At 40.0% G+C, this 57,534-nt stretch overlaps 1 protein-coding gene across 3 annotated transcripts; it reads right to left on the bottom strand.

Annotated features, from left to right (window-relative positions):
* Positions 1-14,071: 14,071 nt before the first annotated feature.
* Positions 14,072-55,285, bottom strand: tox (thymocyte selection-associated high mobility group box). Of its 3 annotated transcripts, none has more exons than XM_084546209.1 (10): positions 54,640-55,285; positions 40,797-40,862; positions 37,905-38,015; positions 32,683-32,967; positions 24,702-24,947; positions 21,633-21,860; positions 21,030-21,110; positions 20,348-20,908; positions 16,467-16,627; positions 14,072-15,856 (listed from the first exon to the last, which is right to left on the bottom strand). In XM_084546209.1, exons 1-10 carry the CDS (start codon positions 54,742-54,744, stop codon positions 15,820-15,822), a joined length of 1,881 nt encoding a protein of 626 aa, XP_084402335.1. In that variant the 5' UTR covers positions 54,745-55,285; the 3' UTR covers positions 14,072-15,819. The 3 variants fall into 3 exon arrangements, with proteins under 3 accessions (XP_084402335.1, XP_084402336.1, XP_084402337.1); XM_084546210.1 differs by having other exon boundaries at positions 21,633-21,857; XM_084546211.1 differs by lacking the exons at positions 37,905-38,015; positions 54,640-55,285 and having other exon boundaries at positions 40,797-41,234.
* Positions 55,286-57,534: the final 2,249 nt, after the last annotated feature.

Here is a 57,534-nt window from a genome sequence, read left to right as displayed (position 1 = left end):
AGACAAATGTATCTGTAGAGGACTGGTAACCTCCACACACAGCTCCCTCATCCATGTTGATTGAGCAGCAACAGGAGAATAAAGCAGAAATGAACAAACCTTAACCACATTCACTGGAAACTGAAAGCTAAACGCACATCTAGACCTATGATAGTCCAATATGATGTTTCTCAGAACCCTAAGTCCAAGATCACCTGGAAGTTCTGTTAAAGTACCTTTAACTGGATGAACCTTTGACCAGAACCCAGCCCAAATGAGACCCTCTGGGTAGAGAGACAGAAGAGGTGAGAAGCAAAAGAATGCAGGCAAAGATGAGAAACTAAAAACAAGCAAAGCACCATCTAAAGCATGAGGAGTAGATGATACAAGAAATGAACACCACAACATCCCAGGTAACATCCAAATCATGTTTCAAATGGATGTAACTGCCCCTGAGTTCATGATGAGTCATCACAAATAAGGAAATAGAGGATGGCATTGATGCGAAGCACTCAAAAAAATCTCTGAACACAATTAGTGCACAACATGGAGAAACATTTTGCGCTTATCATTAAATACTGCTCTCTATGGTGTCTCATTGTATGTTGTGTCTAAAACATTTTTCAGTCTGACTGGTAGCGGCCAATCCAAGTTTCTCACTTGAGTTGTTGGATGTTCAGGAACTAATTATCTGCTGACTTTTCTTAAAATGTATTCAGACATCAAGAATATTTTTTGCCTCATGTCATTAATGAGAACTTGACAGACGTTTGTGTTCATCCAGACAACAGAGAAAACGTCAGCTCTCACTAGTTAGCAATGGACGCAATAATTAACTCAACAGAGACGAATCTCTGATTCATTCAGTTTTATGGCCTTTCCAGGGTCTGCTCTGTCGTCTGTCTTTGGCTCTGAAACCAGATTATTTCCCCCCAATGACTCACTGTCATTCCTCATGTTAATCAGCTTCACTCCGTACGTTGCTGTTCTTGACCACAAGAGGGCACCATGTCTTCAGAGTAGAAAGAGGCGCCAGTTGAAACACAAGATGAGATACTTACTGAGCAATAGCAACTTGAAGAGTCACGGAGCATAAATATGACATCAGATTAGATAAAAGCACAATACATATGCCTGCGTGCTCATATGCTCAGCTGATGCACGCAAAACACTCACTGCCTCTATAAACATCATTATCAAGCTCTAATAGTAAAGGAAAGGTGGATGCTTTGAATAGCAGGTCCAGTGGTGCAAGACTAATTTCCAACTAAGAGCAAATGCTGGCTGTCACTAACAACTGCTCATCCATCATATGGATGCTGGTGATGTTCCAGTGAATACCTGATACAACATCCTCTGTAATCAGTGCTGCCGGACTATAGTGTGTTGCAAGTATTTCTAGATGAGTGGTCTGGGGCTTTGGGAGCTTTGATAGGAGCTTTTGTGATTTGAGAATGTCATTAGAGACCTGGAACACATTTGTCAGTGTGTGATCACTTGCTGTCATGGCTGTTTGTTATGCTTTCCTCGCAAGTCTGTGATAGAACATTTTTTAATTCCTATTAGACACTATTAGAAAACTAAAAAAAAAAAAAAAAAAAAAGCTTTAAAAAACAGTGAAGCTGAAAGAGTGAAGTTCAAGTCTCATTTGTGACTCAGGCTGAGTCACAAATGACATCTGTGCCTCTCAGATGACAGGCTGCTCTACTGAGCATGCTCCAGAGTCAGCCAGGTAACCTAACCTAGAGACGCTCATACACAGTAGCAACCAGTAAATTGATAGAGTCCTGAGTTGAAACCCCCCAGATAGCAGTCAGAACTACAGCTCATTGGTATGGATTAATATGTGAGTGGAGTATACCATGTCTTCAGCAGGGGGGCACCTTTGGGTTCCTCTGAACAGGTAAGCATTTTGTCATTTTTTTTAAGATGATCCATCTGGCAACGATGTGAGCGCTCCAAACATTATTTGACTATATCAGAACGGCTGCTAATGAGCTGTCGGTACCTATCAATAGTGTACACAGTTACAATGATAACAGAGCGTGAGGATATGTGGGTGGTCTTGGGAATCTGTCAGCTAGGTTGCTTGAACTTTAGTCACCGGGTGAGGGGATAGTTGAAGTGGACCAAAGGATAAAAAGGACATTTCTAATACTCCTTTTAAAAATCCCACAGAAATGGGAAAAGTGCTTCAGTGAAAGCCATGTGAAAGTTTTTTTTATTGTTAACAGTTCATTAGCAGCTCTTTGGTAAATGACACGACTGACAAGGACACCAAAGATGCATGACCAGGTGAGAAAAGTGGACTACTGCCCTCAGTTCTCTGTATTGCTACTGCTTTTTCATAATATGATCAATTCCAAATAAGTTTGGTATCATGCCCCATTAAAACACATTTTACTTCTGAATAGTAAGTGAATTAAGATCGTGCTGTATTATCCTTTCAGTGTATTTAATATTCCTGTTGATGTTATTTGTTCAAATCCTGAGACAACGTAGAGTTCTATGAAAATATGTCTGACCAGCATTAAACAGACTGGTGGGGGAATCTGGACCTGACGGAAAGCAGTTAGCCACAACATTAAAACCACTGACAGGAGAAGTAAATAACATTAACCATCTTGTGACAATTCAATGTTCTGCTGGGAAACTTTTAGACCTGCCATTCATGTGGATGTTACTTAGACATGTAGAACCCACGTAGACCAGACCAGACCAGGCACCCCCACCCCATAGCAATGACACTCCTTGATGGCAGCAGCCATCCCCAGCAGGATGCAGCCTGACACAGGCACACACACAAAAACGCTTTAGGAACAACTACAAAAAAAAACATGAAGAACAGCACAAGGTGTTGACCTGGCCTCCTGAAGTTGGAAAGGATGAGTACTTTGGGAATATCATCATTTTCCTCAGTAATGATGTACGATCACAAAGATGTATAAACAACCACAAAGAAACTTCTGTGAGATCCAGAATGACTACAGAGACACAAAACGACTACAAAGCAAAACACAAAGATGCCTGAAATGACTAAGAGGTCCACAACTTTCAATACCCAAAATGACCACAAAGGAAAAACTACAAACACTGCTGTCAGTCTGGGTGTCCTAGGTGATGCTGTCTCCTGGCTGGATGCTTAGTACCTCACAAAACAATGATAAACACATGTATTACTTATTGCAGGAGCAAATGGTGCTGTCATGTGATTGTTTCAGTCAGCGGGTATGTCTGTGCAGAGTTCACAGGAATAAACAGCAAAATGATTGTGAGGTGAATGAAAGTCTGGCAGGATGCAACAACATTAACTCCATAATGATGTACTGTAGTTCTCATGCTGGTTATTCTTTTGAGCCACTCTGGTTCATCACGTGTGTATGTGTTCATCAAAGAGGACAGCTCACTGGAGAGAAGTCCATTAGTGAAAGAGCTTCAGCAGAAACATGATAGGCCTCATTCTGCTGCAGCGTCTGGCTGTGATCCATCAGTCAGCATCCTCTGGGGACAGCCTCTACCTCCCCTGATGACACCACGCACGCAAACACACATGGGCGCGTTGCTGCGTTACCGCCACATTTGTCGCTGTATGTTTGCCTAGAAACTCAGAACACACATGGCAGCCATCAGAAAGGTGCCCAAAGTTTGATAACAAGAACATGCTTCCGTTTCCACAAGCTAAATTCAAATGCCAGCTTTATTTATATGTGTGCGTACAATTCCTCTCCAAGAGAATTGGTTGGAACAGTCCATAAATTGTCTCCGTTTTATTTTTAGGAGAAGAGGAACACATATATGTCTGAGTGTTTTTCTAAAAAGACCACTGTCAGGATTCATTACGTCTTCTGTGCAATTTGTCACAAAATGAGAGGGAATGTAAGGGAAAAATGAAACGGCAGTGGTGATGATTATGGTTCTGATCACTGGTAACAGGCAGGGCTTTTAATCTGCAAACACACCCTGCAATTACGTCTATGTGTGTGTTTTCCAGGACATTCATTTTCAAAACCCACATGTATGTGTTTTCACAGGCCAAACAGATGATAATGATGAAGCTATATCAGGCTGCAGCCCCGATATAGAGATGCTACCTCATCACCATGTTGGCTCCTCCGTAACACAACATGACCAGTGAGTATTACGGCTATCATCACAGACAAATAAATGGATCGGCTAAATTAACTGCAGCCTGCTTGGAGTTACTAAAACGAGAGAGAGACTTCAGTCCGCCACACATATGTGGATTTGTCTCCAGGTGTTTTGCTGATGTTGCTGCTGCCAGTCATCAGAGCCCAGCGTGTGTCCCCTGTCCCGTCATGTCCTGCCTCCTGCGTGGTTTGTTCTGAGGACGCGGTAATCTGTCAAAGGCTGGCTCACATTATAGGTAAAACACAAACCATTCCACCAGCTATCAGTGGTTAAAGGGACACATACGAGTGCAGTAACATGACACATTTGAGTGCACGCACATGGGTATTGCAGTATGCAGACATGAAACATTAGCAGTGATTACTTGCTTTGTATTTTTCTCCAGTGTCGGCACGCTGACGCAGTTAAAGTTAAATGGAAAAAAAAGGAAAAACCTTCAGTCATGAAATAATTATAAGCAGTTGAATTCCCATGTGCTAAAACTGCTGTGTGTGTTCCTTTGACCAGATGCTCCAGATTCGACCCAGGCTCTGCTGCTAACAGAGGGCTCCATCTCTACAGTCCAGCCTGCCTCACTGTCTGACCTCAGCAACATCACAGTCATAGGTCAGCACAAATAAAAAATGCATCCATATTTATGCACATTAGGGTGTGGTTTGTGCTTTTACACTGGGCTGCACCTCTCATTCCGCTCCATTCCTTTCCAAGAAGGTCTGTCTATTAAATCTGCAAAAGGGAATATCTAAGAGGGTTACTACACCTAGGTTACTTATATAAGCACTGTGCACTTTTAATCTCTTCATTCACAAAGGTCAGAGTATCAAAGCTCAAGAGCAGTTACTCTGTAAACTGTGAGCCATATGTTATAACCTAAGGAGAAATCTGGTAAAGGACACTCAAGATCAGGTGGTGGAAAGGAGTCAGAAGCTATAGAAGCTGTTTTTTAGGAATAGGAGGCTGAGGAAGGTTGCTGCATTCTAGGTATTGAATGTTGAGGAGACGGAGATAGCACAAAATAAAGACCATACAAACCAAATGACACTGTCCTGTTTGTCTGTCTCGTGTGGGTGGACCTTAACCATGCGTCAAATACAGCCCCAACAGGAAGTTCTTGTCACATTACTATTAGCTGGGGCATCAAAGTCAACCATTTATATTCTACATATTGTAGGAGCTTTCAGATCTTTAACTTCAAATGTGCTTCTCTGTCCAGGTCTAAGTCATAACCATATTTCAGAACTGGGTGAAGAGGCCTTCACAAACCTGCTTTTCCTCCACACCTTACTGCTGGACCACAACCTCCTGACCAGTGAGGCTCTACAGGGTGGAGCCCTAACCAGTCTATCCCAGCTAGAGGTCCTCTCCCTGGGCCATAACCTCATCACCATGGTGGGTACATCTGCAGGGGAGAAGATCTATCTGGGGACACACTTTAAAAGAAATGTTTTAGTCACTGGTATTCATCTGTGGTTTTGACTGACAGATTCTGAAGTGACGTTATTAACGCAGCTGTTGTATATTATGGACTTTAAAAGTGCAGTGTGGGAGTGAATACTAAATGAGATAATTGATTGTCTGTATTCTGTGTAGATCCAGGCCGGCTGGTTTCAAGGAACAAACGCTCTGAGGAGCCTCAAGCTAGAAGGAAACCTGCTCACTAGTTTGGACTCTGGTTCCTTCTCTCTGACTGACCTCAGAGAGCTGGAGAGTCTGGATCTGTCAGATAATCTGATCCATTCCCTGGACAGAAACAGGTCAGTATTTCATTTCTAATGGAAAGAAACAGAAACGGGTTTAAACCCCCCTATGGTAAGTAAAAAGCATTCTCCTCTCTTGTGGTCTTAGTTTCCGTGGGCTGCCGAACCTGAGGACCCTGGATCTTTCCAGAAACCGTCTGAATTCTGCGCCTGCTGAAGCTTTTTCCTACCTCGGCTGGCTGACAAACCTCAACCTGGACCTGAACTCGTGGAACTGCTCCTGTCAGCTGCTGGAGCTGGCTGCCTTCCTGTCCACCTTCATTCAGCAACCTGACAAGGTGCAGGGTCTCCTCATTATTTTCTGCAAACTAGCAGGGCCACTTATTTCAGAAAAAGACTTATTAACAAATAATGAAGCAATACAGCAGAACAGAATGGAATCTAGTGACTGGAAATGAGAAATCATGAGTCAAACCTGCACTGTATTCCTCAGTGAGAGAAATTACAAAACTAAAGTTTGGTGACCCTAGCTAACCTGGGACCCCTGCTAAACCATTATGTTATGAATCAGTCCAAAGCTGCTTGATTTAAATGTAACATCATTACCCCCTGCTGCTGTCAGACCCTCTACAACGGCCGTAGGATGGTGTGTGTGAGCGCCGACAACCCAGCTGTTACCACGGTGCTGGAGCTGACTGACGCCAACTGCGTCCCGTCCAATCAGAACATCACGGTGCAGGTAGAGACGAGAGACAGCGTGACGCCTCAAGTGTACGCTCGAGATCTGGCCATCACTGCAGTCATCTGCTTTATTGGTGAGAATGACACACTCACTGAAAGAAATGGTTTGATTTAACTATTCCATGCCATGTGCCACACCTTATGGTCAGGTTTATTATTATTTTTTATTTTTTCCTCACTCTCAGTAAGTTGTATCCGTAAGAACAAAATGAGCAACATCGGGAGAATTTAAAACACAAAAATCTCACAAATCAAATATAAAATTCTCACATTTTACTTGTTTATTTGGCTCACATCAACACAACAAGTGGAATGTAAGTATTCTATCCTGAATTTTGTGCTTTTGTGGAAGGCACTCTTCTTTGGTTTAGCCCTCCATGGAGGATTTTGTTCATGAAAATGTAATCTCTTTTTCTGAACAATAACTCACCCTTTTCTATTACCACACCAAGTTGGATTTAAAAATGACAGCAGTAATTGCCATTTTTACTTTCCTTTGATCAAAACTATAAATGGGAGATTAAATAACAGCATGGAAGGGCTTATTGAGGGAAGAGAATTCCATTCAGAGCATATCTCATAAATAACCAGCACAGTAAACCAGCAAATGTCTAATTTTATACACATAAAGGAGTACACTTTTGGAAGAGAAAGGTTGAATGTTCTTGTTATCACCAAATTGCTCATATTGAGTTGTTAGGTTTGAGCAACAGGAATGAGATTGCATTCATTCATTCATTCATTCATCTTCTGTAACTGCTTGTCCTATGAAGGGTCGCGGGGGGGAGAGAGACAGACAACCATTCACACTCACATACACACCTACGGCCAATTTAGAATCACCAATGAACCTAATGAGCATGTCTTTGGATGGTGGGAGGAAGAGATTACATGATATATAAATATAAATATAAATAAAGCCACAACATTGTGCACTTCAAAGCAATGTATTTACAAAAAAATAAAAGAGCTATCTCCTAATTATGGCTTGATATGTGAGACATTAGTGGTTAGCACCATAGACTGACGCCTCACAGCAAGAAGGTTCCTTTCCATAGGTTTCCTCCCACTGTCCAAAGACATGCTGGTTGGGTTCATTGGTGATTCTAAATTGGCCGTAGGTGTGCATCTGAGTATGAATGGTTGTCTGTCTCTCTGTGTTAGCCCTGTGATAGACTCCGTTCCACCTGTGACACTAAAGAGGATAAGCAGTAATAGAGAATAAATATCTGATGACATATTAAGTTGAAATATAAGCATAATATGTATGCATTCAGCCTCTACCTGACAATCATCATATTTTTAAGGTTACATCAGTAGCGAAGTGATAGAGAGGTTACAAAGATTAGACAGCACCATTATCCCTGACTTTGATAACCAACTTAAGCTTTTCTCATAATTACAAGATCTTTTCACTTCTGTCCTAAGTCCCTGACAAAACTATTACTGCACTGCGGCAGATCAGATGATAAGACTGGTACACAGACATGGCTTAGACACTGTGTTACTGACTGTTTAATAGACCTTTTCACAAAATAAATGTTTACTTGTCTTCACAATGAAAGCTATCTGGTGTCATGAAGGTCTAGTAAGGTTTACAAAGTTGTGCACTTTTATAAATGATGGTAATATATTACTATACATTACACCTAAATGATCCATTACTTTTTAACAGTTTATTAATAATAGAAAATAAAATGAGAGCCACTGGGTTTAAATTAGAGCTACAGGATAAACTGTGCTAGAACTGGCATGTAAGCTGAGCAGTGATCAACACTCATTTGTTGCTAGCTGTGATGTGTAATATTGGTGTATTTAGTGGCAACACTGGTTGAACATTAAATGTCTACATGGGAATGAACACATGCGTTAGATAAGGAGCTACCTTTTGACCATAGACTGTATATAAACATGAACAACCCGTCCCCACTTCCTTGCAGTGGCCAAACTAATTTTCCTGGGGATATGGGCGGGGCCGTCTTGTGAATTTGCAGTCAGAGTCTGCGCAGTATGGCCCGAGAGTGGAGCCACGTGGAGCCGCAAAATCAGTGACCACCCACACTTCCGCTAGAATCACCAGTGTTTTCATTTAATACTGCATTCTGCTCTACCTCCACCGGTTACACTAAATGTTGGGTTATATACAGTGCTTATTTTTTATTTATTTTTTTTTCAGACTCTCACAGTCCTGCAGACCGCTTCACAGAGCGGTTGGCATGGCAACTTGTAGTCCTCATTTTGTCACCATCCTGTTTCTATAGCATTACCTAAAGCAAAACGTATCAGAAAAAAAATACTCTTGAGTATGCATCAGTATTATACCTACATACCTACACTTTATACCTATATAACTACCTAAAATGACAGAAATCACCCTTGAAATAACATAGTTTGACATAGTCCCATCCACTAACATGGAGGGGGTGGAGCTTATGGCCTATACTGCAGCCAGTCACCAGGGGGAGCTCTACTTGCTTTGGCTTCACTTTTGAGACAACTAGATTGAGCTCAGCTAAGGTATAATATATACAAATATATAAAAAGATATTACGTAGCATCTCTATGTAGAATGTTAGATATGGATACTCATTAACATTTGTCCTGCTGCGCTTTAGGTGGTGTTGGCTTGACCCTGCTGGTGGTCCTGATCTGTTATCAGGTGTCTCAAAGGAAGAAACTGAAAGAAAGTCAAAGACTTAAAGCGGAAGAAGAAGGCAGCAGCACAGTGGCTAACCATCATGTCAATCACTTAGACTTTAGTGAGAGGAGGAGGGATATTTTCCTGGAAGCCAATAGCAGTCAACCATGGAACAAAGACGCTGTGATGGACCTGAGGACAGATGGCCACGGTGGCCAGTTTAGATCCAGAGCTGATGAGAATGGCCCCTACTTTAGGTGTTCTAACTGCAACGCAGATGGACCGAGGCAGAACCCAATGAGAAAGGAGATCAGGATGAATGGAGGGATGGAGGCAGTGGAGGACAGAGAGAGACGGAGAGTGAGGATGATGATGGAGGAGGAGAGGAGGAGGACTGGACAAGGACATTTGAACAGAGATGCTCCAAACAAGTTCGGTTATCACGTCAACACGAACCCATCTTCTCATCCACACAGAGAAAACAGTCAGAGAGCAGAAACCGTAACACACTACAAGACTGTCAGAGACATGGACAACCACAAGACTGACAGGGAGGCAAACAGCAGAGGTTATGAGACTTTACACTGCGAGAGCTGCCACAGGACATACAGACTACCAGAGCAGACTACCAGACAAGGGAGGAGTCACACCATTTCAAGAGACACTGGTCTGTTTGAAGGCACCCCTTCTCAAAACAGGCTGAATGACAGAGGGAGGGGTGTTCATCACCTGTTTGACACAAGAGAGATGAGAAGGGAAACAAGAAATGTTACTTTTGATCTGGAGAGTCTGAGAGCCCTGGAGCAAGGAAACAAAAAGGCGGAGGAAGCAGTGACCTCCAGAGACAAAGAGAAAGGAAGAGAAAGAAAACACAAAGTTCAGTCCAGCCGGTTACTGAAGGTTAAACTGAACCTGAACCCGCTACGAAAAAGCAAAGTCCACCCCAAGAGGAAAAGCGAGCAGGGCCACTCGGAGAAAAGCAGCTCCAAGAAAAGTAAAGAAAAAAGAAAGCACGGGAAAGAAAGAGAAGAGAAGGAAGGAAAACGAAAGGCTGGGAAGAGCAGCAGCGAGAAAACGAGGAAACCCTCCAAGACTGCAGCATCGACTGAGGACGGTGAAAACGAGAAGGAAGAAGAAGACGGAGGAGAGGGAGGACAGAAAGGCAAAAACTCCTCTAAGCAGAAAAAAGCGACTTCCAAGGGTGAGCAACAGGGCCAGGAACGTACAGAAGGTGAGAACTCACACACAGAGGAACAGCACCCTGCTGACAGTACCAGTGCTGGTGACCAGTCAGTCTCTGCTGTCACTGGACATGGACAAAACCTGCAGGGCTTTCAGTATCAAGCAGCTGGACTGCCTCTGGGCAACGCTCAACTTTCTTCCCAGCACCCCTTCTCTCTCGCTGCCACCAACAGGAATCAAACTAGCAACCTCTCCCTACTTGGTCCAGCTGGCTCACAGCTAACTGGCAGCAGTCTCTCTCTCCAGGGAGGGAATTTTCTGCTCAACGCCATGGCCTCAGGAGCGAATGGACGCTTCCCCAGTGGTCCATCTAATTCAGTCGCTCCTAGCATGGCATTCAGTGTGCCCAACGTGGCTCCAGGTGGTGCTCCGGAAAGCCTCAGCAGGCCCTCGGGGGCTACGTCCTCTATCCCTTCTCTTCTAATCAACACTGTGCATGCCAACCCTTTGCAAGCAGGTGCAATCCACACAACTCCTCTTCAGACCTCCCAAGCAAGAGGACTTCCCATGAACTTGGCGACAAATCCAGCTATGAATCCTGCACCGGTCCAGTCCCTCTCAAAGAGCCAAATGTCTCCTGACAGCTCACCTATTGTAGCTAAAACAAAGCCTGAGCCAGCAGGCATTCAGGTTGGGGAAGGACAACATCAACTGCACACTGAACTTCAAGCCCCCTCAATCCAAGAGAGCCTCCCTGTCCAGGCTCAGGATGGTGTGTCTGGGGTCCCCCCTCAGAATCTTGAACCAGTGACCACAGTGGAGAATATATCAAACAATAACAGTCAGACGGGGGCTGAGCGCGTACCCGGTGGCTCCTCAGTCGTTATGTCAGCAGGGGGCGTGTCTCTAACTGAAAGATCTGCAGCAGGTGTGTCCGTATCAGGTGTCTCTGCACCCACTGTGTCAACTCTGAGTGGATCCTCCACAGGAGCTGCAGCGCTGATGCAGCAGGAGTATCTCTCGGAGGAAGGAGGCTCCTCCCCTAGGAGGAAACTGAGGCTGGTGCTCCCTGAGAAGACATCCAGCCGCCCCCCCACCGCACTGGAGAGGAAAATACGCTAGCTCACATTATGTTGTCTAGCTAACGAGTAGAGAGTGAGGGGATGTAGCAGAGACCGATAACTTCATAGAATTTTAATCTGACATAATGAAATGATGCAAAATGTCATTTTAGGATGTCTTATGTTGTTTCATTTTTATAAAGAAGTCCAAGAGTAAAAGTCTGTTTTTTTATTTTCTAAAAAAGAAAATCTCTCCTGAAATTCCTTTCATACCTTTGCAGCAGCTTTCAGTGGTACAACAAGACCTTCATCCACATGCAGAGGTTGTTCTGTTGTCAGCTGTTGCATACTGTGATTAGATATAAGCAAACTCCATTGTCCAAGGAAGATCCTGGGATTTCAGAAATACAGCTAAATGATGTTGGTAGTTTCAGAACTGCTTGATGCTTGATGGAGATGTGGTGAGTTGGTGTTTTGTGGATGGATGTAAGACTGTCCAGAGTGAGACTGTGGACTAAGAAGAAACTAAGAAACATGAGTACTTAACGTGAAATACTGCAACAATATTAAGTGGAACAGCAGTGATGTGTGCAGATTGTAGCAGATTCCTGGACTTTTCGTGTGTCACTTCCTGGATTGGGTTTCGGTTTGGGCAACACGACAACTGTTTGCAGTGTGTTGGGTTTCACCATGGGTCACACTGCCGACCTCTAAACGCTGCCTACAGAGGCTTAGGTTAACACTTACCAAACCTTTACCTTCAGAGCTTTCTTCCCTCTGCTAGGAGTCACTGTGACCTGATCCACGGCTGAGTCAGCCTTCACTGTTTGATCGTCACCATCATATCAATTGTGTCGGCCTGCTAGTTTTACAAACAAAACATTTTGCACCAGGATTTGTTGAGATGACTTTTGTGTTGGATGTTGATCATCTGGTCGCATACCATGATCTGGGATGAAGTGCATTAGATGGTAAGTAAATATAATGAGGAAGAAACACTGACAAGTGAAGAATCTTTATGACCAGATAACTGGCTTGGTCCAGAATGTGCAGGAACAAATTTGACAGATAGTTACACCCACTCACAGATTTGCATCAGATGCCACGGGGCATCTTCGGACGTCCATGCCTCTGCAAGCTGGAGGTGTTTTGCTGGAACACAAAAGCCCAACAGCATTTTGGGTAGGTCATAATTTGTGTATATTTTATGCATGATACCGAATGAAAAACAAAAAGTATGAGCTGGAAGAGGCTACAATGGTTTGTACAAATGACAGTAGTCTGCAGTCATTTGTTTCTTCATTGTTAATAAAAATCTGCTCTGCTTTGAAGGACCCCTACATTAATATCAAGGGAAGGTGTGATGAGAAGTTGCAGCTCTATCCGTTGGCCACTTGGAGGCAGTGTGTAGCTGCAGACACAGACAGAGGCAGCCTGCTCCTCAGAATAACAGTTTTCTGATTTATAACCGAGCTAGAACTGAAATGACTCTTTAGAGACAAAATATCATTACAGCAAGGGGGAAAACAAATCTGATTGATGGAGCTGTGTAAACAACTTCAACTCATTATTTTTCAAAAAAATCTATTTTGTTTTTGTAAAATAATGAAAGAAAGCTGACAATTAAACCAGTTTATGAGTTTTGGCATCATCTTCCAAACATGTCAGTTAGATACATCTGAAACATGCCGCCAGTCAGTGTTCACTTTCTGTGAAAACTGAGGATTTCTAGCTAGTACTAATACTAGCCTGTAATAACAGCTGCTCTTAAATACAGACACCTTATATAGTTAGCGCTGTGTCTGCAGTCATCTGTGCAAAATGCAAACGCTGAATGCAAGAGAAGAAAAATGCCTGGCAGGCTCTGTGTGAGTTATGGCTCTGACTCGCCCCCACACCAGTGGTAGGCTTGTTTCTACTGAATAATGGAAATGTATAGAAATAGTTTGTTAGAAGTAGACTCCATCGGCTTAGTGTAGATTGTTGTGCTGTTGTTTGAATTACAAACACCAGTGCTACAAACGTTCCTTACTGGACATTTGGTTTGAAGGTGCTAAACCTCTAACGGCAGTGGTTGCGTCAGTATTTCTTAAAAGTACTACCAAGCCACAGCTTATGTTCTGTTCTTAAGAGTTTTTCCTGTCAACAATAAACCAGCTTCAATCACATTTTAGTGAAACTAAGTAACACAGGATGTCACTTTCGGTTCCGGCACAGCACAAACAGCAACACTGGCACTGATATGGTGGCAGCCACCAGATGACGGCCATTATTCAGTCTTCTTTTTAACCCGTTTTATCCTTCTCTAGAAAAAGTCCCTCTCACAGTTGCCATTGTTATCAATTTGTCTCTGAACATAAATATTGTTGACGGAAACGTTGAAGTTTAAAGCTCTGATACATCCAACAGCATAAAGCTCCAGCTATACAAAGCTGATACACTCTGTTCCAGTAGGGGCCGTTTTAAAGGACCACTGTGTAGCCATCTAGTGGTGACGTTACATATTGCAACTGACTGAATACACCAGCATTTCCATGCATGTTGAAAAATTGTGCTGCAGCGGCCACCACTTCAACATAAGAATGTGAAAAGCTGCCTTGGGCTGCCGTGAAGACATGGTGCTAGTTTTATTGCTTTTTTTATGTTTATTTACGTTATTTTAACACAAGAAATGCAGCTGTTTTGTGAAGCAACACTTTGAGACTGTATTTATGTATTTTTACCATGTTCCAACTCTTGTTAGCATGCTATAATCTGCTATTTAATATTCAATACCAAGTATCACTGAGGTTGACACTTTGACAGGCACTTCCATCTCTAATACAGCCACATGGTTTGCGTGAGTAATGAGGACAAGAATCACTAAATAACATTTCCTATTTCATATCGAGTTAAAAATACATATTTTCCAAGACTTCAAAAGCATTTGTTTTGCAATTGCATGAATGCAAAGGGCAAGATAAAGATAAAGATGTACTGTGTCACAGGAATGGTAAAAGTTTACATTATTATGTGCAGGTAATTAAAGCAACCGTCCCAGACTGTTCAGAAGCAAACAACATAAAAGAGACTGGTTTTGGAGTAATGACTGCACATCAGTGCAGCGCTGACTTTATTCTCAAACACATTATTAGAATCTAAAAATAAGAAAATCTTCATGGTTGTTGTCGCCCAGAGTCCTTTTATCTGCCAAAAAAAACACATTAATACAAAGAGATACAGAGCGAGAGAGAGAGATACGTCTCTCGTCATCATTATCATTAACACTAAAACAAAACTTGATTAAAAAACATTAAAACACAGCCAATCCAGCAACAGTTATAATTTCTTAAATAGCCTCTGTGCACAGAGAAATGGAGATGACAAAAGAGACCATGCAACCAAATCAGTCACTCTGCTTTCTCATTAACACTTCACACACTCACACAGTTTGGATCCAAATCAATGTTTTCAACAGACATATGCCAGGAGGAGTTGTCATCACACAAAGGAGTATTTTTGTTTCTTTTTTTTTTTTTTCAACAAACGATTGACATTTGATTATTTCAAGGGCTAAAATACATTAGATTTCTTCAGTACAACAATGAAGTTCTTTAGTCGTACATGATTATTCACAGTCAGTGCCTGGTGAAACAGACCACAAACACCTTCAGGTGCTGTTCCAGATCTTTCTCCTTTTTGTCTTTAGTTGAATAAGCAGCGTGAATTCAGTCATTGCTGTGTTTAACAGACTTGTGATACGTTTTATGTCTCTACACACAATGTGTAGGACTTCAGTCCATACTGCATCAAAAAAAAAAAAAAAAGGCTTACGTTCATGTAGTTAAGAAGCCAGTGACACACAATTTGTGTAGTATTTGGTTATTAACATTTTGTTTTTCCGCTGTGTTCTTCTGGTTTTTGTGTCGAAGCACACCGCAAGTAAAGGTCAAAGGAAATAAAACCTTTTGACAGCTTAAACAATTATGTTACATTAATTTACACTTGCTCTTCAGAGACTTTTGGACCTGATGGTAAACAACATCCTTACAAAATGAGAAACTAGATAAGACATTTTTAAGCAGACAGGAAATTAGACAAAAGCTGGAGTACAGTATATACACCTATCAGCATGGTTTGCAGCACAGGACCTCCTCTCCTTTCCTCGCTGGTATACACGTTACCTATTTAGATCTTAGCATCATGAAGTAAATGCTCAGTAGAAAAGATACAACCAATAACAGATGTTCTTGTCAGTTCTTAACACGTTTGTACCTTCATAAGAAAATAACACACAGAAATATTCCATTATTCTACTGGACAGAGAGGCTGGAGGTTCATGGTGTGGCAGTAGAAGGGCTTGGTAGAAGTTTGGTGTCAGTTGGTCCTGAGATTAGCTCAGATACAGAGGTTTGTCTCTCTGAAGATTTCTAGAAGCAGAGAGGAAAACAAAAAATACAGGAGAAAAACCATCAGTCAGGGTCCTGTCCAGAGGGATTTACTTTACAGCAGTGTCACTGTTTAAATATGGAAACACTACATTACCATTCTGTACACAATATGCTGGCTAAGAATCCTTTAACTCAGTTAAGTGTATTTTAGGAACATATTCTCACTAGTTTTAATGCCTCACTGAGGTGGAAAAGTGAAATAGAAGAAGACTTGGTGAATAAATTAAGCACACTATGTTCACTTAAGCTTCCGCTCCACAGGAAAGACAGGAAATAGAAGAAAACATCTGATCTAGGGGAAACACCAACCTCGAAATCTGGTGTGCCAAATACTGAAAAAACACAGTATCACACAATCTGACGGCCACATCTAGCTTTAACACGCCCCCTTCACACTTTTAGAAAACGTCCTTTGAACACATCAAGCAGCCGCTTGGGTGTGGTTACTTGCAACCACCCACAAAAATGTAGTCACATTATTACATGGTACCCCGTACATCATGATAGAAATCAGTGGAGGCCAACAAATACGTCTTACAGTTAGGTTTCTCATTACAGACATATAGGGTGGTACACTGTTAATACTTACCCATTGCCATGGTAATCAGTGTTCCAGTCCAAAGAGGGGTGGTGGTTCGGTGTGTGACGTCCCAGCTGGTGGTAGTCCACTGATGGTGACATCACTGCGCCGCTATTCAGCATACCCCCTCCTATTGACTGGTAATCAGACTGGAGGGAGGGAGGGTAGCCCTGCAATAAATAAAATAGTTATTATTATAATTTGTCAAGAGGTCAATGTAAGAACAGAGAAGGAAAGAATGACTAGTCAGCTATGAACGCTGTGCAATAACAATATAGGTGGTGCTGGACACCTCTGGTATTAAGGTTCATTTAAAGTATTGTTGGACGTAGACGCCGTGACCTGCGCACGTAGCCATTTATGCTTGTGCGCTTGTCAGTCTGGCTCGCTCTGTAACAATTTTTCTTTTTTGCCAGTTGGGTTCATTTTTGTTTCTACTTCCTGCTTCAGAAATTTAGCCGAAGATGAGTTCCCAAACTTTTTTGGCCGTGCACCCCCTTCTATGTCCCAACCGGGTTGACGCACCCCGAATCCCCACAAAAAAAAAGCAAAAAGCTCTTTTATATGCATATTAAAGGTGGCATGTTTAATCACGATCACAGCAATGTGCTCTTGCATTTGAATTAAACTGAAACACGGCAACATTTTCAATATAATGCAACAAAGTTACGCATAAGCTTCCACTTTTAAGAGCAAAGAGGAAAGAGTTGGGGAAATATTTTCAGCCGCGTCAAACAAAAACTTGCATTTCTCTCCTCTCTTGCCTCCGATTCCTCACTCTCTCTTGGTTCCTCTCCTCCTTCATCACTAATTTTGACTTGAGATATCCAACCTGACAGTTTCTCTGATTTCAGCCATTTGATCATATTTGCAAAACTGGATGACATAAGAGGCCACAAGCTAGCGCCGCATGGTGTGGAGTCACATATCTGAGTAGGTGGAGGACGTCAACTGCATATGGTCTGTGCTGTCGCTGCAGCTACAGCGTCAAATTGACGTGGAGGTATAAACCGCACATTACTTGAGAACACCACAGCCCAGAACATTTTGGACTGTGCAGTTTTAGATCTCTTTTTTGAAGTAGCTATGACACCAATGCGTAGTTTATAGTACTGCTGCACGTAGACGCTGTCGCTTAGCACCTTATGCAAGACCCTACATCGCAAACCTGACGCGCACCTCCCCACAAATATAACTACGTGTTGTGGTGACGCGGACCGTAACAGCTGTAATTGGTCTGTAATTCTGGACAAGCACAGAAAGTTCTCCTTTGTTCAGACTCATACACAATGTCTACTCAGATGTTTCCTCTGTGTTCTGTAATGCAGTGATTTTAGTGAAACTAACAGTTAATCTACATTTATTTACTTCGTGCAGAGTGAAAATCAATACAACAGTCGCCATCTAGTGTTTTAGTGGTGTAATTATAGAACAATACGGACAAAGCAGCACACAGGCATAAATGCTGTCTACAGTGTAACCTCCTATGCTGTGGCTATGCACTCAGTGTTCCGCAATTGTGTAAATTGAGCTTAAAGAAGACGTTAAGTTGCTTTAAAACCCAGACTTTCCTTCTTAAATGATAACCTAAGCATATATAAACATGTTTATAAATCAGAACATCATCACTACAAACACAAATTAATAAAGCCAATATGTGTATATGTCTGATGGCACTAAAATCTAAACGGGTATAAAATGGGTTTACTCTGTCATACCCACTGTATCATACCTTTTATTTATGATCAAAGTGCTTAACAGGTCATATTGCTTGGCAAAGTGGTTAAAAAGTAAAATCCTTCAGATGCATTAAAGTGACTTTGAGCTGGTTTGAATGGTGGCCCGCTTACTTCCTCCTTCAATCTGAATGAGTCCATAGACAGCTGACTGTTTAAACAAACGAGCCAATAGAATTTCTTTGACAAAATGGTTTCTGATGAGCATGGATGTGAATGAAGTCCTGAATGTAACTGAAGTGAAAAGGAGACAGGTTCATCAGCAGTAATTACAGAGTTTGGAGTGCCGCGCTGATTTTATCATCTGTCAGCAGGGAGGACGAGTGTGGAGGAAAAGTGAAGATGAAAAGGTAAGAGGAGGAGGAGATAGAAAAGGAGGCAAGCACGTCTGTAAGCGTAGGATACTTGAGGGAGGAGAGAGGACGGAAAAGAGTAAACGCGAGCAATGATGAGGTCTACAAGTGTGTGTGTGTGTGTGTGTGTGTGTGTGAGAGAGAGAGAGAGAAGGAGAAAGAGAGAGAGACAGAGAGAGAGAGAGAGAGAGAGAGAGGGGGGAGGGCTGAAAGGGAAGTTAATCTGAGTGTTGTGAGTGAAAGAGGAGAAAGAGGAGGACAGCAGGTGGTTGGGTTCTCCCCCGCTCTCCTCCCCCTCTCCTCCTCTACCTCACCTATTCATCTATTGTTGAGCAAATTCTTCTCCTTCACTCCTTCACAAAGACCCCATCTGCCTCTTTTGTCTCTCTCTCCTCTCTCTCTCTCTCTCTCTCTCTCTCTCTCTCTCCCCCTCTCTCCCTTCCCCCATCAGTTCTCACTCTGTACTAGAGAAAAATAAGTTGGGAGCTCTGTCACTGTGTCCTCTACTTTTTCCTTCACTTTTTTCATTGGCTCTTTTTCTAAAAAATATGCAAAAAGGGAGAAAGGGGATTATGGGAGTGTGGGATTTGAGAGAGCACTATAAAAAGGGGAAGAGAATGGGAAGTGGGACTCAGTGGCAATCTATCCCCCCACTTGAACTATTCTGGAGATAGATGGAGAGTTATCATCACACTGTCTCACATTGGACCTCATATCACCTGCTCTACCTCATGTTGTCAATGAATTACTCCCAGAGGCAGAGGGGCAGACTGAGGCGTGAGTTAAACAAAAGTAGAGAAAACTGACTATCTGACTAAATTCCACTAATGGGTTATCAGAAGACTCCATGATTACAAATAATGGGTTGGTTGTCTCCTTGTAACATTCTGGTCTGTGTTTTACACATCCAGGCAGTAAAGAACAGAGGGTAAAAGAAATCCAAAAGCAGAGGTCAAAGACCCTCTATATTTAATTAGTGCAGGATTCATGGATTTATTTCAAACCAGATCTTTTATTTAACTCACTACAAGAAATTTCTCCTCTTTCATCGCACACATTTCCACTGGGTGTGTGTTGATACACTGTACTCCTCAATCGCCATCCAATCTCTCTCTCTTTTTTTTTTTAAATCACTGAGATGCTGTAGCCTTGTGGAAATGTGTGTGTGTAAGAAATGTTTTTGATAACGTGCAGAGGAAACAACAGATGTGTCCCAAATTCAACCCAAGTAAGTAAGTAAGTAAGGCTGTCCAGTGTGAAGATTCAGCCATTCTTTCCTTTTAATCCACAGACAGTTTCAGAACTGACTGATAACACGGTAATATAGTCAAATGCAACAGAGTCATGTTTACATTTCTGAGCATTTCAAAATAAAATACAGCTGCCCCTGATGATAAATTTAAATTTTGGCCCATCATACCACCAATAATAGACGTTTTCTGTATTTTAAACATTAAACACCATATGTAATTGCATTTACAACTGCAACTGCACTATTCACTATGGAAAAGTGGCGAAAAAATACCACTGTCACATTGTCTGTCATGTTTGATGTTGAAAGATCAATGAATTTTTCAGAGGTTGTGCTTCCATTGCTCTGGGGCTAATCACAAGTGGATGCTGTTGCATGCGATGTGTTACAGATATATGTGTTATGTCATAATTATTTCATAATTCAAGTTATTACTATCCATGAATAAACTGATAGAGGTGAGCATATAACTCCACTCAACCAAATAAAATGAGATTACATAATCTCATAATTACATATTACATTACATAATTACATAATGTGACTGACCTGTGTGATGGCAGGGGAGTGTGTCATCCCTAGTGAGTGTCCACTGAGCTGCGGGTGCTGATGGTGTGGACTCCCAAGTCCTCCCAGATGAGCCTGGCTGTGGAGGGGAGGGCTGACCTGGAGAGGAGGGGTGGACGCCGCTGCCACGTTGCCAAGGGACATCGCTCCCTGGTGTGGGACACTGGTGCGTGGTACAGTACCTCTGGAGGATAGAGCCTGGAGCTGGGGATGGATCTGGGGGTGAGGAGGGGGCAGGTGCGGGGCAAGGCCGGGGCTTGAGGCATGGGAAGGGTGTGATGAGTGAGGGTAAGTCATGTACATGCCTGGGTGTTGAGGGTGAGGGTGGGCGTGAGGGTGAGGGTGAGGGTGAGGGTGAGGGTGAGAGTGAGGGTGAGGGTGAGGGTGAGAGTGAGGGTGAGGGTGGGTGAGTGAGCTGGAGGAAGGGTGCTGGCCTGGGTGTCCAGGATACACTGAATGTTTGGGTGTGAACATTGAGGTAGAAGAAGAGGAAGATGTGGAGGAAGAGAGGGGAGGCTTCATTTCTGATGGGTCAGAGTAACTCTGGAGAACAAGAAAAATGTAAACAGAAAATCAGTTTGCCGGTTTCACATTAACCTTACTGTTGTAAGGCATTCACAAAACAACAAAACTTCAATTATGCGTGTGTGTGTGTGTAAAGCACCTGTGAGACTAGACTGGCTCTGTAGGCAGCCAGTTGTTTCAGATACTCCTTCTTAGCAGTCTCTGTCTTCTTCTTGTACACCTGAAACACAAACATTTTACTTTGCACGAATCAACCACAGGTCACAGAACATAGAATCTGAAAAACAAAACCATAATGAAAACTGTAGCTGTAAATGACAGAATTAGACTGTATTTGACCATCACAATATTGTAGTTTGGTACCCCTGCACCAGCATGATGGAACATTTATCTATTAACATATGCCCAGTATAATAAATACCTCTAAATCCAGATACTGGAAATTCTGTTGATGTGCCACTATCACAGTAATGATTCATAGTCTCAGTATTGTTGGATGCTTTTACATAAAACAATTGAGTCAGGTCACAAAGATGATGTAGCTACTAACTTCCCTACCACATCATTACTTTATAATTCTACTGAATGGGACAAATGTATCAAGTCTCATACAGATACAAAGTGTACCAAGTGACCTTGTCAAATGTAGATGTAACAGAGGAGAAGGAATGGACAAATAACACATAGTTAACATTTAGTTAAAGATATGTTCTTGTGATGAAGATTTTATATCTGAACCTACCTGTTTCTGTTCTTCTCCCAGACCATCCCACATGGAGGCCACAATCTTTGACACTTCCCCAAAGGTGGCATTGGGGTTTTGGGCCTTGATGTTGGCTTGGGTGTCCCTGAAGAACAAGGCATAGGCAGACACTGGCTTCACTGGCTCATTGGGATCCTTTCGTTTCTTCTTCTTTGGTGTTTTGGGTTTCTTGGAGATGTCCACTGTTGCTGGGCGCTTCTCTCCCTGCTAATCAGAACAAAGGAAGCTGATTAGGACAAGTTTATATTTTTAGAAGAAAAGTGTGGATGCATAAAAAAAGAGTTTGAGTGTGCAAACCTGTAAGTGTAAATATAGGTGATGTAGGTCGAGTATATTGATTTTGATTAAAAAATGATTATTTGAGGAATAAGTTTTCTTTTAATTTTTGTTATGTAGTCATCTTAACAAGTTACACATACTTGTATATTTATAAATGTATTAAAAATAAAAACAAATTTTAGTTTGTCACTGTGCAGTACTGATAACACACACAGAAATAATAATAAAAAAAAAACCAGAATCCATTTTAACTGCATGAGAAACAATGCCAAATGTAGAAAACCTGAAATTGTGTGAAAACCCAGTGACCATGTGATTAACAGCTGCTGTGTGATGTTATAAGTCAGCCACAGATGAGAAACGGGGAAACTCCCCGCTAGTCAGGAGAACTAATGAAGCCTTTCACTTCAGTGGTATAAACAATAAACAGTCTCAATCATGTCTCCATGATAGCACAACGAAAGCAGCAAATGAGCATCCATCAGTGTCTAAACTGCATCTGTACTACTCAGGAACATTTTAAGAGTACTCACAAGCCAATGCACAATCAGTGTATGTCGTCTTTTTTAAATAAGAGGTGCAAGGTAAAAAAGTAAGTGAGGTAAAAATGATGTGCAGTGCTGCCATTTGGTTCAACTACAGATTAAATACAGGACTCAACTTGTACAATGTCTGTACAAAGTATTCAACCCTTCTTGGATGTTTCCCCCATTTGTTGCTTTTATACATGAAATCACAGTCAGTATAATTTTTGCAATTTTATTGTCAAAAAACTCTTCTCCCATGGCAAAGTGAAAATTATTTTTTTACAAACTAATGTAAATTAATGAAAAATTTAAAGTGCAAAAAACTGTTCGCATTAATAGGGTCACAAATAGTGAAATGGGGATAACTTGAGTGCAGCTGATGCGTGTCAAGTGATTGTAGTATAAAAACACTTGTGTGTGGGAGGTCCAGTCTCGTTCATCAGTATTCCTACTACAATTAAAACATGAAGACAAAAGAACACTCCAAGCAACTCAGAGAAAAGATCATTGAGAAGTATAAGTCAGGAGTGGGCTACAAAAAGATTTCCAACTCACTGGACATCCCATGGAGTTCAGATAAATCCATTATCAAGAAATGGAAGGCGTATGGCACTTGTTTAAATCTGCCTAGAGTTGGCGGTCCTCACAAACTGAGTGACCGGGCAAAAAGAAAACTGGTGAGGGAGGCCACCAAGACACCTACGACCACTCTGAAGGTGTTAAAAGCTTCAGTGGCTCAACTGTTGCCCAGGTTCTTCACCAGTCGAAGTTGTATGGGATAGTGGCAAAGAGAAAACCACTGTTGAAAAAAGCTCACATGAAATCTTGCCTAGAATTCACCCAAAGGCATGTGGGAGACTCCAAGGTCTAGTGGAAGAAGGTTCTTTGGTCTGATAAGACAAAAATTTTGCTTTTTGGTCATCAGACTAGATGCTATGTTTGGTGAACACCAAACACCACACATCACCACAAATACACCATCTCCACTGTGAAGCATGGTGGTGGCAGCATTATGCTCTGGGGATGCTTCTCAGCAGCAGGCCCTGGACGGCTTGTGAAGGCAAAGGGGAACGTGAAAGCAGAAAAATGGAGGATAATCTGACTCAGTCTGCAAGAGAACTACGACTTGGGAGAAGACCTATTTTCCAGCAAAACAACAACCCCAAGCATACAGCAAAAGCAACACAGAAATGAGAGACAACAAGGTGAATGTTCTGGAGTGGCCAAGTCAATGCCCAGATCTCAATCCAGAGAATTTGTGGCTGGACTTGACAAAAGCTGTTCACACCTGATCCCCAAGCAACCTGACAGAGCTTGAACTGTTTTGCAAGGAAGAATGGAGAAAAATTGCAGTGTCCATGTGTGCCAGTCTGATTGAGACAAATCCACACAGACTCAGTGTTGAATACTGACCTGAAGGGGTGAATATTTATGCAATCATTTACTTTAACTTAGATATTTTTAATTAATTTACATTATTTTGTAAAAATTGTTTACAGTTGAATATATATTTTTTTGTATACATTTCTGACAGAAGAGACAAATTATATTGACCATGTATAAAAGCAACAAAAAGGTGAAACATCCAATGGGAATACTTTTTATAGGCACTGTATACTTTATGACTACATACTGCTGTAAAAAATAGAAGTACACAAATATGAGGAATAATGTTTCAAATAATAAATGAATAACAACCGCATTTTACTTGGGTTTAAATGGAGTAACTCTTTTACAGAAGCAACTAATTTGTTATTGTCTTCATTTCTTGTAAAATTAGTAGTAAACTACACTTCTTGTAGGAAACTTTGAAGAAATCACGGGGAAAGAATCTTGTGAAATGCATTGATTAAATCTGAGACATATTTGTCAGACAGATACATTATGTATTGGTCATAGGGATCATGTATCGATTGTATAATGTATTATCCACAACTCTTAGTTTATCACACTAAGACAAAAGCTGTTAGAGCCACACCGATAGAATCACTCCTACAACTTTATGTTATTATTCATCAGCAGTAGTTTCATTTCTGCAGAATATGAACAGTGAGTTTGGTACAGAGAGCTTCATTCAATGTGAGACAGCCAACAGTGAAGGAACTGATTTTTATCTAGTTGATATGCACTGAGAATGGATCCATTATGTCCACACACACACACACAACAGAACACCAAAGACTATTAGAACCTTGTGAGACATTAATCACTGACTCATAGTGTATGTGTGTGTGTTTTTTACCCTGAGTCCATCATCATTGTCGTCCTCATGTACTGAACTGGAGGGAGATGGTGTGGCGGATTTACTTCCAGGAGGTGAAGGGGAATTATGGGTAACAGAGTTCCCATTCAGCCCCAGTTGGGACTGGTTTATGGTGGACAACTGGGTTGGTGGGTTCATGCCTGATTGGCTCCTGGGTCCAAGCGCTGCTTCGATTGGCTGTTGGCTGCTGGTGAAGCGAGAATCCGAGTTCACCATCTGCTGCATCTGTGTAGACAGCAAGTGATAATGACTGAATGAATGAACTGGATGTCTTGAGGAGTGGTATAACCTCGTATACATGTACTGAATATTTTATTATGTATTAAATTAGGTTTTCTTTACAGTAGAGCAGCTGACACTGTTGCCAACAATCACAAAGGGGTTCATAATCTTTATGACTTGATTCTTGTAGATTATGACAGAACAAACTGCACGTACATGTTGTTCCACTATGTTATCTCAATGAAGGATGTTAAGCAAAAAAAAAAAATGACTACAAAAAGATGGAAATAAAACATTTTCCTTTGGGGCTATGGTCAACTCTAAAGCTATAACATACACTTTTTTAGCAGGAATACACTTCAGTTGAGTCACTTCACGTTTTAAGTGCAATATACAGTAGTACCTGTCACACGTGTTCCTAAGATGAGTCATTTAGAGACAACACAAAGTCAAGGGTGAAGTAAATGCACAAAACCACCAAAGCAGTACTAGTAATAGTATTCTCTGGATTCCTATCATTATTGTCATGACATTGCTATAGCCAAGAACTGTAAAGCTCACACGTAAGAGACATTTTTGGTAAGTTGGTAAAGAAACTGCATTTAAATTCCCTGTACCACAACATGTACCTCAGTCATTCTCAACATGGCATAAAACTTCGGTTATATCGCAGAAGGAGAGTTGTAACAAACATAGTATTCATAAAATATGCACCTGAGTAAACCTGGGTCCTCAGAAGATTCGGTACGTACTTTGGTGTGGAGGTATGTAAGGTATGTTTAACTGATCCTACTGTACTCTAGGGTCAGTTAAACCCTGTTATTTTAATTCCCCTTTATTGTGAAGATCTATTACTTACATAGAAAATATTCAATATGAATCGTAATCTGATTTATATTAATAAAGTGACATATGCTTAAAATCTGAGATAACAATAATGTAATAATAATATAATTGTGAGTGTGTACATGGAAGAGAAAAGCTCTCATGCAAACATGTGTGTTAAATTTTGAGGAAAATCATGTAATACACTATATACTTTCACCTGCATATCATACATGTCACTTGTATTGAATTATAGCCAAAATATCCCAAAACAATAATACATTCCTGTCAACTTTAAGATACACTAATACGTAATTAAATGTTAACAATGGATCAAATACATATGAGTAATGTTAGAAGTTCTGATTCTGCAGTCACAAACAGGGTTTTAATATCTTTCAACACATTTGTTTGTTCTAATAAACCAAATGTATGTTAAGTGTTCAGACTGAAACAGCAGACAAAGTTAACACGCAGCTAACAGCATAGAGCCTGTCAGAGATTGCTGGAGGCCAGAGCTAAGAGAAACATTGACACTGAAACAGGACCCCTGATAAACGCTTGTTCAGCACCTACTGGATGTGTAACTAAGGTGTCTACAAACACATCCAACCCATTGGCTTTATAAGGTGACTAACTGGGCTGAACAGTGTGGAGCATTTAGCACCTAAAGAGCCTGACATTTCCCTCAGGAGTACTACAGTGCAGCCCAAAAAGTCAGTGAACATCGGACCTAAACTCAAACAAGATAACTCAAGCAGAAGATTAACAAGTTTATACATTTACAAAGTGTCTGTATCTCAGTGTTGTTTACCGCCTCTTTTGTTGCCAACAAATGGTCAAAAAATGATGGATGCTGCTTTAAGTGTCACTGAGACGCCACATAGTTGGCTTACAAATCAGGGTGTTATCTTAGATTACATATTGGGCTGAGGCAGTATCTGAGATACCTAATATGCTGTCTGACTTTGCTCGGCAGGGTTTATACAGTGTGCAGCAGTCCAGGATTCTCTAATAATGAAATCTGATAGTAACCGTGGCAACAGGCAATACAGGTCAGAGGGAAGACAGGATCAGAAGCCATTTAAACATCAGTTCCCACTCATGTGTAAGTACATCAGTGGAGATTTTAAACTTCATTTGTTACACTCCAGAGAAGAAGATACATAACTTTATCTGGTGGTGATGTCGAGTCCACAGATGCACACTGAACAGATACAAGCACTAGTTTATTCCCTTGTGCCTCCAAGGCCTCAGTAATTTATCAGAAAGATGTTTACTTAAAGGACATAAAGTGCCCAGACAGCCTGGTCCACACTTTTACTGTCACACTTGTGTCATTGTGCAGTGATGTCTTTCAAAACAAATGTCTGTGAAGACAATAAAGAGAATCTTGAATGAAATTCACAGTAAAACCAGTTTTGGACAATCGCACGAATGTTTTAATGTGTCATATTTGTATGTGAATTATACCTACACCCAGAATTTAGTTTAGTCTTAACTGGCACTGTCAAAATGTGAGCAGTCTCATAGTGAGTCATGTCATCAGCAATATTCTGTCCATTTCTCAGGAAAACAAAAGTTAATGCTACCAACACCCCCAGTGTGGGAAATTTGACATCTTTCGTCACAAATATGAAGATGGAACTCGGATGAATGCGTGCATTTAGAGTTTCCTTTTAGTAAGCATTGAATAATAGCGGATGTGGTCTGGGGTGCTATGCCCGTCTTGGGGACACATTACCTGAACTCAGTTACCGGCAGAAGCCTCTGAATGCCGCTGTGGTATTTAGCTGGAACACTAAATGACATTTCTCTAACATGGGAAGAGGTTTTAAACTGTTGTACGTGCTGGTGGAAATGCTGAAAAATAGTTGCTGTGGTCTGGCACTGAATGTGTTGTCACTTCTATTAAGTATCATACTAGTTATCTGTATCACTCTTTGCCAAATTTATATGACAGAGCTGAGTGGATGAATATTCAACAATCTGAGCTGTTGATAATGAAATAATAAATAAAGAACTTGGATTTAAATGAACAAATCAAACTCACTTTTATTTGCTGAAACAAAATTTGTCAAGATCAAATGCAATGATTAAACTATATTTGATTACACTATACAATATATTTTTATCATGAATGAAAATATCACAGAATTTAAAGCGCTTGGCTCAGGAGGACAGATCAAAAATTTAAAAGATAAAGATTAACTCAACTGCAGAGTAACAAATGGAATGGAAAGAAAGTATTTAATTTCATCACTAGCAGCGATCGCTGACTGGAATCGGAGGTCACAAGGTCACACTATAATCTCCAGGGGATAACTAAGATTATCTAAGTAATTAAAACCTGTTTCAGAACTAACATTACCAATGGAAAGCGATCAGATTTTCCTCTGGGGAGTAAGGGGGGTCATTTCTGAAGGTGGCCTAAGAGAAAAATAAAGGGGGAACCCCTGATGAGTAATGACTGACTCATGTCACAAAAAGGGAAAAAGCTCTGGCTATACATAAGTATACAACTTCACATATGTGTGGTTAATGGTGTTATTTCAATATGAAAAGTGCGGTGGTAAAATTCAGAATGTGCTTTTAGTCCAAAACTATCGGTATTGGTATGTTATGAATACAATTTCACACAACAAGCAAATAATCCTTTACCTAAATGCTTCTGTAACATGTTTCCATTATTTAAATTAATTAAGTCAGAGTGATTCCTTAGTGAAAATATTTCACATTTAATGGAGGATGTGTAAAGTAAAACACTTTTTGTTCAACATTCAATTGAAAAGGGATGTTAAATATGAAGACAAAACGTTAACACGAAACGCTTCAATGTGCAATATCTCCACATTCAGTAAATTTATATAATCTGTTTTAATCTACTCAAGCATTTCAAAGATTTTGTTTTACTGAGAAAACATTTTCAGGAGATTCTGACTGTTTCACGTTGTCTTCATCATGGGATGGAGATTGCCAGGTCGTCATGGAGCTGATTATGACTATGATGCCACTATGATTAGTTGAGGTTACCGTCCCTCAGAGTCAGAGACGAGGAAAGGAAAGAAATCAAATTACATCCCATGCAGAAGAGTGCCTCACACGATGCCTCAATGAAAAACACTACTGGTGCACAAAAGTCTAAGAACAGGAAAAGTTCTCACGTTTAAGAACATGGCCGCCCCAACATACTGCACACATTTTTTCCAATTTAAAAGCAGTATTTTTTGTGCCTGACTAATCAAACAGATTAGACTCATTTTAAAATGAGAAAACATGCTGAGTGTCTGGAACTATAATGTCAGCATGAGCAATAAACACTTTCATGTTTTCATGACACCACACTGCCGATACATACCTTTGTGCACATTTTCTGTAAATGTAACAGAAAAGCTCAGATGGCAATGTTTGATTTGGCTCTGTTGGATCTGTTCATGATTTACCAAGGTGCTTTCTTACATTTCTCACTGATTTCAAATAAAGACCACAATGACCTAATAACAATATAAATATTGCAGGGATTGTTACTAATCCTGAGTACAAGAGCGCAAATTCTCTAGGCTAATCATTTAAGAAAACCAAACTTCAGAAGGTAGTCAAACAGAAAAACAGAGCAGTCTACATCTCAATATTAAGTGTAACTGAATAGTGCTGGTTCCTCCAGGAATAATACACAGACATGGACATGAGTCTTTGTAGACCCCACAACTCTGATTAGACTGAGGCGAGAATGGTTGCTAAGCAAGGATAATTGATGGCCTGGCAGTAAATGTATGCTGGTATTAAAAAATAAAAGTTAAGTAGGGAGAAGGAGAGAGAGAATAAAAAAATAAGATCTTCCCTTCAGGCCATTGTTAAAAGGTAGATTAATCACAAGAAAAGAAAAAGGAAAAAATAAAGCTGAATTTAATTAAAAGTTATTACACGGTCTATGTTGTGGTGCTAAATAGTTATTCTAACTCAACTATAATCAGGACTGATGGACTCTTGTGCTGTTTCAAACTGACACTGACGATATTATAGCAGGGGCATTAAATACAGAGATGGAGTCAAAAGACAGAATGACTGAAAAGATCAAGAGTGGGAGGTGAGAGAGTTTCATTGTTAATAAAAATGGTAGCAATCTTTATTACAGATACTGAGACTGAGACACCTATGTCAGTCCTGAACAGACAGTTTCTATGACAGTTGAAGTAACTGAAAGTCTCGGGGTCTAGCTTTCATTTCTTAACTGTATGAAACAGTCAGCCACATCTGAATGTCACAGCTAAAAGCAAGATTTTCACTTTACTGTGAAATGAAGACTTAAAATATGAAGCAAATGTCAGATCGACCAGCTGTCATGATTGGCCTTCAAATAACACTGCCCTGGGCAATATGCTATTTCACACATTTAAACTAAATCAAATATGTAAGAATACATTTAAAAGATACCTGCGGGCTGTCACTGCAAATTCAAAGATTCACTGACATTCTCAATTTTCTCCCAATAAGTCAAAGTACATTGAAGCAAGACACATAATTGATAGTCTACTCTAAAGAAGAATCTTTTGTGTATCAAACTAAATTCAGTTTGTCATTTGTTCTCTGTTGGGGAACAGAATTTGGTCAGCTAGACTTGACCAGATTGCATTTCTTTACTCTCTATCTTTGTACATGTTATGTATTATATGATCACCATTTTGACAAAATATGGTTCAATAACGACATTTAGACTAGGGCTGGGCGATAAAACGATAACGATATATATCGCGATAGACACATGATCGATATCAATAGAAAATACGTTCGATAGAATGTTCGATAATTTCACTTGAACTCCATTAGAGAAAAATAGGAAGAAAACCCAGATCCAGAACTGCAAGTCATTCTGGGGGATGTAGGCAGAGGAAGGGCTTTAGCATCTCTACCGATCACGGCCCAGCTAAGCCAGGTTGGTGGCATCAACAACAACAACAACAACAAAAAAAGAACAGCGTGGAGCGAAAGGAGAATATGAGTGTGACAGCGCGAGAGGAAATTGTAGATAAAAAAGGAAAGGTCACGTCACCAGTTTGGCAATATTTTGGTTATTTTAAGTCTGACAAGAGTCAGAACAATGTTGTCTGCAAACTTGGTGGAAAGTGAGCATATTAACTGGCTGTTGTCTCTCTTGATTAGTAGTAAGAGTTGGTTAAGTTTCGTTTATCTGGCGGCCGAGTGAGTGGCTGCTGACTCGGTTAAGCAGGGATCCACGGGCAGCGGTTATGAGTTGGTTAAGTTTCGTTTCTCTGCATATTGTGCGTAAGTGAGTGAGTGTCTGAGTGTCTTAGTTTGATAGTGGTCAAGTCAGGTAGTATGTATTGTTTCTCTGCCGAGTGAGATGTAAGATGTTTGAATGGTGCCGTTTATTTATTATATATCAATCAAACGTGGTAGGACTCAGATTCATGATTCTTGAGTCGTCTTTGATGGCCGGTTATATGAGCCGAATGTTTTTTTCCACCGCTAATATTAATCAAAAATGAATGAAAATGAAATGCTATTGAATATGTCATCGTTATCATTTTTAAAAAATTTAAGTGATGGGTAAAAATGTGTTATGACGGGATTTTTATGACCCTGTCAGTCAAAATGACAGACAACGAAAAAGTCTAGTGCAACCTCTGATCAAGAGGTACACGGCAGCAGTGCCATACGACAAAACAAGCGATATAAAGAAATAACGGATGTAGTTCTGAACAGTTGAGAAGTCTGGGTAGAACAGGTTAAAAAAACGAATCAATAATTTAGACTAGCTAACTTTTATGAGGTTATTTCACAAAATGCTAAACTAGCATTTGATCTGTAGTAATGTGTTTATCTCAACTCTTAAACACTCTTTTTTCAAGGTTGTCATGTGAAAAAATCTTGAACCCCTCTGAATGGCAAGCAAAGGGGATTTGAAAGGTCTTAGATCTTAGTGGAACATGTTCATCATGGATTGACTACACCTGTGGTTACTGTGCTTAAGAGTCATTGACTTTATGCATGCACTTTAAATTGCTTTGGAAATGATTAGTTAAAAGCAAAAGCAAAAACGGTAAAGTCAAGTAAAGTATGATGATCAGAAAAAAACGTCAAACACCAACAAAAATCTTCAATTTCCACTAGCTAAGTTCAACTCCCACTTAAAGTGCATAACACTTTAAGTGGGAGTTGTTCCATACAGATGCTTAACCATCTGAGACTGGCAAAAAGAATTTGAGTGCCATCATTTTTTTTTTTTTACAACTGGTATTTCTTGTTGACCCCAGAAAGACACACATGTAACATCACCATCAGTAAAATCAAGGAAAACATGCATGGTTTCATAGGGCCAACAAGAAATACCAGTTGTAAAAAAAAAATTGATGGCACTCAAATTCTTTTTGCCAGTCTCAGATGGTTAAGCATCTGTATGGAACAACTTCCATTTAAAGTGTTATATACAGTACAGTCACATTTTCTAAGGTAAACTCATAAAAAGCAAGAACTCCATAAATCAGGCATCTGCTCTGTCTTACGCTGAATTCTTAATGAGCATTAGTTTTAAAAGAACCGTCTGCCAGCTTAATTAAAAAAGGGAAAAAAATGATTAGGTGACGCAAAAAAAATTAAATCTGTTTCAGTGTATGAGTTTTAACATTTTCAGGATGCTGTAATTGGAGTGGTTAGACAGAGTGAAAGTCACATGTTTTATTGTCAACAGAAGCATCAAATCTTCATACTCTGAAGCAGGACATACAGGCTTAAAATGATCTGTTTTACAACTAACTGACTAATCAACTAGTGACATGTATGAATTCAACATTAACATGTGACTCCATGACTCCCTTCATCAGCCCTGCTGCTGATTAGTAAAACCTAAATTCCATGTCTGTATTTACTCTGTGACTTAATCAAATCCACTTACCACAGATAGAGTGCTGGTCACTGGGCCGGCATCCGGGCTGAACGTGCGTCCATCTTGGTTTAACATAGCAGGTCCATCCTGGCCACCAGGCATACCAGGCAAATCCATGCCTTGCAGCTGGTAGGGGTGGTGTGGAGCTGAGCTAGAAGGGGGGTCCAGAGAATGATATGGTCCAGAGGGGGATTCGTGGGGGAGGTGGGGGTTCAGCATGTGCTCTGGCAGTGTTGGTGGAGTGATGGGTGGGATGTTGTAGTCATCATCGCCCAAACCATTCACTGGGTATGACTGAACACAAAGACAAAAAAGTTAAATATACAGTTAGAACCACCTGTAAAGCTAATCATTTTGTCTATCTAAAACAACACAGGGAGTACATGCATCAGTGCTAACCACCATGCCACTGTGCCACACCTATCAAACAGTATTTAGAATATTATTACACAAACCAAGCACAAATATCTTGTCGTCTTAGAGACACATATGATGATAAGCAACACTCGTTTGGATGGGCAATTTTAACCTTCAGCAGACTGACAACTTGGAGAAAATCAATAAGAATTGCATAGGGGACCATAAGAGACTGAAGTGTCATAAAACATTAGTGTCAGAGTTAATAGAAGGGTGAGATTGGGAAAAATGCCCATCACGGTTGCCTCACGGTGCTGAATCCAGTCTGAACTACAGCTCTGTGTTGTGCCACAGTCATTCTTTCTCAGACAGAGCTCCTATCAGAGACTAATTATCACTAATGATATTGCTCGTCTTGAAAGAAAGACTTGAGAACAAATACGCGCTCATTCAGCAGCAGGACAATAAAGTAATTTATATGTACAAGCCTATTTTGCATGAAAGAATAGACACATGCAGACCTTTGTGTGTAAAAATACATCAGCGCTAATCTGACACTCAAAAAGAAACCCAGAAGCAGTTCCATATATGATAACAAATTCTTCTGAGACAAATGAGAGGGAGACATGAAGAGGGAAATGGAGTGAGAGAATCATGCAAGAGAAGAGTGAGGGACACGAGAATGAATAGTAGAGAGAGGCACTGTTCGAGAAGCCCCCTCATACTAATCTGACAGAGGAGATCTTTTATAGAGACTGACAGCCTTTTCTGCTTGGCTAGCCACACCAGTCTCTCCATCTCGTACTCTTTTGCTCTTCATCTCTCACCATCCTTCTACTTTCCACTCCTCTCTTGCTCTCTCACCCTCCTAATCTCATCCCCAATTTCTCTTTTATCTCTCTCCCAGTCTGCGTCACTTTTTTTCCTGCTCCAGCTAAAACCCACATAAAGTGTTGACTTATAAGTTGCATGACACGTGAACTGAGCCATGAGTTAGGGCTTGAGTTACATACTGCATCTATGCACATGCATACACTAAGCTAACTGCATTATGTCCAGATACTGTGTTAAACCATGCTTCAAGGTTCATGTTTATGTTTCAACATTCTAAAATAAAATGTGTGAACCAGATAAATGTAATGTGCAATACAGAAGACGTGAAGTTATCACCTTCAGTGGTTTGCAGTGTTGTGGGTTACTATGGCATCCCTGTGACATGAGCTTCGGTGGTAAGTGCATGTCAAGATATGTGCGACTTTGTGTGCATTTACCACCGTTTCACAAAATTCTTCATCGTCAAACTCACATGCTATTGAGTTAAAGACTTCAGTAATATTGAGTATTTTTCCTATGGTGTTTTATTTTACGTGTATGTGAAGCCTGGTTTGTCTTAGTCCTCTGTTCCGCAGCTCCATTGCTGTACAAAATCCATTAAAACACATCAGTGAGCCTCACTGCTGCACTGGGCGACATGTTCCTTCACTACCATGAACACAACCACTGTAGTGGCTGTGCTTTTCTCCCTTTCAGACATTTTGATCCATATCTTAATGTGCTGTCTGTGGTCTGAAACAAAAATGGATACATTTGCAACAATACTGCAATGTAATTCACAATTTGATTTGATGCAAATGGCTTATGCTGTCATTTAAGAGTCGATACCAAAGATAATTTCCAACAATAACTCTGTATGGGTGTATTTCATTGTAAAGTAAAGGCACAGTCTTAGTAACAGATCCCCTATTACGTGACATGACTAGGAGGAAGTAATAGCTGGTAACTTTGCTTGCTTTGTCTTGACTGTTCTTTTGGCTAACAACAACCAACAACAGACAACGGTTACATACATGTAACTTTAGCCTCTGATTTAAGAAATATATCTTGCGTTTCAGCTGCAGCTAAAAACACATTTTTACAACTTATTTGCAGTGCTTCACAGCTTGCTCATACTCTATACCTAATGTACTTTGATCACATCATATCATATATCCTGAAAATGCTTGTGATGATGTTCATTTAACAGACATTGTGGACCAATGGATGTGTTATCAGATCCTTTGAGTTTTTGTCTTAGTACACACATGATATGCTAAAGTGCTACCGGATAATAACCTGACCAGACCAGTGTGTCAGTGCAAGTCAGTGAAAAATTCTGATATTCTCGTTTCATCAGCCACTAAATTCTTCCTCCAATCAAGTTTGACCAATTACACGTGTGATTCCTGGGTCTTGATGTCTCGTCTTGTGTATCAATATATTAGTCACTACATTGTTTTTATCAGGTCCTGGCAAACCAACAAGTTCAACAGTCTTTTTCATGGTCTCACTCTTAAACAGTGTGGTGTCGGAGCTAAGAGCTCTGCATAAATTATGTCGCCTGTCTGTTGTCTGTCTGCCTCTGTCTCACTCTCCCTCCCTCCCTCTCCTGCTCTATCATTTCTTCAACTTCTGCATAAATTACTCTTTCTCTCTCTCTCTCTCTCTCTGCTCTTCCATTCATGTCAGTACAATAGCCTGTTCCTTGGGCACTGGCAGCTTCTAGAAAGACTAATGTAGTCAGGATTAAGTCCTTTCACACATATTGTATTCACATTACAAATGCACTTCTCACAACTCCATATTCATTTCATACAATATAAAAAAGCTCATATGAGTAATGTATGACCATGCCTAGCTTCTACAGAAGATGGATGATCAAATGTATCTGCTGTAGGTAATGACTTGTAAAAGGTAGTTACACAAAGGTCATTCAATTAGATTCAAACATAAAACTTAAATGTATTTCTTAAATGTATATCATTGTAATCCTATTTCCACAATCTGTAAACATTTCTCTCATCATTTGATGAGCCTACAAATAACACTGATCCATTTCAACAGTGTAGCTGAAATGGAGAAGGGGGTAAATCTTTGTCCCTCTTCTTGGTAATTTGCATTTTAAACAGACTTAAGTGTTTATTACCCTGAAGATACGAACAGACATGGATTTCTGTAAGTATCATTTCAGGGCTACATTGAAACTCACATGTGTGTTTGATCATTCATCAGCCAGTTGACATTTGCCTCACCGATGATTCTTAAAAGGTGTGTGCTGGTTTGAGCGAGAACATAAAAACAGTACTTTTCTATTTGTCAGCATAATTATCTGAGAGCATGCCTATGTATGTGAGAGTGGGCGAGTATGGATGATAGTTGGGAGATTCCCTCCAACCATGCTGATGTCCCCATGTATCACCTACACCCACAAAGTGAATATTTAATGACATTTCAGAATTTTCCACACTGTTAGACTGATCAATCTGCAATGCAACTCACGACAACAGCAGTACGAACAAGAACACAAAGCTCATAGGATCCTTGACTTGAGTGTTTGTTGTACGTGAAAGGGAGGCAAAACCTTATGTCAAGGTCAAAGCTAATAATAATAACCTCTCTCAAAGGATTCATGGCTCAATATTTATGCAAACACATTTAATCAAAATGGTATTTATAAGAAATATACACAAATATTCTTTGACTGGATGGGGAACAAGCAGCACAGCACAGATCAGGTAAAATGTGAAAAAAATGCACATGCAGGGCACTCGTTCTGGGCACAAGAAGTGGATGGCCTTTGCATTCACTCACAGACACTATAAGAGGAGCTGTTCAGTCACACTAGTTCAGAACATGCTTAACTGCGCCACCTTCAGGCATAGGATATGACAGCAATGGCAATAGGGAGCTGCAAACATCCTGGATTCTTCTTTCAAGTAGCCAGAGAAAACAAAAAGACAGCAGTGCTAAGCAAGACCTTCACACATCAGTATGGCCTGCATATATAGAGCATTGTGTGCCCAGTGGGAGCTGCGTTAAATCTGAAAAATGCCCTCAATTGATGTCAGTTGAACTAGTCTTGGCGGGGGCTGATGATTACAAATCTGACAATTAAAATAAATCTGGCACATCTAAGACACATTAGCATCCACAGTGCCCGTCGTTGAGTTGCACTGTGAGTAAAGCACGTAGCGCCACAAAGGTAGCATAGAAAAATGAAAACAAGCTTATGTCATAATAAATACTGAAATAAAAAGAATACAGTTTCAAAATGAAAACAAAGGAATCTAAAATGTATTTATAGGCCAAATCTATTTACCTTCAGTTGTAATAGTTTTAAATGTAATATATAATATGGACTGTGTTATGGAGAAAAAAAGTGAGTCTATAACAAAAGTGTTTTACAAAAAAATAGGTGACACGAGCTGCTAACAATTAAAACAACTAAAAATGGAGCTAAAATCTAAGTAGAAGGGCTCCAGATTTGAGCAGCACACAGCTGGCCACTAATCTGTTGTCTGTGTTGTACATGAATTGATGGGTTGAAGTCTTCTTCTAACTACTCATTTGGCAACATAACTCCTTCTGGAAAGGAGCAGTTCCCGTGTCTGCTAGTGGTGTTTTTTATGAATCTTTTCTCTGAGTGGAGAAGAGAGAGTCCATTCAGGGTGATTCAGACATGACACAGAAACAGGGTGAGATAAATAGATGAAATAAAAAAGCTAATATATCTGGCACTATTGAATATATTTTGATTGTTGAATTGGTGATTTTCTCTTTTTAAAAAACAGGTACTAAAGAAAAAAAGCTGCAGTTAAACAGACACTGCCAACAGCTGGCACAGTATTAGATCTAAATTGCTGCTGTGGTTGGTTTCATTTCTCTTTAGAGGTATAGTTTTGATTGGAGCTGCAGGGCCAGAACTACTGGTGAGTCTGCAACACTGGAATGTGTGGCAAATATTTTCAAACATATGAGGTTCTCTGTCTTCAAATGAAGTGGACAAGTTGAGCTGTATGGGCTTGGTTTTATGAAAGTGTGTGCATGTGTTTATTCACCCAAGGCAGACGGTGTGTATTGCCCATGTGTGTGTCCCTCCTCCAGTGCTGTGAGGGTTGGTTGGGTGGTGTCACCTTGCTGAGAGGGTGAGGGGGCTGTGGCACACGAAACTGTGGGAAGAATCACAAAGACAGACAAAGATTGAAATGGGCCCAGAGGTCAGGAAGAGGTCAGAGGTCAAATAAAAAAGGTCACGAAGAGGAGCAAGGACAAAGCAAGAGGGAGGGAGGAAAGGAGGAGGGAGGCAGAGAGAAACAGAGCAAGATCCCCCACAACCTCACACAGAGACACACAAATGTAGTATCCAAAACACAGGTACACAACTTTTATCTTAATACATGGCTAATACTGCTTTTACTTTTACACCAACAACGCATTGCTATATTGAGAGAGATGCTGTAAAGAATTGCTTGTTTGCTTCCTCCAAGGCCAATTCCTGATAAGAAAAGGTTATATTAAGTGCTGTACAACTCCAATGAAGGAAGTAAGACAAGCATATAAAATGAGTAAGTGTGGTACACTAAACACAAGCTCTATGCTGCACCTTTATTCATCTCTGTGTAGTATGACCTGGAAGCCTCCTGCTACTACCACAAACACTGAGCAGTTCTATAAATCTCTTGAAAAGTAGACAAAATACTGATTTAAGGCAGTATAATACTTAATTTGAACTAGATTTTTGCTTTTTATTTTTTTTTTTTTATTAATTTTCATTAAAATGTAATTAAAAAACAATATATGATGTACTAATTGGTGAAAGTAGATTAGCTAGTAGGTTCTCAAATGTATTCAACTTTTCATCTTCCAGTATAGGGCCATATTGTTTGAATAGAACTGATTGAATACGAGTGCAATTATCTCCAAAAATATCCCAAAAAAATCATCCAGGTCATGGTATATCCAAAAAGCATTTAAAAAGTCAACTGGACTTTTTTTTTTTTGGAGTTCACTCGGATGAGTGGTGATACATCTTTTCAAAACTCTACAAGTCCAGTTGCCTTTTTAAATGCTTTTTGGATATACCATGACCTGGATGACTGAGAACCTTCACAGACAAGTGCAAATATCAACTGGCAAAAGCAATCAAGACCTCCATGTCTCTGTTCAGTAAGAGTAACATGATCTTAACTGTAAAATGCAATGCCTCATTCAGATTTGTCAATGATTAGTTTTAAAGAGGCAAACTTTATAGTATAGGTATTATTTGACCAAATTTCAGTTAAGGAAAAAGATTTGCCACAGCAGACAGAAACCCACCGTGTGATGTGGCCAAATGTGTAAAATCATATCTCCAAGCTTATAAATTTCCAAGCAATAGTTATTTTTGTACAGAATCTTTCTAAGTTTCAAAGCACAGGTTACCCTTTCTTCTGAGCTACAGTCTTCCTGTTTCTGCTGTAACACAGTTACATCACTGCTACTGCATTAACAATTCAAAAAATGATAAGGATGAGGGTCAGACTGGACTGAAATTGGTCACATTCATCACAACAACCTCTGACTTTATGGTAGCAAGGGTGCTTCAATAATAAAGTCATAAATTCTTATTCCACACAGCTGCCATCTCCTTACGGCACAACACTATGAATAAAACATCAAATCATACATTTCTTTACCATACAATATTCTCTATATTGTATTGTATGAATAATGTATCTGCAGTAGTGCTTCTTATTAATAAGAGCTTTGCTTGGTGGTGAGGTAATTCTATGCTAATAAACACACGTCTCAATCTCTTGAGGCTTTCGTGGGCCTCTGAAAGCAATATTCTGAATACAGTTACACCCACTGTCATATAAAACCAGTGTTTGCTGCATAGTGGTGTTCCTGGGCTGTTGCTAAGTAATCCAACAGCTGATCTTTACTATGTTGGTCATCACGCTGAGATGACATAACAGGACAGCTGTGCATACATCGTCAACTACCCTTCAACATGGATCTCACTTAATGCCATGAACGCACTGTTCTTTAGTGGAAATGTTCGACCTTCTTCCATGTCTTGTACATTACCATGCAGTATATTTTACATTCAACCAAAATACAATTTACTACAGAAAATAATGATTATTTTGAAAATCAACCACTTTGTCTATACAATGTCAAGTAATGCCAATATCAATTTAGCATAGGTAATTATGATTTGAAAAATTGCTTGATTTGTCTAACCAACAGTCCAAACTTCAAATCTATTAAGACACAAGAATGATTCGCTAAAAGCTGGTTTGATATACATATTATATATGTAAAATGCTGCCTGTGCCTTACGTATTGTAATACAAATGGCAACGCACATACCGCAATGCTCAGCAGTGGAAGAAAAGAGAGCTCACAGAAAGAAATTCAATGTAATGTGTTAGGTGCCTCAGATTGGGTGGAGTAAGTGATATTGATTTGTACAACAAGATGGGGAGGAAGTTTGTAGGATGTGGCTAGAAATAACTGAAAACACCCAAATAGCTGAAGGTTAGCTAAAAGACACAGAGGGGTGGATATGAATCTGGACAGAAGCATAATGGATGTTTTTTTTCTCCTGTGCTGCCATTTTAGAGGCTCCTGATCTGAATAGCATTCCCTGCTGCAAAGTGCAATAAAGCTTATGAAGTTAATGGTAGTAAAGCCACATGTATTTTATTATAGCCTTAGCAATCACCATGGTACAACATGGATTTTCTCAAAGTTTTTGCTCCTAACACTTGCTGGAAAACCAATCCTCTTAGTGCACTTATATTTTGGCTTAATTTCTAGGGAGCTGTCAAGTTGTAACAATTTAATGGACAGTCTATGGTTTTCGCATTTAGACTATACATTAGTGACTGTTTCAACAAGATACAGAACATCCAATGTTAACTCTGGAACACTTTTAAAAGACTTTTTAAAAAAAAAAAGCTGACCTGATTGGTTGAGGCGAAGTCAAGGCCTGCTTCTGGCATACCCAGGAACATGGTGTCCCCGTCCAGCTGGAAAAAAGAAAAAGCAATAGCAACAATGTCAACAAACTATAATCAAACACTGCAAACACACAACAGCCAGCAAGGAGACAATAAGAGGAGATTGAGGTAACAGATTAGTTGCTGGCAGCCAGTCCACTATCTGTCTGCCATCTTCTTCTCAGACATTAAAAATCCTACTAGCAGCCTGAGTAAGAGGCTTGTCATCACACTTCAGCTATCTTATTGTCCATGTCTATCACACAGAAGCTAAGAAGAGGTTATTTGACTGTCTTTAAGCTTTATAGTGATATAAGTAAAGCTATATAGTGTTTATAGAACAACAGATGCTGCCATTGTTACTTAGTTAATATTTGCTGAAGCTTTTTTAATGGAAATCTGTTCACCACATAATTAAATATAACAGAAATACGAGAGACAGCAATATACAGATGCTGGTCACATTTTAATCCAGTTCATCTACTGTCACTTAACAAACACTAATCACCTTATAATGCAGGAGTTGTACATTTTCATATCTCAACTTTTCTAGTGGGATCATTCACAGCATCTCAGCCCATCAGTGGAGGTTGACTATTCGGCGTATAAAAGCAAATCTAAGTAGACTTCATATAAAAGCAGCTAGTTGGCCCTATAAAAGTGGCAAGATTATGTATACTTAAATATAGAGCCAGTTTCCTACCCACCATTTGATGGTTTTGTGACTGCACTTGAGGATACATTCAAATCATTTAAAATGTTCCAGATTGACTGACCTCTGTGTCTACGCCACCTTTTGCTTTGATGACAACTGTGCACACTCACGGCATTCTCTTAATCAGCTTCAAGAGGGAGTCCTGAAGGAGTTGTCTGATTTGCCTTCGCTCTGTGGTCCAGCTCATCCCAAACCATCTAAGTTGCGTTTTGATCAGATAATCTTAGATGCTGTTAATATGTGGTTTCTGAGGCTAGAAATTCTAATGCATTTATTCTCTGCAGCAGAGGTAACTCTTGGTCGTCATGAGAGTCAGTTTCATCATAGCATTGGATGGTCTTTGTGACTGCACTTGAGGATACATTCAGTAATTCATCCATTCAACAAACCAAATAATGACGGTTTGTTGTTTCTATTTACTTAGTTCAGTGGTTTGTGCCATAATGTGGATTAGAACAGCAGTGGAATACAGCTATTCACTGTAGAGAACTGTATACAAAGCCTACCTCTGCACAACACAACTGATGGTGTTAAAAACATTAAGAAGGCAAGAAATACCACAAAATCTCTCTTGACAAGGTGCACCTGAGTGTACCTTGTGCAAAGCTGTGTGCAAAGCTGTCGTCAAACCAAAAAGTGGCTACTTTGGAGTATTATTTTTTTAACACAATTTATTAGATCGATAGATATATCATAAATATACCTAATTCATAGGTTTATTCTTGCAAGTTACTGTGTGATTGACATCCGTCAGTGTACATGTTACATAACGTCCTTTTAGTACATGACAAGAAATAGACGGGTACTCTCATTAATAATAACAGTACAGTCAGCACAGTTCCCAGCACCATAGCAAGCATAGCAACATAACTAAAGGATGATTCAGTGTCATCTGAGTCAATGGCAACTAAACTTTATCAAAAAGAAGTTTCAAGTCTAACTGAAAAAGTAGGGGAGTCTGTCACCCAAACCCCAACAGAGAGCTGGTGAGAGAGAGGAGCCTGATCACTGAAGGCTCTGCTTCTTATTCTACTCCCAGAAACTCTACGGATCGCAAGTAATCCTGAACTCTCTCAACAAACCCCGCATCCCACACGAGGAAAACAAAAGCCAAACAAGTCCACATTTGAATCCATAAACCATATTCAAATAATTCATGGTATCACTGGTACACAATCATTGTCTAGGTTGACAAACAAAAATATATGAACATTTGAACAGGTGTGCAGAAGCAAAACACACAGACACACACACACAGGTAGACAGGTGGACAGACAGGTGTAGCTGCCCTATCCATTTGCCAGCTGTTGGGTATTATGCAAAACAGGTGTAGGTTTACAGAGTCAACAAAGAACAAAAAAACTGTATTGTGACGGACAGTTAGTTGGCTTGTAGAATTAACTGTGTAACAGTTCCACATATCAACAAATAAGAACTATAAGGAAGATGAGATTTCCTTCTCTTTGTTATTTATTTATTTTTTTCAAACAAATCAGAGAGGGAGGAAGTGAGGAGCAGTCCTGCAGACCTCACTATGAAATTAGATTCTTCCATTTACCTTTGACAAAGCCTGATATACCATGTCTCACAGCTTCATATCTATTGAACTTCTTTCCACTGTTTGGTGATCAGCTTTTAGATTCATTCATATAGACTCCTACATTACAGCTCAAGTGCTTGTAGATTGTGGACCACATTTTATTCTGAGGTTTTACGGTCTACATCATTAAGAGCAAATCAGAAAAAAACAAATCTCAAATGCTACATAAAAACTGACTAGTAGTTTTCAGAGTAACTTTGACAAACTGAAGGAGTCATTTACCATTCTCAAATAAGTTAAGTGGTTAATGTGTTCCTGCTTTCAAAAGGACAAATACTATCATAAGAGATGAGATGAAGAAAGAAGAACATGGAAAAGAAAACAAAAGAGAGAAATAATGATGATTTCTTTTCAGCAGACACTCAGTCTGAGAGGCAGAGTGGAACCTATTACACTATTCATTAACTCAGAAGGACAGAAAGACAGAGATACTATGGTCTATGGAGAAATCTCAGCACTTTGAAATCTTAAACGTTTCACATGCTGAGGCCAATAGCAGGGACATTTGTATATGTTTTATTTCTTAATTCAATAGATGAAATGACTGTTGGGTCAAATGTGGAACAAGTTCAACTATATTAAAAGTGTGACAGATTAATACAGGTGCAGCAGTACTGTTTTTCTCCTAAACTATTACAGTACAAAAGTTATGGTTGGGTGGAACCAAATTATACCTCAACAAGTTCCACCCGGAAACATTACAGTACTGTAAGCCGTTGGCAAGTTAGCAGCATGCTTAGCTCAAGCTGTTTGGATGACTCAGCTAGTCAAACCAGAACAAGTGTAACTGGCACACATGAGCTAACAGACTCACTGATTCTCTCAGATGAACAGCGTGGGTAAACTTTGGGTTCCCAGTGAACGACCAATGGAAAGCATGTGGTGAAATGCATGAGGACAGTGTGTTGGCATTATCAGACATGTGTGCAGAGTTTCAGTCTGCCATCTAACATGGCCGGAATGTGTGAATCTTCTCACACTGTTTGAGACGACAGACTAGCTACCATACCAGGTAGGTTTGATCCAGTGACAATTCCAACAGAGATTTTTCAGTGGCTAAGACGAAAAGCGAAAAAGGTGGCCTTACTTTGTGCAGTTTTATTACCTCATGCAGCATATGAGCACTTAAAGATTTAAGAATCACAGTAAGAAATGTGGCCAATAAGGCACTTAGGAATATTTTCTTTTTTTTTTTTTTGAAAATACATGAAATAAGAATGTATGCACTTGATGGTTTCCTCTGCTGTGCTGAAAATGTACTGAAGACCAATTCCATATCAAGGCTCATAATGAACATAATGAATATAATGATATTTGTATGCCATTACAGCCATTCACATTAATAATTCTGATGTTTCTACTTAGTGTAACAAGTATAAAAGCAGGGGAAATTACTTTTTGTGATGATGGATGTTCTGGGTGAACATTAAACAGTTTGTGAGCGGCCATTTGCGGTTGACAGGCTGGTTACTGGCTACAAAATGGACATGTGCAGTGCAACAGATGGCGCTATAGCTGGGATCTAGAGCAATGCATACCTATTTCAATTCCTGTTCCTGTTCTCTGTGGCACTTGTGAAAAAAAGCTCCTTCAGAATGAAACATGCTACCATCAAAACCCCATATTATCATGTTATATTAGTGATTTAAGATCATGTAGGTTTTTATATAGCTACACTAGACAGATGGAACCTCATGCATCTGCTAGCTGACTAGCTATAGTTTTACTTTGCATTTAAAAATTATTCTAGGTTCAGCAGATTGCAGCCTAGGCAGAAGCTTAGCTTCACCATGAGCCAGAAAAACCCTATCATTACAATCAGCTCTTGTGTGTTGTTTGGGGTATTTTTTCTCTTTCACTATTATTGTCCTGGTTACCGGACAATAATGCATTCATTTATGTTTTATGGCAAGACTGTAAAAGCAAGATAATGTTTTTACAGTTCCGCGTTAAAATCAGTATCAACACCGAATGTGCACCTCAAACCTTTCAGTAAGAGAACTAAATGGGATGGCAAGGTTTGTAGTCAAACCAAATTACCCTCTCTCTCTCTCTTTCTCTCCCCCCTCATGCTTCAGTCACTCACTCTCATCTCTGCTGCACCCTCTCTTCATTTCTGTGTGTGTGCCTGTATTTGTGTGGGTAAAGCAAAGGTTTGAATAACAAGCAGCCAGCTAAGTGGGTCAGGGTCGGAGGAAGGGGGGAGAAAGGGGGGAGAGAGACTATTAGGATGACAGACAAGGACAAAGGAAAAGAGAGGAATACAGTGTATCAAGGAAAAGGAGAGCCCAGTAAAGAAGAAAAAGAAGGAGAGGTTGAGAAATTAAATGCGTAGAGAATGAGAGATGGAGAAGGAGGCAAATGGGGAAGTTAGGGAGAAGAGAGTGATAGAGCAGTGGATGGAAAGGATGGGAATGGGATTTTTACTCCATTTCCTAGAGGGCTAATTGTCAGATGGTTCCTCTTTAACTAAATTGAAGATATTCATTCAGGATTTTACAAAATGTGTAATGTAACGTACTTAATATTCAATACGAAAATCTGAGGCGTGAACTGTGAACCGTGAAAAAACTGATTGCCTGACTTATGTGTTGAATTTTTTGTTTTGGAAAAAAAAAAATTTGAATGATTTAAATGACGAATTGAGTGTGGCCTAAAGAGATAGCACATTTGCAGATGCTGAGACAGTTACAACTAAAAAACTGGTATTGTAATAAGTATACTGTTGTATGCATATTTGCAGTATTGGATTTGTAGGTTCCACTTCCTCTTCAGAGGCATAAACATGATGTCTTCTCATGTTGTGAAGCTATCTTAGAGCAAATGTGTCATAATCGCTCATGGTTTGGAGTATCGTGTGAAACTATTTGGCTGGAGTGAACTGAATGGATTTTGGCTGACTCTTAACAGCATCAGAAAAAAAACTACTTGAAAAGACCGGTCAGTAAGGGATGGATGAAGAAACAGAGGAATACTTGAATTAGTGTGTGTGTGTGTGTGTGCGCGCGCGTGTGTGTATAGAGGACGATTCACGCAGCTGTGGTGGTTCAGCTCTGCAATTGTTTATCCGTCTTATCTCGGTCACCCTGACAACAATATAAACCAAGTTTTATTGGCTAAAAGTCTCCACCCTGACTGTAAATCAAGACTGTGTGCGTTTAAGCTTTGACTTATGTGTATATGACTTGTGTGTGTGTGTTAGAGAGAGAATGTGTAATTTTACATTACTTATATTTATCCAACATCTGTGAATATGTGTGTTACTTCCTCATTATGCTTCCAGTAAGACAAATGAGGTTTTCTTTTCTGTTTTTAAACTATGACTAATTAAATTATAAAACCTCAGTAGTCTCACATTTTCCTCCTAGCACCTAAAGCTGGGCAGAGTGTCAGGCAAAACAGGAACTATAAACAAACAGTAACTGACAGACAAGAAACAAACAGTGGAACAGGCCTATGAATCGAAACAATCAAGAAAGATCTTGGAAAGTTTCCTTGGATCCACAATGAAAGACAATGTTTTGTTTCACCTGCCAAGAGTTTCTGGAGAAAGTAGACATGTATGTTGAACTAAGACTGTGTTAATGACATTATTTATAACTTAGGTAAGAATTTTAATACCTAAATATGACACACGTGACAACTATTGAGACGATCTAGAGATTCATGAAACATGAACAAACAGTAGCAGGTGTTGTACAAGCAAAGATAAAATAGCACAACATACACAGGTGAATACCAAAAAGTCCTTGAATGAGGCCCATTGTTTGGCATAGTAGTATTGTATATTGCAGCAGTTAAATTCCAGATCTGATATTTTCCACTGAATGCACTAAACAGAAGCAGCTTAAAAATCACAGAAAAACAGAAAAGTTTGTTTGAAGTCACAGACAGTTTACAGGAGCAGAGGGAAACAGGGTCAAACCAGACACAAAGTTCACAAATTTCAAATGTGGCAAAGTTATTTCAATCTACCCACAGTAATTAGCACTTCACTACAACAGTTATGATTGTATGATCGGGAACAAAAGCCGAGTGCTACAGAAAAATGGGCTGCAACAACTCCTGAATAATTTCTCGGGAACTGATCCAAACTCTTCCACCACAAGTTAATTGATCCAAGTTATTGTCACTAACACAGCACACGGACACACACACACATACACACACACACACAGCACACACACAGCACACACACAGCACACACACAGAACAATGCAGTAGTGATTGCAGTATGTGATTTGATAGCAATATGTTTGTTTTGGAAACGAAATCCTGATAATTAGTCTCTTCTGGCAGCGTCTGTCTCCGCCCATCTGTTCCATTTGGCATCCCTCCACCAACCAGGAGTCCCTCATCGCTCCGTACCCACGATTCAACCAACTGAATTGCCTTCAGAAACACCGATGCACAAGCAACAGTGGTGAAAGTCGCCCAATCACCAGCAAGCATCAGGGGTGGGGGAAGCGGAGAGGAGTCTGGCATGATGTTCTGTGGTGTGAACGATGGCCAACATGGACAGACGGAGAGACAGATTCACTGGTTGTGTTCTGATAGATAATTAGATGAGATGCCGACACTTTGGCTCGTTACAAAACTGGAGAAAGGGACAATGGAAGTATATGATACAAAAAACAACTGCTGGGAGAATGCCATAGTACAATATAAGTAGATGTACTGTACATCTTTTTAAATACCTGTGCTTTAATGATCAAAATACTGTTAACATATGACAAGAAGCTTGTCATATGTGAAGCCAGTGAAGCCAAACACTTATTAGTGTTAATATTATTATTGTTATTACAGCTGGTTAGGTTCTTAGTCAGTGTATTGCTGTAAAAAACATACATATGTAGTGCTGCCTGACACATAACATGTCATTTAACATTCACCAATAAATTCATGTTAGTAATCTGAAAAAAAAAAAAGTGAAGACAAAGCAGCCAACATGTACTCTGACTACATCATGAAGCTGATTCAAAGAATGCAATGAGGGAGCACAGTTGGCATCAAAGCAAAAGGTGGCTACTTTGAACAGTTTTGTTTACTACATAATTCCATGTAAATGCAACTATTTCCAGATAATGTGAGGAGCTAGGATTAGTACAGCTGAAAAATAAACGGGACGAGGCATTGGTGCAACAACTTTTAACCAGAAGAATGTTCTGGTTAAAGTTTGCAGTGAACAGAGTAGGGTCAAGTCTATGTTAATCTCACATCTAGTCCATTACTTGTAATACTTGTTAAAGTAATAGAATGTCTTAAATGTAAACTTTGTTTTGGCGTGACCTTTGTCAATCTGGGAACTGATGCTTTTTCTGTCCAATAAAGTAGTGAATGTTAGTAACCTGGTAAAGGGGAATACAGTAAACAAATCCTGCTAAAAATCCTGCTACACTGCATCTACATTTCTTGTACATAGGTGTGTCAACATTCTGGAGCTAGCAAGTGGTTCTCGTTTTGGCAAACACTGTGTACACAAACCATAGACTGTAAAAAAGTAAACACCATGACAGCTCCTCAAAAGTGAAGCCAAAGCATGTGGAGCTCCCCTTGATGGCTGGCTGCAGTACAGGTCATAAGCTCCACCCCCTCCATGTTAGTGGATAGGACTTTGGCCAAACTAAAACACCAAAGAACACTTAATAAATATTAAAATAAAAATTAATCAGACTTAATCAGTGTTTCCCACAAAATTTCATGAGACCCTCATGGATCCCGTCTTTACAGTGCCATAATAATGCGGATGTTGGATTTAGCAACAAATAGCAGCAGCCTGTCGAGTTGAACACTTTATTTACTGATGGAGGTAGAGGAGAGCAAATGGCGGCGAGTCTAGCGGAAGTATGGGCAGGTCAGACAGTACTGCTCAGCCTCTGCCTTCAAACTCGCAAGATGGCGCCGCCCATATCCCTGCGATACTAGCGTCAGTTTGGTCAATGGGAGGAGGTGAAGAAGTCATCCATTTGTTTCTACAGTCTATGATACACACATGCTATGCCTTTTTCCAACCATTTCAAGCATCAAGTCTTGATTTATAACCGTAAATCTGAAGGCAAAGGAAAAAAGAAAGGTTTTATCATAGCAGACATTCTGATGTGTATGCCATGACAGTGACAGTGGAGATCACTGGTGTCCCATAGGAAATTAACAGGGCCACATATTGCTGTTGTGTTGTATCATGGACAATAAGCCAAAAACAATTATTTACCAGGGCTACCAGAGCGATGTACAGAACATATCTGACGGCAGTTTAAACATCAAACCTGTTGAACTAATGCAGTCATTTCGCTCAGTATGATGGCTGTGTGACAGATGACTCTGCAGCTCTCTACCAAGTCCTGAGTGCTGGCATTATCTCATGCAATACATATTTTCCTTTTTTTTTTTTTTCTTCATTGAACGCTCTATTGTCTGTTACTCTCTTTCTCCTATTTCTGTCCCTTCTCTGCTTCTCGCAAAAAATCTCCCGTTCTGTTCTTGTGCCCTCTTCTTTCCCCCATGTTTTCTTTCTCTTCCTCTTTATTTATTTTGGAAATACCTCACCCAGCTTTAACAATCATTATGTTTACATTAGTCTCTCTCTCTCTCTCTCTCTCTCTCTCTCTCTCTCTCTCTCTCTCTCTCTTCCTTTCCTACTCTCACTGATTAATTTGACTTTTTCTTTCTGTTACATGACCACATGCTAAAACAACACAATCATTCTTTTACACAGTTCCACCACAAACACACTTAAGTCAGATTCACTTCTGAAAATGAACTCCCCCTATTCACATCTGTAGAGACTCATTATGAGTGCTATCACCCAAACAGAGCTCACAATGGCTCCAGCTCATCCATGCATCCATGACACTGAGCTGGCTGCCGGCCACAGAGACAACCAGTCTGACACTTTTTTTATGTTAAATTGCTTTGTTAACAAAAGTGTACAAATCCTCAGAGGTGTTGAGAAATCTGTCCTCCAGCACACGTTGTTGGAACAATAAAAATACACAGTACCATCTGTCACAGTACAACCCTGCTGATATCAATCATGACAACATGCTATTCACCTACTTTACAGGAAATAAAGAAGGGGAGGGGTAGAGTTTCTCTTATGCCAGAAAACCCCACTTTGGATATTCACACAGCTATTTAATCCAAAGTAATGTGCGACAGCTTGAAATACTGTACCTGCCACAATATTAACCGCCACATTCAGAACATAACTACACTTTTTGCACTGAGTTGAGACTCTAAGACATTCCTTAATCTTTGGCTTGATTTCTATCCCATCTTATTCAGTTGAACTGGTAGACCTGAACATCTACCATGGTCATATCTTACAGCAAATTACACTATATGCATACTAAGCAAACCTAAGCATCTCAGTGGTGGAACGTACTGAACGCAGTATACTGTTTGGGTTGGGACAGAAATAAGATTTATTATTTGATGATGAAAAATTAGAAAAGACGAACAGACAGTTCTTCATTTGCTTCCGACAATTTACACTGTATACTACTAGTTTGTAGAGTTGCAGATTATGATTGATATTTTTTCAATCAACTGATAATTCAGTTCAACAAAAATTGCTCTGTCTGACCCAACATTTAAGAAATGAAATATATTAATTTTACTACAAAATGCAAATGAATGAAACTGGAAATTTATCACATTTGATAAGATGCAATCCTGTAAGTGTTACTTCTTGCTTGAATAAATAATTCAGCTGACGGTTCAGATAATTAGTTGTAACTCGTCATTGCAGCTCTACTCATCTGTCTAACCATTTACGTTTCAGTGGAAAATGAAACCGTGGCCTTGGTTTAATATTTTTTTGTGGTGCATGTGTTGTAAATGCTACATCTTTGCACTGCTGACAAGTCATATCAAGGGAGGTGTCGGGTGATGAGCATATAAAGCACAGAGCTTTCACACCTTTTACTACGGTGTTGATTTAATGTCTTGTTTTGTGCTTCAAGTCAGTGATGTCAAACTAGACTACAATAGTTCTATTACTAAAGTGTTGAGAGTGCCAAAACCATAAAAAAACTAAATCGTACTTTTGTTGCTACAAGAAAATAATATTTGTTTGGCAAGAGTGGATGTTTCTGGAGAAAAACTAACTGTGTTGTTGAGTGAATATTTTCATCATACCCTCAGTAATTATTTTGCTTTGATTCATTATTTTACAGGGTTTCCTCGTTATGCTGAAAAAACTCATAATCCTGGCATAATCATAATTCCTACAGTTCCCGTTCTGTAGTACATTCGGTATGCACTATATCGAATGTAGTTATTATACTGACAGGTGTGTCAGTACAGTAACTACACCAACATTGGTATATGGTAATTGTTAAGGTTGGTCATTTAAACTATGCTTTTAAGTTTTTTTTTTTTTTTAGATAATTACTGTATTTTTTTATAATAGTTCTGTGCTGTGTCAGTGCAAGTGAAAGAACAGATTCATGTCTTCTGTGTACAAACACAACCTTATCTCTCCCTTTATTAAAGCCTACTTCAGATGCAGTGAAATTAGAAATATTAAATATGCAATATAATACAAAAGATACTGAGAGTAGGGTGCAGTGAGGCTGTTTGTGCAGCTTTAACAAGTTAACACTACTTGAGGATTGAACTGCTGAAGAGTGACCTCACTCATTTCTGATTCAAAACCATCCAAGAAGCTAATATATGCCCACATTACTGTAATGAACGTGAGACCAGTTGTTATAAATCCTAATCATGGACATAATATGTAGTGAATTAGTGCCCATTCAGTGGTAACTGTGCAAAGATGGTTTCTGTTTAATTCCGATGAAAAGTGCAGACCGCCAGCGTTATCACCTCTTTAAATTGTCACATCTGTAGGACACACCTCTCCTGTCTCACTCTTTTACAGTGTTCCTCTTCTCTTTTTTCTTTCCTCTCATTCTCTTTCTTTTCTGCTTCCTACTTTCTTCTCATACTTCCTGCCTCTCCCTTTTCCTCCGCTCTTCATTTCCTTTTTCTTTTCACTTCTACATTCTCTCTGCTCCCCCATGCAGTAATATGATCTCGTCTATCAGGCCGACAGAGCCGTGAATCAAAAGGCACACAGAGAGGAATATAGTACAAACCTCAGTGGCCCCACCCCCACTAGTCTCTCTCAGCCTCTCTCTCTCTCTCTCCCTCTCTTCTACAACATCCCTACCCCCAACAACCTTCTCTCTCTTTCTCTCTCCGTCTCTTTCCAGTCCCTACCCCCAACCACACAGCTTACTCTCTCTCTCTCTCCACATCCCCAGCCTCAATCTTTCCTTCTCTCTTTCTGAAACAAAATACACTCTCTCATAACAACATAGGGCACTGCTGTACGAAGCCTTTGCACACATCAAGAGATCCTTAAAGAGAGCTTAAAAATAGCAGCTAGATTTACAGCACAGTAAGCTTTGATTAATAAACATGTGAAGGAATAAGGGTGGCAAAAGAAAATGAAACAGAGACGACTAGAATTGAGCCAATAAAGACATGAATGCGACATCCTGTTTAAGCCCACTCAGCCTGTATTAAGGTCAGAGATCACAGAGATCAGCTGCAGAATCAATTGCATTGTCACAATTCCTTCTACACCACACACAATCTGCACCCAGTATCTACCGTAATAACTGTCATGGTGCATTATTTTGCACTTGGTCTATGAGAAATTAACATTCGGCCGCCGTTAAACACCATCAAACTGCATCTTTGGAATGACGCTGTCAATTTAATTCAGGAAATGTGTTTTTTCCCCTCAATACCCAACATGTTTTTCCTCCTCTTCACATTATTATTTTTTAACTCCATTTGCTTTGCTTTGTGGGGCGTAATGTATTGTTTTGAACTTTTGGTTCATTCTGCACTGACAGACGTAGTTACATGTGTATGAGGTATACAGACGTAGTTACATGTGTATGAGGTATACATACGTAGTTGCATGTGTAAACACAATTCATGTGTAAGAAGAAGACTCAGATCACACTACATACACAAAACATTAAGCGCAACATGGAACTTGAATGCAACTGAAGTCAGTATGGGGGGCAGTAAAGCAGGCGCTCACTAGCAGAAGGTTTAAATCCAGAGGGCTTTGGGTAAAGCGAAGTTTTTGTAATCACAACACCGCACACTGTTGGTGAGAGGAGGAAAACCAGCCTGTCAGTGATTTAGTGAGAGAATGGGGAACAGGCAAGGAAAGCTCCAACGACCGACCTGTGAATAATCCATCAATCAAAAAGTTTTGCATCACCCAGTCAGTGATGACATTATTCAGTCAGTTAAATCCATGACACGAGACAGATTAGGATTTAAATCATCCAGCAAAAGAACACAAAGTTATCTGAACGAGTCTAAACAAAGCATTAAATTACAACAGTCTGCTTCTGTTGGTCCCCTGAGCATTATATATTTTAGTAACCCCCGCTCCAACACATCAGAGTCAGAAAAGTTTTTTCTATTTTCTTTTTTTATGGACACTACCCAATGGTATTTCAGTTCCCCATTTCTGCACTGTTGTGTGTGAATACACAGACTGATTTGCTTTACATAACTGAGACAAAATAAAACGGAGAGCCTTAAGATTCCACGCAGCAGTACTGCAATTTAAAACGGCACCTTTCAATTTTACATTCATTTATTTAGCCATATTTGAAACTACCAATGTGCAAAATGAACGCGTCCTATTGTATTGTGCTAAGGTTGAAGAGAGGTTAATAATCTGTGGTTAACTCTAGTGGCTGCACTCATCAGATGAAACTAATGAAATAATTAAGCAATTCATCACTGTCAAATGAGCAAGGTCTCACTGTGTGTCTTTAGGCACCCAGATAGATAGATAGATAGATAGATAGATAGATCCTGGGGTAACACATTGAGCCACTACCAGGTCCATCTTTCGGTTGTGAATCCGACCCTGACCTTTGGCCTTCCTCTGGAGGGAGAAAGACAACACAGAGCTTCCCAGACACCAATCAACTTAAGCTTAACAGAAGCAGAAAACGAGAGGCCAATTCTGGTAAAGATTGAATATTTTAAGCATGCAAAAAAAAAACAAAAAAAAAAACACAGTGGTGCATGGTTCTTCATGGGCTAGCCATGCATTTCATTCTAACTATATCTGGTTGGTGTACTTAAAAAAAACACGTTTAAACTCGATTACCCTTCTATTACAAGTGGTGAAGTTTTAATTATAGGTGTCATTACATCCCCGACGACAAACTAGGAATAAAATTACAGGCTGTGTATCTTCTATTGAACGGATACGATGTACAGAAATGAGCAACAGTGACATGTAGTTACCTTCAGTATCTGCGGTAATTAACTGGGGCCCCGTAAGGCAATTAATTACCACTTAATTGGCAGGGCAAGAAACTAGAATGCACGGAGAGGGTGGACCTCCGAGGGATTCAGAATAGCACAACGCGAAGGTGTATTTTTTGTTTGTTTGTTTTTTGTCTTTGGTTACAATGGCTAACAGAGGCAGCGTTTCTTACCTTGTTGGTCCCGAAGGCCGGGTCCGGGTAGGACAGCTGCCCAATCCTGGTGTGGTCTGACGCGGCCAGAGGCTGAGGAGGAGGCGGGTAAACTGTTACATCCATGGTTGAAAATACATCCACTTCTCCGTCTGTCCTTGTATTCGAGTTTATTTTCTCTCGTTCTTCTGTGTCTGTTGGGGAAATGAGCTTACTCTTGATTTTTAACAAAGTTGAAAATTTATCGAGAGTCCCTCAGCGACAAACTCAGTAATTTAAAAGAAAAAAAGAAAAAATCTGGGTTCAAAGGCAGAAAAACGGATAAGCCTAAACTAAGCTTTGAGAATTAGTTTAGTTTAGGTTGATGCTTTTCTCTATACACCCGCTTTCATGCTCCGGTAATTGCTGTTCTGAGGAGCAAAGTTCCCGGTAAACGCACTTCGGTTGTCAGAAAAAACACATCCAAAGGAAGCTGTGTGCTTTAAAACGGCGTCGTTTTCCCTCCTTTTGCCGTATCTAGTAGCGGCGTGTGGTTCGGACAGGGACGTTGTTGGACCCTGCGTGTCCCTGCTTGGGACAACACTTGTGTTTTTAACGTTCCTCCGCTGCTGCTGCTGCTGCTGCCGCGCGTGTGCTAGGTGCTGTGGTGCCTCGCGGACCAGACATACAAAGGGCTCCGTCGTCAGGCTCGCAAGAGTGAGTCACAACTAACCCGGATGTGCGTTCCCTCACAAAATAAGAGCCTGGCTTCTGTCGAGAGAAAAACTAACGCTTTGACGCAACAAAGCAAACACGACGTCTTCACACCCATCATGACATTGATACATTTAATCGTAATCTAAAACTTAAGCCGTTTTTTCGAGCTGTTTAAGACGGTACTGCTGTAGTACCCTTCACAGAGAGATAATTTATTTTGGTAGTAATCGACACTGTATGATCATCTTACGTGTACCTTGACATAGAGGAAAAGAACTGCACCGCAGCATGTGCTCCATCTATGGGGGCAGTGTCGAAAGGTCCTGCCAGGTGTCTCTCATAATAAATTTGATATTCGTTTATTTGTTTCTGTTCTGAAAACTTTCAACTTGCTCATACCATTATTTTTATTTGTTTGGGGATTTCTATATTATCATTATTGTCAACATATAACCCTAACCTGTATTATATTTTAGGTATTTGCATATATTTGTCTGTTTATTCATTCATTTTTCATGCTAGTGACTTATTAAGTCAGTATAACGTAATAAATGAGCTTATATAGACTGAAAGCAGACGTTAAGAATCGTCAAAGTAAAGCACCAGTGGTAACAATAACATTACTTATGGCTGCATTCCATTCAGATGAACCAGTTCCAGAGCTCTCTGGTATTGTGTGTGCTCACTGACTGAACTGAGTTGTTATATTTAGGTACAGAGCTTTATAATAATAACGTTAACAATTACGTTATTATTTAGAAAGGCTCTGGTCCTGAATATAACAAAACCTACATTAATGCCATTAGTAACATATGTGTTTACATATAACATGTCAAAATAGCAATCTTTATTTTTTTTCCTATTTCGTCCCAGGACTTCTTAACAGGTTAATCAAGCCATGGTTCGTACTGTACAATGTGTGTCAGGTTTTCTTTGGTTCTGGCTCCAAACAAAGCTAAACTCACACCTCTCTTTCGATGCATTTTTTATTTTTTTTCCTGTGTGAGTGGACCCCTGATCCAGGTCGGTTATGTAGATAGCCTGGTCTGCATCTAATCTATTTACATAACTGTCATTGCCCTTTCTTTCTAGAAATATTCTTGGTCCAACATTAAGACAGAGAACGACAGTTAAATGTGAAACCTAGTTTCTGCCTCCATTAATGCAACATCAAAATGACCTGACGCTTCCCAGAAAGGAATAACTTAGAGGTTTATGTAGCTGTGACAACAATTCAGTTTGTTGTTTGTGCAGTGCATAACAGTCGCACTGTTGTTGTCGGAGTATGCCTATCACTCTCTTCAGTCCCTCACCTCTGGGATGTCATTATTTTATTGTCAGCTGCTGCTCCCTCAACAAGATACTGACTGAAGCAGAATTTCCAGGATATGATGGTGATTAGGGTTGCAGTTGTCCACGATGTCTCTTTTTAAGGAGAAGCTCTAATTCCAGGTTCTGACTATACAATATGTTTGCATGATAAGAGTATAATAGGGTCATAAATTCTCTCAGCAGAGAGAGTAGTCCTAACTAAACATAGTTTTGTTTTCAAGACTTGAGTAATCTCACTGGGAAGGAGGGCTTAGGCCGGGAATAACCTCCAGAAACAGGGGTGTAAATGAACAAGGGCCCATTTGAGGGCAGTATGGCTTGTCCGTCCTTTAGCCTGTCTTTTGGTTTTTCACTCGAAGTCACAGAACATGTAGAAATTGTCACATGTGTGAAAATGTGAAAACAAACAAAAAAAAATGATCAGGTTGATTCTTTTGTTTGTTTGATACAACATCAGTTGTCATCCACTATGATGTGTTACACAGATTCATCAGTTGTAATTCCCAGCATTCATCATCAGTCCAGATTCATACATCTACATCTTTTCTGGCTATTGTGTAACCTAAACAAAGCAATGGGTTGATGTCCTTTGTTGGGGGAATTTTACAGTGATTATATAGCTGTGTTCTGTCTTGTATTTATCAATGCGTGTTTACCCTGAGCTGTGTGTATCTACCAGCTCTTTGGCTCTCAAGTACCTGTCCTCTAATCCTTTGTTGTAAACAGCACAAGCACTACTACTCCTTTGATTATTAGGAAGCTTGTGCAGTCTGTTTTCCACATCCATCGCGTTTCTGTGCCGAAGTGTGTTCAGGAAGTGCAGAACTTAAATAAGACTGATAACAATAGTAAAACATTGGTGACTGAAGTGGATGTAGGACTTTCAGG

Source organism: Chelon labrosus (genome assembly GCF_963514085.1).
Source record: "Chelon labrosus genome assembly, chromosome: 6".
Taxonomy (NCBI): domain Eukaryota; kingdom Metazoa; phylum Chordata; class Actinopteri; order Mugiliformes; family Mugilidae; genus Chelon; species Chelon labrosus.
The sequence above is the reverse complement of the archived record's forward strand: the minus strand, read 5'-3'. Positions and strand labels throughout refer to the sequence as shown.

Excerpts from the sequence above, each read along its gene's own strand:
- tox (XM_084546209.1), bottom strand. The coding sequence starts at position 54,744 with ATGGATGTAACAGTTTACCCGCCTCCTCCTCAGCCTCTGGCCGCGTCA. Across the intron at positions 38,016-40,796 it reads ACTTCGCCTCAACCAATCAG|TTTCGTGTGCCACAGCCCCC; the intron begins GTCAGCTTTTTT and ends TTCTTCCCACAG. Across the intron at positions 24,948-32,682 it reads TGACCAGCACTCTATCTGTG|ATGCAGCAGATGGTGAACTC; the intron begins GTAAGTGGATTT and ends CTGTCTACACAG.